The following is a 52950-nucleotide window of genomic DNA, read 5'->3' on the forward strand; positions in this document are numbered from 1 at the left end:
TAGAAATCGCTTTCCGCGAAATAGCTACAAAACAAATTTAAACATCGACCGGAATTTCTGCTTTTCCTATCCTTTTAGGCGACTTTCCTCCCATCTTTGTTTTCAACGTCTGTTTGAGCCAGGAAGCGATTATAGGGCGTCATCAACTATGTTAGCCCAGTCAGTCGTAAGACTAATTATAGCTGACATTCTAGCCCGAGAGGAGAGGAACCACAAATGGGCTGGTAGATAATATGAAGCTATGTTTCATCTCTCGTTTAATTTGCGTGGAGATAATTGTACCGAGGTGTGCTATGAACACTTGCACAGGGGTTAATCGATCCGAAGCTATTTGGCGTGGCCTCTGGAAATGGGCAGCTAATAAGGGAGTCAATCGTCTGGTCAATCATTTGTGTCATCTTAACGACGGGTGGGACGAAAGCACTTTATCCTATTATTTGTGACCATCTCCTCCTGTGCTAATTACTCAGGGTCTTCGTGATAGAAAGAGAATGAAAGAGGAGAGACTGTCGTTTATATCACTATGGAAGGAATAATGATGGATCGCTGCATTATTTTGTATAATTATATTCTCAGCCATGGTTATGTGCCTACACATAGTAAAAGTAAGAAGGGAATTCCACAGGTGATTACCAAGTCTACTTCCCGTGAAGATAAGCTTAGAAATATGATATGTATTCTTGAAAGTAGAAAGTAGCAAGAAGAAAAAACATCAACCGACATTAGATTTAATAACATGCATGATGTATAAACAGTTCATGTCCCGTTCGTCACAGAAACATGCTAGCAAAGTATATTTCATCCTTTCAAATTTGTTTACAATTTAGACACACACACACGCACACACACACACACACAAAGATGGAAATGCGTTTAGATATATACATACATACATCCATACATACATACTTACATACATCATAATTATGTTCTTGCATAGCAACAGGTGGCAAATTTTCTTCCTTTTTTAAAGAAACCTGACGTAATGCTTAGTATAAGTGTCATGATTTTGCTCAGTATCTGTCTAATTTTGATATCAATTTGTCACAGTTTCTCTCATTTGAAGAAAAAAAGTTTCCCTTTGTCCTCTTTTGGAAATGATCAAAAGAGTGACAATGGCCAACATTTTCTTTTCTGCAGTTATTGTTTTTGCTTTTGTAAGATTTGTGTCTTTAACAGTTTATTGAAATGATATTGACCTTATTTCTTCACACTTTTCGCAATCTATGATATCCAAATATCTTATATGCAACTATAATTATGTATGTCTGCAAACAACTAAATAATTAACACACACACAAACACACACACACACACACACACACACACACACAGCTTAACTAATTTTGACCCAACTTCATAGAAACCGAGTAAGGAAGTTTGTCTACCATTAATTGGGCACATTATCAATATAATGATTATACAAACTTCATTTTGATTCTAACCGTAAAAGTGTGTGTGTTCTGACAACCATTCATGATAAAAAACAGACAGTCAGATGTACAGTTACAGATTGCATACGCGTCGATCTGTGGTTACAATGAATTCGTTATTCTGAAGGTTTGTTAATCTGAACGTCTACCGAACCAGAAAAAAAAAGTCGTACCTCCCTAGTTCTGGTAGTACGCACTTTCTCATTCATTTTCGGATGTGTAGAATAACAACACAACAAATGTTCGGATTTAAGAACATTTTGTTATCCTGAATTTGGGCGTTTCCGCAAAACGAGCCTTAGGTATAACAAACCTTATTTCATTCTCTGATTAACGAACCTTCGGAATAATGAATCTCATCATTCTGAACTATCTCTCGAAACAGTCACGGCTCTTCACGAGACAAATTTCACGGAGAGTATCATCGTCTCGCACCTCCTGGAGAATTATGGTCCCCGGCAGGTCCGCCCGGTTGCGAACGTAAGCAGGGTCATCGACATCTCCTTTCGGCTGCTTCCGGTGGATCTTATCAACTTCGTAAGTTCCTCCTTTTTTTCTTTTTTTTTTTTTGTCCTCTTCCCTTTTTCCGCTGTGCATCCTCCGACCTGTATCCATTACCTTTTCCTTTTGTTTATTTACATTTTTATCTATCAATTCTAATTTTGTTTGTTCGCATGCCAACATGGCTGTATAGCAAAACTTTTTTTGTTTTTAATTCATGTCATTGTGGTTTGGGGTTTGTTGTTGTTTCTTGAGACCTGGGGCCCGTTGCATAAAACTTACCGTTGAGTTTCAATGGTAACTACCGTCAAAATTAGGCGTCACAGCCAATCATCATCAAGGATTATAACATTTACCGCTAATTTAAAGACTTACCGCTAGAAAGGAGGGGTAAGTTCAGCGGTAATGGTTTTATGCAACAGGACCCTGATTTTTAAGAGTACACTATCCTACCGCTTTTTGTCTTATTTCTAGTGATATTACAAGTAAATTAAAGTGTATAAACCATTCCAATTACGAATACTGTTAGAAGCTGTTATTTTCGCGAATATCACGAATCACCACTGGATCGAAAATGCCGCCGTGCGCTATGGGGTTATAGTGTATTGACGGGGTCAATTCGCGAAAATAGCATCTCACCAAAACATCTGTGACTCCTCATTCGCGCAAATATCTGTACGCGAAAAAAAAACAGCTAATACAGTCATGACAGTACGAAATTTCACCATCCATTTTGTTCTCCTTCTCCAGGATGAATTCAATCAGATGTTGAAACTTTCGGCGTATGTCCGCATGGTAAATATTCAATATCGTTGTATTTTTTTATTATGTTCAACATCTGTACTTCAGATGTTATATTCCTACGTATGAGATAGCAGCATTTGACTTTTCGGTAGTATTGCAATCTAATTCCAATGCCATTTCAGAAAAGGATGAATATAAGATTGAAACTGGCATGAGATGAAAATTTAGATAATGTTACCATTTTCTTAGCAACACTTTGAGATACTCCAATTTTTTAACTACTTCATCCCCGATGCAGAGTATGATATTAACGTATACTTCCTTAAATGAGTAACAGTTTTTCTTCTTTAGAATTTGAAATTAAAAGAAAATGCATGCCTTGCTGTCCCTGTATTGTAATACCTGTGGTAAAACGAATCATGGTTTCCTGGAGACAACAAAGATTTGAATTTTGACTTTGGGTTAAATTTAGATTATTACTATTCTTCATCAGTTGTCTCCCTTATTATGTATTGTATTTATGAATTGTGCTATCTGTGAACGTATTCTCCCATGGGTAACAAAATCGAGCATTCAGACAAAATGAAGCAATTTAGAAACATGTTCATATAATGTCCTGTATGATCACAAAAATGACCTGACCAGGGGGAGTGTTTCATGAAGGAACTTGTCGGATAAAATATCTGACAAGTCAATCATATCCGACAAGTTTTGAGAAATTCTTTAGTCTGATTAGCTGATTTCTCAGAACTTGTCGGGTATAATTGACTTGTGGGACATTTTATCCGACAAGTTCCTTCATGAAATGCCCCCCAGATCCAAGATCGAAATTTGCGTGAACAGTTGATTTCTGGACCATGCATCAGCGAGAACATCCAGACCACGCCCGTGTTATGGTGCTTTTCAAATTATAGGCCTGTTGTCTGAAGTCGAAAAGTTGGAAATGAGTGACTATATTCATGCACTGATTGACAATACCTCGATCGGTGCTGATTAATCTACCTCTGATTCAAAATAGCATTATTTTTATTCCCTTTATTCCATGATCATTGATGTCAGACATGGACTGATGATAAGATGGTGTGGGATCCAGACGATTACGATGGCGTCGATACCGTTACCGTTTTCCAAGACGATGTTTGGCTACCAGACATTACATTGTATGAAAAGTAAGCGCAAACACAACAATGACAATGACACTGGTATTATGAACAGATGTATACCCTTCATCCAGCTTTTACCAGCCATTCTTTCTTCCTTCCCTCACAGTTCCTTCCTTAAACTGACCAATACCTGGCAAGTGCACCAGTTCCATCAATCGATACGAATTCATTTCCCTATGGTTATGCATGCACGCACACACACGCACGCGCGCACACACACACACACACACACACACACGCACATATATGTACATATACATATATATATATAATACAAGAAAAAATATGAAAAATAAAAGAAGAGTGTATTTTGACACACATGACATTTTATTTTGACAGAATGGACTTGAGTTCTGTTCTCTTTTTACATAATTATATCTATCATTAATTCATTTATAATGCAGATATATAGATATAGTTGTGTGTATATTTATTATGGTATATAACACTTTTTACATTTTCTCCCTACCTCTGTGTCATTTTCTATCGTTCGTCAGTTAAATCTTTATTACTTCCAGACACATTGTGCCACCTACGGCCTGTGCTCTCTTTTGTAGCTGAGGTCGGCGCCATTATAACCTCATTAGCAGTAATATTCCACGTTCGAGAAAAGTCAGTTTCATTAACGCTTCAATCACAAACCCGAACCACGCCTTAATGTCATTTCATTCACTTCTTTCGAAAGCATGCTTTTTAACCAACCAACAATGACATCGCTTATAGGCACTTTAGGTGTATTGCGAAATGCTGGCGTCGGCTTGCTAACTATACTTATGTCTTCAAAATACATAAAAATGACATAGACATGGATAGAATTAAATGCTAATATTATATCAAATTGTGCCATACAGCGTCGTCAAGGACTTCATCAGCATCGGAAAGACATTCATCCTGGTTTCGAGTGATGGCTTGATGGACTGGTATTTTCCTGCCGTCATGACTACCTCCTGTCCAATAGACATCACTTATTTTCCCTATGATCAGCAGGTGTGCAGTATGACGATTAGCCCGTGGACGTTAACCAGTAAAATGGTAGGCTGCTATCGATGACTCTTTCCTTACAATGAATGCATGGTAATGAGGCGTCCTAGTTTTCTCTCGTCACGACCTCGCGCTATTAAATGCAGGCAGAAATTGACCTCTGAAATGCTTTCATATCTACCTCTACGGCTTTATGGTAATAACTTAAACCTCACGCAATCACGATTTTTCATTGATACCTCCAGAGAGCATTTTCATATAGTTTGCCGCTTCCCTTGTTTACAACTCATACATTGTATGAATCCTTGATCAATTTGCATGCACAAACGACGAGCTCTCATAGTCTGGGTTAGTGGTGGATTTAGGGAATTTTACACAAACATAATTACTGTATCTAAATAATTGTATGAAATATATCTACATGAGGTCCCAATTATTGTGTGAATAAAAAACTAGCAATATCATTGACAAGTGTTCAGTCGAAATAGTAAGAGTGACATGAGTTCCATTGTAATGCTTTCACTGTGCTCACACCCCCCCCCCAAAAAAATGTATATCATATATATATATATATATATACATATATATATTGCGGAAAAGACATGCGTTCAGATGTCTGTTGTCGCTGTCTGTTCGTCCTTTGTGCTTTCTTTTGCTTTTTGCTACCTTCCCGCTGCAGGTAAATTTTCGACTCTCTACCGAAGCCGACGCAGAAGTAGATCTTTTCCGGCGGAATGGCGTCTGGGTTTTGTCCAGGAGCGCCCCAGAGAACAATTTAATCGAATCATGTTGCTATGATGTGGCTTGGACGGCGGTCATGTATAAGATGTACATTACGAGGGAGTCCGGGTTTTACACGCGGACAGTGGTGGTACCTGCGTTCTTACTGACTGTCTTGATGGCACTCGTGTGCTGGCTTCACCCGGCTTCCGGTGAGAAGGTCACCCTGGCGGTCAGTAACCTCCTGGCGTTGATTCTCTTCCAACAACTTGTGTCTGACCGGATGCCACCAAGTGGACAGACAGCTTCAATTATGGGTAAGGACGCAATTCATCCAAGGACCGCCCTTGAAATAACCACATGATCGCAAATCTTATGAGAAAATACAAAAATCAAGCCTGCACCATGCTTATTTTATCAAGTAAACACGAGAGGACTGATCCTCAAAATCAATTTCAGAATTGCACCTGGTCAGCCATTTTGTGTTCTTGACATCCGATGCAGTAGAATCCCATCACACGCCATGTCATCTCTCCTTCTATCTATCATATCTATCTATTTATCTACCTATCTATCTGTCTATCTATCTATCTATTCATCTATCTATCTATCTATCTATCTATCATATCTATCTATTCATCTATCTATCTATCTATACATCTATCTATATCATCTATCTATCTGTCTATCTATCTATCTGTCTATCTATCTATCATCTCTTTATTGATATCCTTGTGTCTTTAAAAGATAGTAGGTTGTATTCCACGAGTTTATGGAAGATTACTGATCCTTTGAATGCTGCTGAATTGATCATATCATGCTAACTTGACACATGACAACTCGACGATTCGTCACCATTTACAGGACATGCAATGACTTCATGCTCAACTGTGAACTTCACTGTTGTGAGTTTAGGTCATTTCTCTTACAGATCTGTAAAAACAAACAAACAAAGAGAGACAAAGAGACATTTTTATACGTGTACGTTATCATCAGTATCCTACGAATATTACTACCTGGAAAACATACAACCTTTCACCAGGTTTGCGCACCCATTTTTTTTTTATAATGGTAACTGTTGATAATTTGAATTTATTCATCTGATGCTGTTTTTAATTCCCGGAGATATATTATGAGAATATATGAGATTATATTACGTTCATTAGGCATATTTTATAATATCACACCATATCATATTATTTTATGATACAGAATCTATAATTTTGTTGTACTCCCATCAATATTTGTAAACATTCACTACATTGCACATTATTTTGACTGTTTGTGAATATTATGTGATTAAAATGCATTTTAAGCGTGACGAATGTACAGTTATAACACGTATAATCAGTAATGTCGTGTGGTGGGGGAATGAGAATTTGTAGTGTCTTTATGTGTTTATGTGTTTGTGTGTGTGAGAGTCACTTATTGGATGTGATGAAGAGATGATTGTGTGTTTGTGTTTGTGAGTGTACCTGTGTTTGCACGTGCGTGTAAGTGCGTGTGTGTGAGAGAGGGAAGGGGAAGATGTAAATAGAATGTAAAGAAAGGAAGTAAGCGCATGGGTCCCTCTTATTCAGTTTATGTTTATTCGTCACGTACAGTGTGTTGAATGGAGTGAATGTAATATATTTCATAATGAATAATCATTTAAAATGATGTCAACTTATTTTTTAATAGTGATGAATGATTTGAAAATTGTAAACACTTTCTTTTTAATCAAATATGTATTGTGTGAACAAATGTTGCAATTAAGCCTTTTGGCTGCGAGAACATTTTATCTAATAAACCATACCATAACAATTACCATACCATCATGCATCGTCATGATATCCACCATCCCGCAGTACCTTGTGGCTGCTGTAATTTGCATGACCAGTATGAGGTCTATTTTAGCCTTATTTTGTGAAAGATTACATTATTACGGCTAAAGTCAGTGGAAACTTAACCCGCTCCCTATGGGATCCTTGTGGCCTTTATACTAAGTATGTGGGTATTTCTGAATTCCGCATTGAATGGGTTAACTGATTTTTCTTTTCAGTTCTTTTCCGCTATCCTTTCCCTGCAAGACCAGTTACTTCTTTGCTGACACCAATTATTGATTACAACCACAGTACCTAACATTCTAAATTTACACATTACTGACCTGCTTTCACCACGCAGTAAATTTTTTCATCGTGATGATTGGTCTAAGCTGCACGGAGGTCATCTCAGCTATCCTGGTCCTTCGGGTGTATCACGCCGGAGGAGGCCGGAGGCTCCCCGACTGGGTCCTGCAGGTGATGCTCTCTCGTCTCATTACTCCTCTCTACTCCAGTGGCAATTCGGACAACATCATTTTGATGGAGCATGAAAGATATAAGTGAGGATTTTTAAGCTTTTGGTGAAATAATACATGTTGTAGACTATTGTAGAATGTTGTATCAACAACAGAAAAAGCCCAAGATTTTACACTCTTTGCAAGACTTTTGATGATCACAACCTTCGTTGAAAAATCATCGTCATTATGATTGTTTAATCACTGACGTAAAATCAAATAATACAACACAGCTGAAGTTTAATAGTATCATTGTAATTAAAAGTCATTTAATATTCAAGATACCACACGCTTTCTTTGAAGAGTGATATCTGCCACGTTTACCATCTTTACTGTGCAATGTAAAACCTATGCAAATTCTGATACGCTTATAGCCACCCCTTCCTCTTTAAAGTTGTAATTCCAATATTAATGCTATTATCAAAATTAATGTATTCATGCAAATGGCATTCAATTAATCGTATTCTTCCCTTGCATAAACGTAAATTTCTTAAATATGAAATCACTCCGAGCATACTTGTGTAGAGAATGTATTAATGTAAAGCACTAGAATCTGTGTAATCGTGATTTCCATTTCTGCGTGCTGTCTTAATGGAATGTTCACCACAGCGGTATACAATTTGTAGTTAAACCCTTGCACAAACCTTGAAAATGTGTGAAATACATCAAAGGTATACACACATGGAGGTGAATATTCTTTAGGGACTAATAAGAGCATACTATTGCTATCATATAAGAGCTACATGTATATTATTACTTGCTTCCAACGCGAAACCAGTTATACTTCATAATCTACCATTGCCTGTCGCATTTTACTTGCCTATGCACCTTCACATTACGAATCTACCAACACAGGAGAAAAGCGGGTAAAAGCAGTCCTGCAAATCCCTGTAGTATACATATTGAGAACATAAAGAAAAAATATACTTGCGAGTTGTTTTTTTTTTAATCACATTATATTCTACAGGTTGGAAAAGTCGGAATCGGCAAAAGGCAGCACCCCTCACAACGACGTCCCCGGTCGTCAAGACAGCGTAAACAATCACGAAGATCCGAATGGTACCGCAGTACCAGGAGAACCACATGGCGACACGAAGAACCGCCGTAGGGCCGATGACCCGGAAGTGATAGCTCGGACGTGGCAGGAAGCTGCAATCATCTGCGACAAACTTTTTTTCATACTCATCATTTTCGCCACGATCATTGCCTGGGTGTATGTTCTCGTCAGCTTCCTGGTCAGGACTGATTAATGACACAGGCTATGGTAAAAATAAATCTACGTGGCGACATGAGGACTAAACAAGTCCACAAGTCCAATTCTTTAACATTGATGTTCACACTGGAATAATTTTCGTTGGTCAGGACATTCATGATATTTACACCCATGAATTTCAGGACCTGAAGTTGTACAAGCTACCTTTTTTTTTTTTTTTTTTGTAGATCCAGTCATGTTTCTGTTACTTCTTACAGACACCTTAATACCATAACATACGAACATTAAAATTTTTGTGTTCAGTACGTTCTTTATCATATCATGTGCAATCAAAAAACATGGTTTTATACATTTTATGTTTTTATTTGTTGTATCAATGTCAAAGAATTTGTTATTATTTGAGAAAATGGAATTATGAATGTAGATTGAACCGAACTGAATGTACGCCTTTTGCTAATGATTTTAAATCTTGGTTTCCCTTGAGGCAAGGTAGCTGCAATTTTAACGTGAGAGGTCTTGCCATATGCACTTACTGTATTCTGAGCATCTTTTGTACTCGTTTTATTTAATAGAATTAGATGTAATGTAGGTATGTGTATTCTATACATAATCACATATGGGTCTTCACTATGTTTTCCTACATGTACATAATATGTCAAGATGTGTGCATATTTTATATATTAATGTTTGTAGTTCTATCTCATATCAATTGTCAAGTTCAGTCCCTATAAATCATGAGGTGAACACTTATCTTTATTTCTTAGAGGGAGACATGAGGAGACTCGAGGAATATTTTTTCTCCTTTGAAAAACAGGGGGTAAAGCTTGATTTATGTTAACTTCGAAACAATTGTATCAGCCGGATCGCGTGTGTAATATGTTATAAAAAAGATTGCATATTACAGCACCACTGACTGATCACGTATAGTACAATACATTCCAGCAAGATTGGCTGACGTGTAATAATTCTGTATCTAGTATCATGTATACACATGAAAATATCTTTCTAGAATATATGCACCTCCCTCACACCTTGATCACTGTTTTTGTTTGAACTGCATTGTAGTTCTAGTTTATATACGTTGCTCTTAATGTACATTGCTTCTAGTGTCAACTTTCATATTTATTAAGTCGGTTATCTATATCGGATTCATGCACGTATGAAGACAATTAAATAAAATCTGAGTTTATGTGCTTTGTAATATTGTGACTTTGTGTATTTATCCTTGTGTTATTCTTCACTTATTTGTTCTATTACGTCTGATGGAAATGTTAAAATAAACCAAACTATGTCAAATGTAACATATTTCTGCATGGATCGTGTTGTGTTTATATTCCAAGAATTTCCTACTGATGAAGCAGTTACTTCGACACTGATATTAATTTCAATGGTTCACACTGCCCTTGTTGCGGGCAGCAAATTTCTAGACGAAGTGGTCAAGGCTTTTTATTAGTATCCACAGATCATTATATTTGTGACAGTTTTACCCTTTTTTGTCATAGGAAGAGAATAGCGGCTAGATTCATAAATGGAATATTAAACGTCAGGTGGTTGCAAAATTTGCAGGCTGGAACAGCTGTTTAATAATGATTATTGGTTAGATGATATATTTGACATTTAGCCGGATTATGACATGACAGATTCCCAGTATTAGGACGGCGTATAACTCAATGATATTGCCATTCCACACCCATTGAAGTAAATGCCAAGCTTTGTCAATTGTGAGACATGGGCTTTTAATATGAGGGCCAATCAAAGCGTATTATCACAATGTATTACGAACGTATACAACAAGCCCTCCCACCAGTGCGGTGTATATCTCCTTGGGAACCACATTGATTGAAATTTTGGTTGATCCTACAACCTGACATGCTCACTCCACCTCAATCTTCCGTAGATTAATCAGTGCTACAGCTCCGGTAAGCTATGATTATCTAACGTCTTAAACATCCGTGTATCTCATTCATGGAGTACTGAGAAATACAACATCAGACAAGATAAAAAGGTCTGAAAATACTTTACAAAAGCACCATTGTTAGTAAATATTGATAGTCCATACTTTATATTCATGTACGCAAAATAAAGAGAGTGCAATAAAAAAAATTCCATGTATGACACAAGCATCTACGAACCACTGTTCATATTGTACTTCTGTGTGTGTGTGTTGATGAGTGTGTGTGTCTGTCTGTCTGTGTCTGTGATTTTATCTGTTTTAAAGTTGATCAAACATCCTGATTATACATCATTACATTCAAGACATATGTTCTTGTCATTTGAAATTATAGAAATCAATTAAAAAAGATTATTGAAAAACAAGAACGTATGTGTATGTGTGCGTGCTTGTTTGTGTGTGTGTGTGTATGTGTGCGTGTGTGTGTGTGTGTTTGTGCGTTTGAAATGTGCTATACAGTGATAATAGAACATTACGATAATCATCTAGATTGACCACATTGACGAACAATTCAAATACATGTACGGTATATGATGCAATATCCCCAAACGGTGGATGCTCAGTCACATTTCTGTTTGATTTAAATTGGACACCACAAGAAAACCCCTGTAGTGACGGCTCCCAAAATTTGCGATTCCTATATCCCTGCCTTTCGTTTATTATCCGGGGCTTTTAACAGATTAATTTCGCTTTACTACTATTGCACTCCCCATTTGTGCCATTAGAGCATTTTAGCACCTTTTTAATTGCGCCTCACGGACTGCGTAAATACCTCATTTCAATGACATCATGCCTAGTCTTTGAACCATGCAGTCCCTAAATAAAAAGCCGAAAGGTTGAGGAATTGCACTTTACGTACGGGCCACTTTTTCACAAAGTGAAAACATGCAGTTTAATGGTCATAAGTCATGCAGTTTGTTAGATGTATGTGAAAAGTAAAGGCGATATATAGACTGAGAGACAATAATTCTCATCTGAAGAATACAATCGTATTTCAATAATCTAGTCTTTGTGTTCATTCCACTTGATGTAATGTGATGCAATGAGACGTGGGTTTTATGATTATGTTCGCTTATTACTCGTGGCTTGGAGGCATTCTCCTCTTATTTTCTTAATGGGGGAAAATAGTGTTTACGCGGTTACCTATCAATGCGACAGAGCTTCGTGATCAAATATTGAAAATACCATTTCCTCTCTTTAATTACGCCTATTACAGTTTGGCTTTTAGGCTTGAGTTACTTTCCCGTTTGATTAAGTCTTCCGAACATGAATCATTAACTCACGGTCTCGTTTTTTTGTTTTTTGTTTTTATTGATTCTCTTTCGAAATATGGAAGTGCAGGCACTCAAGCTGCTGTTTTTCTTTCTCATTTTCTTTTTTTTTTCTCATTTTCTTTTTCTTTTTTTACGGGATGGGCTTTTTCTTTGGGGGGGGGGATGTCAACCTGCTGGAATGCTTGTTATACCCAGCTCCTTGATCTTTGACTTGAATCATTATCATTAATTCATCAACATAAATTATATTCCAGCACTGAAAAAAAAAGGGACAAAGAATACACTACACGGTAGACGTAACAAGTCATAAATTATTTCGATTTCACTCCGTAAGGTTTGGAGAAAATGTCATTTATATTACAGAATAGATAATACAAGAATATTTTGGTTTGTTTGTTTGATTGTTTGTTTGTTTGTTTGTTTGTTTGTTTGTTTAGAAGCGGAAATGGGAATCGGGTGAATTCAGATGATGGTATTAAAAATCAAAGTTGCAATTGATCATAAACAACATGAACAATGAATCCAACAGTTTCAGAAATATACAACGATCAAAATGTTACTGTCGTGATTATTCAAAGTCATTAGATAAGTATGATGCAAAAATGATCATGGTAGAGCTGCTACTCACAATCATCTTTATATAACTATAAAGAAGACTATAATATAAAACAACACAAGCTGATAAGACTATTGTCTCACATCCTTTCATTAATTACTTTATCCAGTAAGTTCAAAAGACACTTTGGACTCGAAATTCCCTGGGCCACATGTTTGCACACAATATTTATATAGGGTGTGAGGCTGGACGGTGTTGATGGCTCTGTCTAATACGACACTTGTCTAACAAAGTAAGGGAATGGGTTATTTAGTTTGGAGGGTATTAACAATTCGGCATTGAATCGTATCATTATGCTTGTGAGATATGCAATTTATGTTTGTAAAACAAAAGGAATACTACCTTGTTTTAATTTATGTAAAGATATCAAAAGGGAAATATCATAATAAGGATTTTTTTTTTTTTGCAAGCAATAATCATAAGCTGAAAGTGTTTCAGAAAAAATGGTGTTTGTTTATTAAATAGACACCTCTTCTCTTGATATAATGGCGGTCTGAGTCATGATATTTCATTGCCTGTTTTTTATAGTGCCTTAATTGAAATATTATGATGTATTATGTGTTTAGACGAATGTATATAATGTTTGATATACAACAATAAATATTCCAGTGGAAAAAAAGTCCAAAAAGTTGTCTAATTTTCCTAGTGTTTTGTATAATTATATGAGCTTGAAATCGTATACATATTATGTACATGTACACGATGTATAACAAATATGCAAACTCTTTACATTTTGTGCTGCCACTATCTGCATATCTTGTAATTCTTTAAACCGTGTAAATTGAATTGTATAAATACTGTAATATTCTATGCAACTGATGGATAAAAAGATGAATAAACACTCTGGCATTCATATAGGGTTGATAAATAATGGTGCTTCTTTTTTTATTTGTATGAATGAATCATAATTCAATCAAACCATTTCTGTTACGATTTATTCCATCACGACCAGGACGACCGTCTTTTGGGGAAAATGATATGGTTGATGTTGTCACTATATTCGGATGTTCACAATTTGAAACATGGAAAGACTTTTCATTATTTGTAAACATTTTCTTACGTTAATATACCAATTTTATCATTTTTACTATCGGACTTGCTTGTGTCACATAGGCCGTACAGGCCACATCTTAGAACTGGTAACGTCCTATTACAGCTCTGGTGAGCACGATATCTCATTATTTTTAAAAGGAGTTTCACACGATTCTTTGAACACAATATTGCAGGCCTATAGTAAGACCCCTTAATCATAAGGAGTTGGTGCATGATTCGGTCTTTAATTCACTTTTTCCATAATGCTCGCATATTGGTTAACACTCGTATACATGTAGGTGATTTAGAATTGCTTGTTTAATTGACAAGCCATTGAATTTTTTGACACAGCTGTTGAATGGATATCGTTTTCCGTTGTCGGTTGACCTGGAGACGGATACAATATATGAATAACCGTAAGCGTGATTGCAACACAATAAGTCATGTAACATGACGTTGCTATTGAATCGTCTACACGAAAACAACGCATGACCTATTTGGCAGTCGAAATCTCACCGATAGCCTATTTGTTAAACCACATTATTATCTTACATGAGTGTGGTTTCAGAAGTATTCGATGATCCTTATCCATACTATCAAGAAAGTTTCGAGTCTTCAAGAGATGATAGCGTCATTGGCAAAGTCTACAGTCCATGTGATTGGATACAGGTATCTCTCCATCATTGTACTCATTCTCTGTTTAGAATTTTAGTGATCTGAAACTATCACGTTATCAGCTATCGACAGTAATTTATCGAACTGTCAATTCGTCCTCACGTCAAAGCGCTAAGACTCTTGATTGCACAATTTTCACTTCGACCTTCTTTTGGTATACGAAAAAAAATAACACATACAAGTAGCTCTCATCCATACACTGTGTACTTCGGTTTGCTTATGTTGTTTAGATGCTTTACATTAATCATATTCAAAGTTGAAAATCAAATCAAGGCCTGCTGTACTTTAAAAAAGAAAAAAAAACTGATCATGATATAGATATTAGTATCCATAACATCAATAGTGACGAGACAAAATCCCGTTATAAAGATATTGTTTTGCTATCTTAACCTTTCTTCCATCTTTTCTCTTTCTCTTCTCACCCTCTCCCTCTCTCCCTTTTTCTTTCACCTTCTCTCATTCTCTTCTCTCTTCACCTCCTTATTCTTGTTCATTTCGCCTCCATCTTTCTAATTTTTACTCTCTTTGTGTACCGCCCCAGTCCCAGTGTCAGACATTAACATGGCGTCATTAACATCCTGTGTCGTATGTCTCTTTTATATCTTATCAGTGGAACTCTCAATCATCTCATGGCTATCACAAATTTCATCTGAGCGATGACGAGGTTTGCTGTGTTTGCCGACTCCAAAAAAAAAAATGATCGTCAGTTTTCATTACCGTGTGTAGGACATTACATTCAGAATGTCACGCCATGTCGCGGACAAAAGCGGGGTGTTTCTGCCCGTAATGCATTGCTCAGTCTGCATCAGACTATGCCTTAATTTCCGTATCATTACTTCTTTCACGCTTGTGACATGTAATTCACGTGTTTGTCTATATCCGCAGTCTCTTACCCGAAGTGGATGCTTGTGAAGACGGTTAGTACCTGGTCGCAGCTCCTTGCCTTTCGATACTTCTCAGTCGCGATATCTTCTTTCCCTTCTTGTTATTTCTTCTGCCACAGTCACAATGCCTCGTCTTCTTGTCGTATGTCGTATGTCGTATTCCAATTACTCGATTATACAGCCATCGATTCTAAATGTAATCTGCTTTGCTTAGCTCATTCTGCTTTGAATATGAATGATATAAAACAGCAAAACAATACAAGCAATTTCAAAATACACAGATTTTTGTTTTCGTGTGCCAAAAGAAGGCCGCAGTGAAAATTGTGCAATCGAGAATCTTATTGGAGCTTTGACTGGTGGACGGATGGACAATGCGACAAATTACTGTCGGTATTTTTTCTCTTTCCTTTAGTGTTATATTTAGATTTACTTCTTGCGTTGATTCTTTGCTATATTCAAAGGAAATTTCCTCAAATTTCCCTATGTCATTTATTCTCTCTTCTCTCTTTTGTTTTTGAGGGGGGTCCTCATCAACCATTTATCCAGAGCTTGTCTCCTCATATCCATCAATTTTTCTCCATTGCAATGTGTATAGAGGTTTTACTTGAAAAAGTTAAGCCTTAGTTTTTAGTGTAATTAAGGTCGAAGATTGATTAATACTTCCCTGATCTACACATTTGCCAACGCATCATTCTGACCTTGTCATACGTTTTGTCGAGAAAGGCAGACGATAAAAGCTTCATCATTATCACTTTGAGAACATATTCCACACATCGCGTTACATCGATAAATCATTACCTGAACTACTTTTTTACCAATGCATCACTCTAACCTTGCCCTTCACTTTGTTGAGATAATGGCAAACGAAGCTACATCACCTTCACTTTGAGAGCATACTCTATATTGCGTGAGAGAGAGAGGCGAAAAGAAACATGCGCCTGACGAAACTCAATGAATAGGACCTCATGCTAAAATTGGTCTTTGACGTAGCCAACGAGCGGAGAAATACGAGCACCGCGCCTAAAATCTTGTATATTTCGGAGTTAGTGATGTAATGGTCAAGATGTCTTTTCCTGTTTCATCTATATTCAGGCGTGGATGGATGGACGGCTAAAGAACGGTGTTTTTGTTGAGCATTAAAGGGTATAGTATGTATCTGAATTTGTGTGCAATTGCCGTAAAATTTTCTGCATCTATGTTCATCAAACAGAGCGCATGTTTATGTGTGGTATATACATGTTTATGAATGTGTATGAAGCGGTAGTTTCTGTATCATTCGTTTACAATACCACTGACAGTATTAATTGACAACAGTGATGGCAAGGCATGAAGTTTGATACCATTATTCTCATCAAAACCTACGGTTGTGATCAATTCAAAACTGGGTGTGTATTTCAAAACTAGAGGGATAAGGATATTGCGTCGTTGCCACAATGCCAGTCAAGTCTTTCGATTATATTCTATTCCTCTCTCAAAGTCTTCCTTTCTTTCTATTGAAGATTATAATTTGCTTTCTCACTCTGACAGCTATCTGTTGCTTTTTATAGAATTGGTCCGAAATAATATCCTTAATGAATCTAATAACTTCCATCAGCATCTTATCAGTGTGATTTATTACAAGTATTATGTGATTAAGAATGGCCCTGATTTCCAGAGCAATAGACGGTGACCTCGGCCCGTCCATGACAATATCAAATCGGATTTCATTTGCAATCTGGGTTTTTTTTTCCAGTGCATATTCGTTTCCTGGTGTAGGTTTACATTAAAGGACTTATGCAATGCAAATAAATGTTGACTGGTTTGCTTTAAGAAATTCTTAATATCACTCGAGTGGCCAAATGAATATCTAAATATATGTCAATATCAATTATGTTATCGTAAATTTCCCGGCCATTTTTTTCTCTTCAGATTACTTGGATACCCTCACAAAAAAGAACCTTCCAAACCAAGATACTGTCCGTGAAAACATTCGCCAATCTTTGCTAAAGTACCAATATGATTAACAAAAGACTTTGGAATGCACCTTTGCCAAGACTAATCTCACATAAGATGTATGTCACCATGTTATTGACATGATTAACAAAAGACATTACATGTGTTTACATTACATAGGTCATTTGATATAAACCTTGCATTATTACTTGTGACTGATTTTCTCGTTCCTAAAATGTAGATAACAACGTCATTGTTCTTACTTCCAATCAAAGTACTAAGAAAACCTCAAAACTCGCCTCCAGAGCCGGTGGAATTGACTACTGAGTGATTTTCTTTATGGAATTAATGCATCGTGATGCCAACGTCTCCAGTGGGTTCAAATACAGAAACAAAGCTCATTGCAGCTGTTGGGAAACAACACCATTTATGATCCCCTTTCCTGGAATACCTCAACTTATCATTGGATGCAGTTGCCTGGCGAATTAATTATTGAAAACAATTTTCAGAGCAATCGCGGAAGTTATGTGTGGTCGTAAAATATTCTTGGGATTTCTCCTCATCGCAAGCATGACAACTACCAACAGTAAGTGACGATAAGCTACACTTGATTAAATGTTTACAAGAATAAATGTGTTTATAAACGGATGTATATCATAATATATAAACACAACTATATGAGTACAGTTGTGTTTAGCATAACTATGCCATCTTGTTACTATAACAATTTGACAGCGTTATTTTGACATTTGAATCAATTATGATTCATACGCATTTTTATGTAACCATCGATCAAAAACCTTGCGATACTAATTTGTGACGGTTCTTTTAGGCAAAATCGAATTCTTTTCTTCATGGTATCTTTTTTGCCTCTTTTTCCCCCTCAAGGTAGTATTCCCAGAAGCTGGGTATGTCTAGTGCTTATTCAAATTAGTCGCATATCAATTAGAAGCTAAGGTCTTTCGTTTAGAACTCTGCATAGGTATTCAGTTGATTTCAATTCAATCCAATTATTTGGTTTACTGTAGAGCACTAAAGTTGTCGCATTTAAAATCTGATTCATAGAACATTGAGAAAAAAAATAATGATATAATCGCGAATCACAAGACATTCATCGTAATATAATATGTATAATTTCGACAGAGCATACAACCTACCATATATCAAAACTCCAAATATATACCCAGAATAAAGCACGTACACTTAACTCTGTTTTAGATATTGCACATCCGATAAGTTATAGAAATACAATGTAGTCATCATTATGTTCTAATGACATCGTGAGATAGATTGTGAGATAAAATAATGTTGTATTTGTATAAAAATGTAACAAGCAACAGTGCTACCACCAAAAGTTACAGGCGACTAAATGTTTTAATGATACTCTCCCATGTCGAATTCAAATAACCAGGGACATCGATCAAAGTTGTTATGTCCGTTGAACCTGTATAAGGCAGAACACAAGGGGGCAGCAGCATCAAGAACAATGAGTAGTCTATGTTCAGGTCTCATCGTAAAACACTTCCTTTCAGCTTTTACAGAATATCATACTAGAAATAAGAATGGTATAGAGCGCACATAAGAAATATGATATTATACCAATGTATAGTATTTATAAAACAATAACGTGGGACCGAAAACCTTTTGAGCAGAATCAAGCAGCATTGTGTCGTTACTTGCAAAAGCATAGTATATATTCGGCATTGGTTGGCATGCTCTCAACGTTTGAAACCTTCCTTTTTCTTTTCATTATAGCACCATTTAGCATTTCTGTCAGTACGATCACTATACACTAGAAAATGTGTCTTACAAAAAAAGTGACTATTTCTTTCAAATTCAGGCGATATTAGCCCACAAACAAAGCTGCTTTCCCAACTACTTGATAACTACGGTCCCCGAAGCGTCCGTCCGGTGCGTGAAAGAAGCGACATCGTTGACATTTCATTCAGGCTTCTTCCCAGAGAACTCATCAAGTTTGTAAGTCACCAAAACCAGACGAGAAATGGGGAATGATAAGCATATTCTTTGTTGAACGGAAAGATGATTCAAAGTATGAAAATGTCTTCCGTTGTTTTATACTTTGTAACCATTATTTCATTTTCTCACTCTCGCTTTCTTTCATACAATCTCGTAATAAAATTAATAATGGGTAATGGGTAATAATATGTAATTGTTCACATCGATACTGTTTACAACAGTTCAAGTCCTTGACATAAATGTGCACACGTAAACAATAGAATGTGAAAACGTGAAAAACAATCATTATGTTGATGTTAAGTAGTTAATGTAGGAGCAAATACGTCGCCAGCGTGCGTTTAAGCAATCCATAGCTCCTTTTCAGCCAGTTTTAGTCTAATTCTCGAAAAACTAAATATCAAATCTTTGGTTTGCTTTCGAAGTTTGCAAAGTTATGATTGTCATTTCTTTTTTCTTTTCTTTTTTCTCTTTTTGCTTGATGATAAGTATGTTTCCGCCATTACTGCCTTTATTGAATACCACAAACTTTTTGAGAAATGTTTAAGCATAAATTTTACTAAACATACTTATGCTCTCAGTTTTTGTTAAAATGCATACCCATTTATCTATTGGGCCAGATTTAAATTATAATATAACAATAATCAATTTATAAAGCGCAAATCAATGTATATCTTTCTAATTATCTCATTTTCATTTGTATTATGTTGTTCTTGATACCGAGGACGAGGGACAACAAACCGTTCAAATATCTGCATCTGTCCGAATGGTGAGAATTCAATAGCATTTTATTTTTAGATCGAAATATTTTGTTACTTTCTTCTTCCCACTGAAATGTTCCGTCAGGGCTCGGAAGGTTGCTGTTCCTTTTTGAGCAGCGCCCTCTATCCTTCTACTAGTATAATCATGCACAAAGAACATTGGAAATTCATGATGAGAATATATATTTATCGTGCTCACTCTTCCAGTTCGTGTCTTTCTTTTTACTTAACATTTCCACTCGCTGAGGAGTCATTTATTGTAAATTTCTTGAGTGATGAGCGAAGTCTTGATTGTCAGTTGATCACTCTTCCTTCATGAATTCATGGATCCTTCCATTTAAAAAGAAAATTGAGAATGGAAAAGATCAGAGTAGAGGAGGTAAAGCAAAAGTAAATTATCATCATGACTTAAAACGGCATCTCATTTTGAGTACTTCCCTTCACCACTGCCAGCAAAATGTAAGACGTTTCACCAAAGAGAAATACTTCCAGGGAAGATAAGGAAAATAATTTGCTCAGGCAAAACACTTTTCTACAGGTAAGGAAAAAAAACACACAGGGAAGAATAGTCATAGGTAGGTGACAATTGGAAGGCTGTTATTCCTCATGTGATCACAAGCTTTCATGGTTTGCTTGATTCACATATTTCCCTGCAATCATCCAGATATGGAGAGACGAAAAGATGACCTGGGACCCGGAAGAATTCGGGGGAGTCGATATCGTAATGGTCAAGGGACCAGATGTCTGGCTGCCCGATATCGCCTTGTACGAGAAGTGAGTACCCCCGTCTGACTAATTACCGATTTTAGTATGGGTGCTAGAAGGTGAACGTTGTTTTATCGTCCGCCCATTGTTTGTGTGCGTGTGCGTGTGCGTGTGCGTGTGTGTGTGTGTGTGTGCGTGTGCGTGTGTGTGTGTGTGTGCGTGTGCGTGTGTGTGTGCGTGTGCGTGTGTGTGTGTGTGTGTGTGTGTGTGTGTGTGTGTGTGTATGGTTTTACCCTCTTTCGGGGGTACTGAATCCAAATCTGGATGATGCAACTCTTGCAGTCATACCGAAATGGATGCCTTAACTGAAATTTCCATATTTTCTTACAAACGATGAAGATTGGAAACAATTTGATAGTTTCAACCTACTTCGAGGGTGCTGAATCCGAATCTGAGTAATGCAGCTCTTTCGTGCTTGAAAGTTCTGAAACATTCAAGACGACGGTCAACAAACTGGCAACCAAAATGCCTGCTACTTCCCTCTTAAGGATGTAAGAGTTGATTCATCCAGGTTTGGATTCAGTACCCTAAAAAAGGGCAATATCAGTCATTTTTAGATAGCAAATATCAGATTATATAAATAATATCACATATAATATATAAATAACATCTGAAATAAGGTGCGGTCCAGTTTCGTGTTCAGCATTCTCATCTCTTTACCCGGTATGTTGTTTTGCAATAATTCGTTTATGGGTTTTATATGAGTGCGAGGAGAAGTTATTGGTATTGGTTTGTGATTGCTTGACATGGTTTTACTAGACGTAAGTGTGGATGAGGATGCGGGCTTACAAATATTCCTTCAGATCTACTACAGATCGCCCTTCTCTCGGGGTTATGCATGGTGGTGCCGTTTGTGGTTGTTGATCATGTTTATTGTGTGGATCGTGATGGTGAATGGTGATGTGATGTGAATGGTGCTTCTGCTCATTCGCTATCTTCCTGGGGGACATTTCATGAAGCGTTTTGGTCTGTGTTGGTGGTATGGTCGGTGGTATGGTGGTGGTGGTGATGTGTGTGTTGAGTGTGGTTCGTGATAATTTGATGGTGATGTGTATGGTGCTTCGTGCACATTCGCATCTTGCTGTAGTGGTGGCGGTGGTCTGTGTGTGTGTACGCGGGTATACGCGGGTATTGTTGCTGTGACGGGTGTGTCGACAATAAGCCATGCTTGAGGGGCTCGTACTGCACGTCCACTCATGGCGACCATGAGGGAGAATTCCGCCCGACCATCTATTCTATTCTATTGTTCTATTTAAATGGGGATCTATCCATGGACAATTTTCCCCACAATGTACATGTTCTTTATATAAAATTATGTGTTGTTAGTGAGGATGGGTGGATTGTTAGATGAAATGGGGATGTAGCGATGTGTTGGGTTCATAACTGTATAGGTTGGTTCATTTATATATTAATACTTATGTAATGTTATTCATAACAATGTATATATGGGTTCATGTTACATAGATTCAAAGCAATATAAATATATATTGAGTATATATTGTATACATAACGATATATTATATTGGTTTCATATCGTATAGAAAAATATGGGCTTGTGTAAAGACGCAATAATATAAGTATATATCTATATATCACTATGCTTATTATATAAATTCTTGATAATGTGTGTGTATATATATATATGCGTTTAAAAAATGTACTGATCCGGGGGTTGCATCTCTTTTATTGACTCTGAGTGTTCTGCATGAATGATCCCGAGTAGCCTAGTCTTTTCATGCCAGCCACTTTCTCGAAAAATTGAACAGGGCAGTGTCCAACATCCCGAATAGCTTAGTCTTTTCGTACCAGCCGCTTTCTCGAAAATCTAGACAAGACAATGTCTAACAGCATAATCAAATTAAAGTAGGATGATGCGAAAAAGATTTGCGAGTTTCAATTAGACAAAACTCTTTATTGTCCGGATCAAATGCCCATAATGTAGCTACCAAATAAAAAATTAACCCCTTTTAAGTCACAATCCCGGCGTTCAAGTGACTCTGTGTACAACATGTTGTGAATAGGGATGACAGCTTCAATGCACCTGTTGGTATAGACCTTGCCCGTCACCATTAAAAAGGAACTTTGCCACCAAGTATTCTTCCAGTATTGTCGAGAATTTAAGTTCAGAAGGCTGAGATGGACAGCGGATAATGCTACTAGTCAGGCTTTCTATAGGACTACGGATTACGTAAGAATACCGCAATTTGAATGGTGTCGAGGTCTTCTGCCGTATTCATTCGCTGCTTTTAAAGGTAGGGAATCCCATTTGCAGGCCTTAAATGAAGAGTTGTATAAATACAGTGGTATGTTGAAGAGAGTATCATTTTAGAAACTCCCATAAAGTATTGAAAATGGAAGGTAACATTTAGTACATTTTTATTGACCGTTAGATTTTGAATTGAATTTTTTTCGGGGCTCATCGTAAATTCCAGTACATTACTAGGCTACCTTTGCAGACCCATGCACTGCATGCGTGTCCATCATGTATTTTTTTGTGAAGAAAGTTCATCAAAACTTACAAACATTTCTATATACCTATGTGTACATTCCTGCCACACACTCTATATGTTATTACATCAGCTCTTATACTTTTAGATTTGTGTTTATAGATTAAAAAAAAATACAGAAGACTGCAACAAAAAGGTTTAAGTGTGGCTGACACACAGAACTACTGAGTAGTTGAGTTTTGTGCATTATTCAAATTGTAGATAACTGTTGACTTCCAAATTTCTCAGCAGTGGCCTAAACAAGTCCCCTGAGGTTCATATCTAATGTTTTGCTGCATTGTGGGAGGTCTGTAAAAGGTATCCCCTACCTTTAAAGCAGGGTGGGCATAATGTTGTTGGCCTGCACTGGTTTTGTTGAGGATTATGGGGTAGTGATCGAGGCGATGATAGGTAGACATTTTTTTTTTTCCATCGTAGTTGGTTCTGCAGATTGGACTCCAGGTAAGCACGAAGCAGAATGTTTTGTGTATTTTTTTTCTGCTCAAATTTTGATAGGTAGTGATATGACCCATGGGGTACATATTTCGTTGTCAATCAGTAGTCTTGTATGGACAGTTGGAGGGAGTGATCCTGGTATTGATGTAGGTAGGCAATATACAGTGAGTTTTATGAAGTGTATTGAGTAGATGTAGTGCATGGAGAAGTATGACACGCGAAGTGTGAGTGATTATTGTTTTCTTTACTTACTGGCCACCATAACAGCCATTATTTTTGTGTCTTTTTGGTTCGTAGATGTAAGCGTCAGACTTTCATAAAATCTTCCATGAGGTTTTAAACAATCTATGAACCTTTTCAATACGAGGAGGTGTGAAAATATCCTATGAGGCATGCACTATCGGGAGTACCGGTATACAAACTGTAATTACTATTGCAGCGGCCATTTTGAATAACATTTAGGCTGATTTGACAAATTCGCTCAACTGAAATGCATGTTATAAAAATAAAAGTTATTGTTTCTCACACCCTGCGATCAATCTCCCTTATAAGTTTAGATTTCTTTTTACTAATTATTGCAATAATAAAAATTGTGAGATTACTTGATTCTTAATATCTCAAAACTCTCAAGGATGCGGGAGTTACTGAATCATTGAGATCCGAATTCAGCATCGTTGGAATACTGTAAAACCATAATTTCTATTGTGTTTTTCTTTTAGAGAGAGAAATGGACACATAAGAATTTCAGATTTTGGCGGCACCGTAATTCTGCCATTTATCTTAAGCACATCAAGGGTGCAAACAATGCACGATCCGGACTCGGCACCCTTGAAATAGGGTAAAACCATCAAAAACAACAACAGCAGTAAAACAAAAAACAAAAAACGCCAAAACCAAGCATAGCAAAGCATTGGTCTGACGATATCTGGTGGTAGAGCACGGTTAGACCCAAAATCTGTCGTTGGCGCCCAGCCAACGAACAAGCCCATCTTAGTCACGTTGGAAGGTATTAACGAGATGTATCACAATTTATGGTTAGCAAAGCTAATAGAGAGCTCATCATTTCGAGAAACGCAATATCTCTATGTCTCACAAGGAAATGAAACTACCATAAAATTTAAGAGGCAGCAAACTAGTTATTACTAAAGCCCAAACACTTGTTGTTGAACTTGTTGTTACGAGTCTTAATCATTACAAAAGAACTCAAGTACTGTAACTCGTTAAGGACGAGTCCCGAGTAGGCCTATACTCGGGCAGGTGTCTATTGGAAATGCGTGTTGTAGCAAAATCAGGCCGTCCTCAATCGGGTAAAGAAGGTCCTTATCACAACCATTCACTGAACACAATACCGATTCATTTTGATCACATTAACACTGTTGAGATTCATCTCAACTTTCTTCAGTGTCGTGAAGGATTTTATCAGCTACTCGGATACCTACATCCACGTGTCGAGCAACGGGTCAATGGACTGGTATGTCTTGGTTGTAATGACAGCGGCATGTCCAGTCGATATCACGTACTTTCCTTACGACGTCCAAAAGTGCCACATGCAGATTGGACCGTGGACGCTGGCCGCAAATCAGGTATCTTGGACGTAGTACTAAGGACCTTCAAAAGCTCCTTGGTAGTAACTCTTTGCTATCTCTAAGGTTATGGCTTTTCGGCGCCAACCAAGAGAGTACACAAATACGTTATAAATCCATCTCCCGCCACGGGATCGGGCAGAGATAGCATAAAGCGCGCCCTCTCTGGCGAAATAGCGCGATGCACGTCTGTCACCAGACCTGAAAATTCACAACTCTACCTCATGAAACATTATTATGAATATATGCGCTGAGAATTCAGAATCTATCAGCAGAAATTGAAACGCTCAAGGACGGTTCGCTCCAACACTCTCATTTATTTGACCCAGTTTCAATCACTGTTAAAGGCACCCGACATCCGATTCCACACCAGTAATCTCCCTTTTCATATAATGAATTCTGCTTGGTGTAATGGAACTGTAACAAATTGGTAGGATATTGTTTTAATGCGGATACTTTCCTGTTGAAGTCTGAATTGCATTAGGTTGACAGCAAGACATTTTTTTTCAAATGTTGTTCATCGAAAAAGACAATATTTTTCATAAGTTTCATTCACTGCATCTATTATGCATCAGATTAAAAGGACAATGTTTTGAGATGGTTGCCAAATCATTTTTTTTTATGCTCATTCTTATACATTCCTTTTTGTTTCAAACTCATTTTCTCCTTTTTTTTCTCGTCTGTAGGTCGACTTCCACATTTCGACGGAGGCTGACTCAACGTACATTGCCTTTCAACAAAATGGAGTCTGGTCATTGGAGAAAACGCTCTCTGAAAACGGTTTCTACAACAGGTCGCGTAACTATCCCATCATACGCTACACGCTTTGCCTACGAAGGGAGTCCGGTTTCTACACACGGACGATCATCGTACCCTCTATTTTCCTCACGTCGTTGATGGCGCTTGGCTGTTGGCTGCACCCAGCTTCCGGTGAGAAGGTCACCCTGGCGGTCAGTAACCTCCTGGCTTTGATTCTCTTCCAGCAGCTCGTGTCTGACCGGATGCCGCCCAGCGGAAAGTCAACGTCAATACTTGGTAAGAGTTGTGACCCTTGTATTGACTCTCCTCGACTGCGTTATACCACGGGAGTGTCATCCAAAACGTACATTCTGAATTTGAATTTTAAAGTTTCATCATGCTCAATGCAAGATTACCGATGCTTAAAGGAAGGGTAGAAAAAAATGTATGTGTGCATGTATGTAAGTGTGTTTGAGGTACATTAGAGTTTTTATCTTCTTCTTCTTCTTCTTCTTCTATTTCTTCTTCTTTGTCTTCTTCTTTGTCTTCTTCTTCTTCTTCTTCTTTTTCTTCTTCTTCTTTTTGGCAGTAAATTTCTTCATCACAATGATTGCACTGAGTTGCACGGAAGTCCTCTGCGCTATCATTGTCCTTCGTGTACACCACATGGGCGGACATCACCCGCTCCCCTCCTGGGTGAGACGCTGGATGCTGAGACCCTTCATCCGGCGTCTCTATGGCAACGAACGATGTCTTGTGACCATTGGAATACATCACCAGCAGTGAGTGTAAAATGATTTTTTTTTTCAGTTTAAAGCATATGGCCCCACCCTCCACGCACAAGCACTCGCGCGCGGGCGCGTACACACACACGCGAACACAAACACACACGCGAAAAATATGACGTCAGTGCATTGCTGGTGTTTTTTTTTTTCATGACAGGGAAACATTTCAAATTAGCTCTTTCTTTTGTACATCATACACTGTAGGCCCTATCAGCAGATACAAAATCAGCATTTAATTTGTGATGATAGATTAGGTGGTTTTTTTTCGTAGGTGCACTTTTCATGGATTATTTATTTCGCACCTTAGATTCCAAGCATAAAATCACAAATATTGTTTGATTCTTTACAGGATAGAGGTTATAAATATGGCTTTGCTTACCGTGTTCAAGAGGTGCAAAAGTTACTGTTTCTATCTAATAGTCCTATTATATTAAAGTCTTGATTGAAACTCGCTCTCACGTTAAGTATTTAACTTGACCATTAGTAACTGTTTAGCTACATTCCTGCAGAGTTGAAAAGAGTCATTGTATTGTTACTATTCATACAAACATTTTTACTAATGTGCACATGATGATATAGATCGGTCATATCAGATGTTACTTCAAAAATCGGACGATCGGAGACAACGGAGAGCATCGGTGAGCAAGTCAACACACGATATGTTGCCACAAGGAAAGGCTGTAGCCGTTCATGGGATATTCGGGACCCGAACGAACTTCGGGAAGCTTCGGATGACTTTCCGGAAGTGACCGCCTTGACGTGGCGAGAGGCAGCGATCGTCTGCGACAAGATCCTCTTCACCCTGCTCCTCGTCGCCATCGTTGTCGCCTGGCTAGCGGTTGTGATTAGCTTCGTGCTGCAGAACCACAATGATATCTAGTCACACCCCTATTTTTTAAGTATATATGTTAGAGCATATACTTAAACTACTTGGTAAAGTATACGAGTTTTTTACGTCGTAAAAAGACATATTGTTATGTGATAGTAATAATCATTGTAATTCAGTTATGTTTTCTTACTTGCTTTTTGTGACCACAAAGTGGGATAAGTTCAAATCAATCAGTTAATCAATCAATCAATCAATCAATCAATCAATCAATCAATTATTCAACCGATCAATCCATCAATCCATCAATCTATCAACAATCAATCAATCACATGGGACAGGCCACGATATATAGGCCACATCCTTAGTTTAAGATTGTGAACACAAGTTAAACCAGATGTCATGTTTTGTATGTTTTATTGAGGGTAAAATTGAACTATTTACATCAAAATCAAATTACTATGATGCTATCTAGCGTCAGCATTGTGCGTTGATGCAGTTTCAAGTCTGTTGCTCGTGATTCATTCATCTCATCTGTTATCACATTGAAGTTTGTTCCACTGTTTCTTTGCTAATTAGAGGAACTTTAAACCACAAAGTAAAATACGATTTTAATTCCATTCATTCATATCTAGTGTTATTCAAACTTAATCCTGTAATTTAAATTTAGTTTAGACAGCAAGTGTACCGCCAAGCCAAGAAACTGTTGTGTATCTCTTTTGCTCAATCGATACACTGCAAAAAGTCCGGTGTTAAATAGTGAACACCGAGCTGGTGTTAAATTTTCGGTGCTCATTTATGGTGTTAAATTAACACCTCCGGGTGTCATTTCCAAATATAAAACTGTTTTTTGAAGAGTTTCTTAGTAACTGCACTTCTTGTTGATTTTTAATTTAAACAAGACGATCAAGAATTTTACAATTGAAATACTAGATTATTGAAAAAATGTGAAAATAAATTTACACCACAGTAACACCAGCTGGTGTGGTCTCTTTTTGAAGCTGGACGGGTGTTAAACCATTGATATTAACACCAACAAATATCAAATCAACACCATGTGGTGTCATTTTTGAATTAACACCAGTACAGTGTCAAAATAACACCAGGTACAGTGTCAAATTAACACCACGAAGTGTCAGGTGAATACTTTTCAACACCATCACAGTGCATCTTCAACACCTGTGGGTGTGGTCCTCTATTGAAGTTTGATCGGTGTCAGATTTAACACCCATGGTGTTAAATCTAACACCGATGTTTTTACAGTGTACATGCCAACGAAATATCCATGGCATTGCATGATCATGATTTCTGTGGAGAGAAAATCAAGTGTTGAGTAATGGCGTTTGTGGAAATCATTGAGTACTAGTATGTCAAATCCGTTTGAACGACTCCCTTTTGTTTGGTTGGTTCAGTGGTATATGCGTACTTCGAATGCTTTTTAGTCTATCATTGGTGTACAGTATTGACAGGATATTCATATACGAATAGTATAGGTACATTGTACGGACCCATAATCTTCACGCTTGTCTTTGCGAGCCTACTGTCGGTGCTATGAACAGGTTGGAGCGACCGATAAAATAAATAGCTCTGAATTTGTACATTGATTGCATCGAGTAATAAGCAATGCATTTTACAGAACGTCGCTATACCCATCAAATATTGCACAGTTGAAGTCGTCTTTATGTGGTGTCGGTATTCACGAATCCTTTAGATGATAATTGTAGTTAAATAGCAAAAAAAAAAAAAAAAAGAGTCCTTGCTCCGGCAGTATTCTTTGATAAAATTATTTGACAAGTGACGTTAACTCTTAGGTTGCCAGAGTAGCATTTTGCACCATATACACACATAATTCCATAGAATGCCGTGTAAACAAAGTGTTGAAGCAAATCAAATAAAGCAACCTTCCGAGCGTCAGCGCTGTGATGTCCTTTTAAAGCTTCTTTCACGAGTCTTTATCACGTTTGAAATGATGTATCATTTGTCACTTTCTGTCTGTCTAATATTTCATATCTAAACATTACAAAAAAATCCTATTAGATTATTCCACCTGCATATTTCCCCAAACAGCCGTCATATATATATATATATATATATATATATATATATATACACTGTTAACCTTAATGGCCTCTGCGTATTCATCGAACGTGCTTTGATGTCTTCTTGGCTTTTCTAGAGTCGCTCGGACCACGACAGCTTGTCACATATCAAATTTATTTGACTGCTGTCCCTTATTACCGTGTGTCGGAGCCACGATGAATTAAATTCAGACACATCAGCCTTTAATATCATAGTCATTTATGAGCCATTGGTGATGTGTTCTCAATGGTAAATGCACGAGATGAAATGGTTACACTGCTGTCCATGACCTTTATGACTCGATGTGTCAATCTAATGTCAGAATTTGCCTCATTAGTCGTTGGGTTTTCGTATTGTCAATAATCCCTTATATAACCAATACGGAGGACAAGACCCATGCCGAACATGGTGAATACACTAATTTTGCAAATCAATCTGACTACTAGTATTCTGTTTTGGTGATTGCTATAGGAGCACATGCCCATGGGTGAGAACGTGATATTAAGCAGAGAAGACAATAATATCTCGAAGAGATATCTTGTCATTTCAAAAAAAAAAAAAAGTTAATCACTGCTACGAATGGGAAACAATACCTTTAAATGATTGTCAGCCGTCATTACAAAAAAAGTAAACTAATTAGTCCATGTAGCCGCAATCATATTACCGTATCAATGACAGTGGTGTCATGTCAAAAACGAAGATTATCGGATTATTGACATATACAGGAAAGCGTGAGGCATTCGTCTTTGTGGAAGAATGACGGAGAGATCATGCATGTACCAGTATGAAAAGAGAGAGAGAGAGAGAGAGAGAGAACATGGAAAGCTACACAAAATAGTGTCATTCTTCTCCGCTAGAGAGTTGGTAATAACATTTAAATTAAAAAATTGTGCATAGATAAAAACTAACTATGCACTATAGGTAGTGTTTATGTTAATGGAATATGTTGAATTCCACCAGATTATATGTATGCCCAGTTACATAGGCATGTAACACAGTTACTATCTTCTTTCTTTCTTGGACTGCCACATTGTTGTATAAAAACATTTATGTCGATTTTTTCCCCCAAACTAAAATTGAAGACCTGAATATAAGAACTACCAAAGTCCAATTTTGGGCCAATTCCGTTTGACATGGCAAATTGTAGCTTATGCATGGCCTCATCTTGTGTATAAATGATAAATCCTAATTACCCCCAGAAGTGCCTGAAACGAATGAGTGAAATCTTATATGAATGTAAGAATGACCCAAGTCCTGGACTTGAGTCATCATTCTTACATTCATATTATAGCGCCCTCTCTCATCGCTTCTCTCATTTCATATAACAGCCTATACTATATATGATTCAAAGAACGACCCAAGTCCATCACACAAAATGGCCTCTCCACAATTAATGTAAATGTTAATTGTGATAATGATATATGTTCTAATTTGTATCTACAATGTTGCCTTCTCACCACAGTTGAATAGAATATTATTAGACATATAAAAAGATATGAAGTTTTTTTTAAGTTTACTCGAAATGGCATTCCATGGACTTGCGTCGTTCTTATATTCAGATACTCGATTATTAAGCAAACGGGACTAATCATCATTGTCCTTTCGGTTTAACTCTTGGTGTGCGTTGAATGTCCACTGGCACAGAAAACTCCATGGTGTCATACACATTGTCCAAAACCTCCGGCAAAGAAAAGGTTAATGAATGTTTTTAAGTGCAATGGACAGAATATTTCATGAGGCGAGAGATGGATTGATCTCCGCCTTGTTGAATGGATCAAAGGTTTTATCTTTCGCCGACTGAAATATTCTGTCCATTATATGAATGAAATACATTTATGTTTTATAATTATGACGCCTAAAATAAATCTTCGTCATTTAATGTTTTATTGATTTAGAAACAGGAGAGAATCTGAGATCGAGAGATCGCTCGCTGAGCGTTTCACGCTATCGCGCTGTCGCATAACCTTACACACAGACTGCAAACGCAAGAGTTTTACATGCGTAGTGAGCCGGGCTCTCGGCGTGCCTGCAATGGATCAAATTGTATTAGTCCAATGGTAAATGGAGTCACAATATTGAACGGTAAATGGAGCTACAATATTGCACGGATGATAATGTCATAGTGAAATTAGCTAAATGATTAATCTCAAACAACCAATCAAATTACAAGATATCTTTTATATAAAGATCTAAATAGCTAAACTCTTATAGTCCTCCTCCCAGATTTATTTTGGTCTAGACCAGGCCTATATCGTGTGTTGTATAAGGCAAATATTTAATGTTTTAACATTCGTGCCACGGTTCGAATATTACATTCGGTGCAAGTTTAACCGTTCTATTAAACTTTGCGTTATTGAATAAATTGAAAAAACATGCACGCTCCTGCAATGTTCCGTACCCTCGCACTCATAAACATTGAATATTTGTATACTATTTTGCCTTCATCAGACAGAGCAAAGATCGCAAATCAATGTCGCTCTGTGCTTACCAAACGTGCCGTAGTCTTGGTAGCGGAAATGTCCCTTCTCCATCTTTCTTCGTCACTTATGATAATGCGTTGTCATAAGGCACTACTACTATCATTTCCTGAGCTCAGTTGATGAAACACATACACACATACGGACGCACACACACACACACACACACACACACACACACACACACACACAGGGACACACACACACACACACACACACACACACACACACATATATATACGCACAAAACATTACAGATATGCCTTTTGTGGATTTATATCGGCTTCTGGCAATCGATTTTCCCAGTTTCAACCTCACAGTGTCGCGTGTGATCATCCAGATACACTTTACTCCACGCAGTTAACGATATAGACGTCCCATGTTGATTAACCACTTACTGATAAGTTCATGATGTATGTCCGAGATGAAACAGATATTTTGTGAATGAATTCCGGATGTTGGATATCACTTTGTCACGGCCAGTCGCTATGGAGCCATGTCAGGATGCGAAACACACACAGACGTGCACACACAAACGCGCAATCAGCAGAAGATAGAAGAGGAGACAAGTGATAAGTGTTGGTTAAATATCTCCCTCGATGTCGAAATGAGACTGCAGCCTGAGCGAGAGAGAGAGGGGGGGGGTGAAGAGAAATAGAAAGAGATATAATAAGAGAAAGAGAGGGAGACGGAGATAGAGAAATAGAAAGAGACAGAGAAAGAGAGGGAGAGAGATAATAGAAAGAGAAAGAGAAAAAGACGGAGACAGAAAAATAGAAAGAGATAGAAACAGAGATAGAGATAGACATAGACATAGACACCCCCCCCCCGAAAAAAAGGCAGACAGAGAGACAGAGACGGAGAGACAGAGACAGAGGCGGAGGGAGAAAAAGAGAAAGAGATAGAGAAAGAGAGGGAGATAGAGAAATAGAAAGAGATAGAGAAAGAGACGGAGATAGAGAAATGGAAAGAGAGAGAGAAAGAGACCGAGATAGAGAAATAGAAAGAAATAAAGAAAGAGACGGAGATAGAGAAATAAGAATAGATAGAGAAAGAAACGGAGATAGAGCAATTGGAAGAGATAGAGAAAGAGACGGAGATAGAGAAATAGAAAGAGATAGAGAAAGATACCGAGATAGAGAAATAGGAAGAGATAGAGACAGAGAGAAAGAGACGGATCACATCAAGTGTTTTACCACCTTTACTTATGAAAATGATGGTAAAGGGGGTTATGTTGCGAGATATCCTCTTTGTTGTCGAACTCTTCAGGGGTTTTCTTTTCTTTTTTTTCTCTTTAATGCCCCCCCCCCGAAAAAAAAGAAATAAAAGCAGTTCAGCGCTTCTATTAGTGGGGGAAGGGGAGGGGGAGGAGACTGTGAGGGGGAAGGTCATTATTGTCAATGGTAGGTCGACTTTAATATCAGACATATTGCGGTTAGAGCGATTATTAGGTTGGAGGAGTTGTAGTTTCTTCCTTTGAATTAGTTATCTGAGTAGAATAATATCAAACTGTTGAAATGATATACAGAACAAATCAAGTTTGTAGTGTCTCTGCTTTCCAACGGCCTTATTATTCATTTTTGCATAAATATAATATCTATTTCTTTTTTGCTTTCTATATAAGTACTACTAGTCCACAATATACAAATAGAGGGAATAGACCCCTCCAGATCGAAAGCTCTTTTACCATGACATTTTGATTAACCCTTTTCTAAATCATCCTCCATTCCCTGGGAAGTGATTGATCCAAAACGACAGAACGTGTTTTCGTCAGACAACTTAAACATTGACATTGACAGGAACAAGAAAAAGGTGCACAGCACCATACAAAACTCCTATTAGCTAACCAGATAATTTGAGTTTTTGAAACGCATTCATTTAATCATTCATTCTGTACTTCTTTGCCATTGTCCTTTTTTTTGCCATTGCTTTTGATTTGTAAAAAAACAAGCAACCACCAACTTGATCCTTTGGGCCATTTGATTATAATGTTCGCTCGCTCTCGTGCATGTGTGTGCCTGTGTGTGTGTTTGTGTGTATACAGTATAGTTGGTTACTCATTTACCGATTTGCATATGATTATTATGTGTCTGCTCCCTTTTGTGTGTGTGTATGTTTTTTTATTTACCCTTTTGAATACACCAACATGGAGAGTCTTTTAGCCTCTGAAACTCCACATGCCGGAGTGTACAGTGCAGTGGCAACAGCTGCCGTGAATATAATTATATACTTGAGTAATGTTTAGTTTTCTTTCTCTTTAATCACTCCATGCCCACTCAATTCAATAAATTGGTTAATCACTAAATGGTGCGGATCGTCACATTGGTTTCAACGTGGTATAAACTGCGACACGTTTGTGTATCAACGGGGGCCCCAAATGAAAGGTAGGCAAAAAAATGGGAAGGAAAACGGATCGTTCAAAATTGATTTCGTGCGCCAAGTGATATTGGAGCTGCTGCCCGTAGGTATACTTGCTAAGCGAAAGTTAAGCAGGCTGTGGCTCTCATCGCAGGACATGATGCGTTTCCTATACCAGTGAGGTCTTCAATGTGGAATAACTGTGCCATGTTTCCTCGCAAAAACGTGGTAGAATGGGAGAGGATGAATACATGTTCAAATATAGGATTCCATAGAAACATCTGATGATTGTCATCTTAATCCTGCAAGAAATTGTCTCCAGTCTTGGTGTCCATGATCTGTCAACTACAAAGGATGTACTTCAAAATCCATTTGGCGGGCAGCGTCGTGCAGTTTTTCCTGCTTATCGCTGCCCAACTAGCAGTCACTCATGGTAAGTTAATGACTTTTCCTTGTAATAATGCTTTGAATAATGTCCTGACTTTATAAGTGAAACAATGTATGGTAGATCTAAAGATGAAAAGAGCACAAACAGTATTCACGCTGCATCGTCTGATATGGTTGTCGTGGATTCATTTGTTAACGTTATCATTCGCGCATGACGTTCGAAGTTTCAAGAGGTCTGCATTTCAAGGCAAATGCACTGAATTTGAATCCACACTATCTAAGGCACTGATGTCTATCTCCCACTGGTATTATGTTCGTGAATATAAAGTTGTAGAAGTTGTAAAATTGAAGGAGGAATGCAAAAAGTTTCTGTCTGGAGAAAAGTAGTCATTTTGTCTGCTTTCTTGCGTAAGCTGAGAGCATATTGAATGTTTAAAGGGATAGCATAGTTTTGGTTGCAATGGGGTTTCAAGTTTTAACTTTTGGCGAGATAATTAGAAACCACTTTTATGAAATATCAAAGAACATACCATAAGCATTCTGTGAAAAATTGATAATTTACTTGATGAAAATCGGGTTTGAAATGGCTGAGATATCCAACACCAAGCGATTTAAGACGATTCACAGATTTATTTTGATTCTACAACCAAAACCATTGTAGTACGTGAGCAGCAAACTGCTCAAAACGAAAGAGAATTTTTAATCTATACCTTATTTATGTGCCAGTAACAATCAATAGTAGATACTTTAATGAAGAGATAAAGGGAAAGCCATCAAGCCTCCATACACATGTTTTGGGAGTTGATATGTTAAGTTTTGTTTTGTTTGTACCATGAGGATATCAGGCAATCCCTCGAAACAGTTATAGTTGCATACCAGACCACGGTCTAGAGGTGCGAATAAATGGCGATGATACGTAGTCACTTGGAGGTAATTCTTGATGATACGAGGGATATTTCGGTAGATGTTTGGCGTTGTTATGGCAACCCATAGTGGTGGGTGCATAAAATGAGAACTCATTAGGTTAAGCGAGCAGCTTTCCACTTGGCCGAAAAAAAGGAATGAATACGGGCACATGCGATTTTGTATTATCTCCCCAAGTTTGATGAGCTGTATGATTAATTTTTCCAAATTAAAAACACGATCTTTTTAATTATTTCGAATGTGATTATCATCAAAAGAGCAAGGCTAATGAGCAATACTTTGGTATTGAAGGATATCACTGTATTTATAGATATAATCTCTTTTACCCCCCCCCCCCCCTCCATCCCCCTCCTTTTATTTTTTGATTCTCACAGCGCTGTCATACAACCAGAGTGTTCAGAATAAACTCAGCACTATGCTGCTTGACAACTATGGTCCTACCTCGGACAGACCCGTCAATGACGCCAATGAACCAACTGATGTCACCTTTCGTTTTCTCACCAGGGAATTAATCAAATTCGTACGGTTTTTGGAACTACGTATTTTCGGCTTGATTTTGTTATATCGTATTGCTTGTGGTATCATGTGTCTTTGCATTTAATGCTTGTACTACTCTAATCTTTCAGCCTTGTAGAAGGAAATCTTCCAACCTTGAACTTGGCTTGATGAACAGAAATTAAGATATCAAGACAAATGTAAGATTATCAGTAACACAGATCACAAAGAAAATGTATATGGTAAATATTGGCAAGTACTGAATTCATGGCAACATGATGTCAACTCTCTCATTCACGGACACAGATTTCACTACATCTCCTTTCTTAGAATGAATCAGAGCAATTATCTTATGCAGTTAGTCTGTGGTTGTATTTGTTCAGAAATAATTATATCAGTTTTACCCGCATGATTTAACTACAAGGAAAGATGTCAGATGAAGCTATGCCATCTAAATGTGCATGTATGAGAGAGGTTTATAATTGCAATATTCTAAAGAATATTCATGTTAAGTCAATTTCAACTTTGATTTTTTTTTTCATTTTTGCTGTTAAAGCAAGTCCTTCTTGTTTCTTATCTTGACCTTAAATTCTTTGCACAAAAAGGCTTAATTGAGATGTTAAACTCCATGTTAATATTCTCGCATCTACAATAAAAAGTATCATGTTTTCGAAGACAAAAGGATATATTTGCAGTAGTAAGTCGAATCTCGGAATTCTATTTTCATTTTCTCTTTGTCAAGTCGAATTTTCACGTCAAATATCTGCACAATTATAATAAAAACAGGAGAGACTTCTCAGAGTATGCTAGCAGAATCTAATCACACTCTGATGCTGCATGATTTAGAATGAAAATATCAAACTATTATTCTTGGTATATTAGATTTTGTTTAGTACACCTTAACTAAAATATATATGCATAATTTGGTAGCAGATCAGATAGGATCGAGCTTGATATTTTTGCCGTAAATTTCTGCTTTCCAAGACTGAATTGTCAGAACTTATATCAGTATTGATACTGAATGTTTCCGTTGTTAGGATGAATCTTTACAGCAACTCAAGCTCTCAGCTTCCGTTAGAATGGTGAGTTCGATTTTTTTTCTTCCTTAGTTTCATTAGGGATATTTTGTGAGCTGTTGTTTTTTTAAAGCTCGGTTCGTTTTAGTCTTTCTTTTTTATCATCTCTAATTGCAATCGACTGCACATCATGGTCGATGAGTAATCACCACTGCGACTGACGAAATAAGATTTCCATTGATAACTAATTTTCACATTTCTCTTTATTCATCTGCATTGGAAATATGAATGGTTTCGTAGAGGTGAAACTAAACACTTTTAAGGGGAATTACGTAGTTGTTATTTCACCCATATTCTCTAAAATCAAGTCATAAAAACGTTTTGTGCACCCCAAAATCAGCATCTTTTTTAAAATCTCAGCTCTATTTGCAAATAAATCAGAATGGAAATTGTTTTTTTCCCTTGACTTGTTGAAAAATTTGTGAAAATTTTTTTTTTTTTTTTTTTTTACGGCTTTCATTATCTTAACACTACAGACATAATTTGAGTTTGTTCTCTTAACAAGATTAGATCTATTTTCTAATAAAAAGAATAACAATATAGACATGAAAGATTTGGAAGTCTCTTTGATGGATAGGAGAGCAAAAAAAGAGAAATTCCGCATAATTACTTTTATATCTTTGGTGGTTTTCTCGTTTCTGTGACGTCACATAGAGATGGCGAGACGAGAAAATGACGTGGGTTCCAGAAGACTATGGTGGCATAGATCTCGTTACAGTGAGGCAAGAAGATATTTGGGAACCAGACATCATGCTTTATGAAAAGTAAGTCACATCATAAGTCCATATCAATCGTGCACCATGATCAAATTTCTTGTACAACATGCCATGCACTGTTCAGCATTATTTTTTTATAATTAATTTCAGTGTTTGTGCGTTTGTTTCTTGTTTGCTTTTACTTTGTCTGGTTATTATTTGTGTTTCTTTGTCTCTGTGGGTATTTTGAAAGTGAATCGAAAAGATGATAAATCGGCCTTCAAAACCGCAGCATCAAAGATGGCATTTGAGAGGTAATGACTGAAAATATGCTCCGCTTCTACTTTATTTAACCTAAAATGTGTGGTACACGATGAAGCAAAAGGATAGTAATTAGTGAATGGGGCATGCTTTTAACAGTCCTTCATAATATGACATTACTTACGCTTTTATTCACTGGAAAGGATTGGAAAATTCATCATGACTGCATGACATGTTACTGAATGACTGTCGCAGATTTTAGCAATCATTTGTTTTCCTTCTAAATCTCAAATGGATAAGGTACAAATGTTTGCTTGCTAACAGCTAGATTCTCTTTTTCTCGTTTCATTAATTCGCCATAGACCGTTTCTATGACACCCGATCATTAAATCTATTGTGCGCTTCGAAAAATGATGCGGTATAGGCTATACCAATACACACTGTCAATCCGAGCAGGGTATCCCTGTATTCAAAATCAATTTGGCCATGCAACTTAATCGAGAGGCACATGCATAACAACACACGCATTTTGCTACATAGACTCACGCTCCTCCGATTTTCGTAATTAAAAAGGATGTGCAGCGTTCAGTTTATTTGAACCTAGTCGCACGCGACGACGACAACAACTTCATAATAGTTAATGGTGACAGTATGGGAAAAAAATGTTGATTTCACAACGATCTACAATTATCTATAATAGGATGCTTTTTCTCCTGTGCCGAAACATAATAAATATAATGATAACATAATCTATCGTCTGCTACGCATTGTATGCTATGCATGATAATTTATGATCTTCTTTCGCTTCAAAGTATTCACTTAGAAACCTTTAAACATCTTAGATGAACAATAGCAAGGGCTAACGCATCATACTTTAACTCCGATATGCAATACATTGACGGAATATATTACCTTGTTCATGCAATACGGAAAATGTCCAACCATGTTATGATATTCATATTATTCAATTTAAAAAAACGAATGTTTTGAACTTCGAACTACATTCGACTAAGAGTGAAATATGAAAAATTTATCTCCCTCTTTCACCTATCTCCCTCCCTCTCTCTCTCTCTCTCTCTCTCTCTCTCTGAGCAGGGATAAGATAATCTACCCTTTTATTAACAACCAAGGCGATATCTAATTGCTGCTATCGAATAATTCATAGAACTTTCCCCCTCTGCAGTAGAATGCTATATGAATTTCATTCTTGCATGACAAGTGGCGTTTAATCACTTTTTACTGATTCATCCATAAGGGGACTATGCCCTTGGCCCTCCAGTTCGATTATAAAGAGAAGGCAAAAATATCGATAACATGTGGATCTATGGAAGGGTAATGGGAGACAAAATTAAGGCAGACGCAGCAGCTCCTATAATCGATCTCATGATTTCAAGGCAGTTGTATCTCTCGAGTATTATTGGTAACCGATAATGCACCGACACACGCTCTCTGGCGGAGAGGCCAACCGTAATAAACTCTTCATTGGCGCGTTGATTATACATCAGCTATTCTTTGTGGCCGACGTACCGCCAGGCAGGATTGGCATCAGCTTGTGATAGTAGGGCTTACAGCAGTAAATCATAATGAGACCTCTATCTATTGGATTACTGCAACTCAATTTTGCTTGGACCATGCATGGTTGATGATTTAATCTGGTTAAATATCTATTATTGTTAGCGATAAAGGTTCAGTGATGTTAATTGATTTGAAATTTATCCATTTTTTTTTGTCAACCTGTCTGTGTTTTAACGATATCAATAAGAAAATTGTTATTGTTATCACACTAGTAATAATGATTATTGTAAGTATTATTATCATACTTTTTATCATTATCATTCATAATTATTATAAGTAAAAGTACAGTTAATCATTATTATCGCTATAATAACTATTATTGTCATAATCGTCATTATTGTCATCATTCTGTTATCATTATCATCCTTATCATTATCATCCAGGGCCCCCAAGAATAACAGTGTAAAAACTATATTGATGGGGCTACCAAGGGTAAAGAATACTTAAAGGGGAAGGCTAGTAACTGATCAGTGGGAATCAGTGGAAATGCTGGGAGATGATTGTTCCAATCCTTGTGGGATTCATTCAAGAGTTCATTGTATATCTATTGCTGTGTGAAAATGATTTGCTTCAGAACGGTCTCATATTCAAGTAATGTGCAGATTAATGCTCCGTCACTGACCAGGGACGCTAACCTGGAAGCATTAAACTGCACATTACTTGAATATGAGACCATTCTAAAGCAAATCATTTTCACACAACAATAGATATACAATGAACTCTTGAATGAATCCCATAAGGATTGGAACAATCATCTCCCAGCATACCCACTTATTCCCACTGATCAGTTACTAGCCTTCCCCTTTAATAGATGACTACTAAATAATTGAATTACACTTTGCTCCGCCCGCCAGTGTGGTCAAGGATTTTATGAGTATCGGGCGCACATTTCTCCTCGCCCGGAGCAACGGGGAGATTGACTGGTATTTTCCCGCCATCCTCACAGCAGCCTGCACGATGAACATCACCTACTTCCCATACGACACCCAGAAGTGTCATCTTACTTTCGGCCCGTGGTCACTGACTACGGATCTGGTGAGATATTTTGACAGAATAAACGCGATGTCATTGAATACATTCATTTAACATGCCGAAAGTGTCATAGATACTGGGTATTTTTATTGCTCAAATTTGGCTTAAGATAATGAATTACGTCAGTCAACTTTTCAGTCAGTAGACAAAATGAAAGCCTAGTGGAGAAAGGATGTCAATACCCCCATCTACGGCAAGTCAGAGACAGCCTTCAAAACCCCGAATTGCATTTTCCTTTACTTGAAGAAACGTTTCTGAACATTTTCATGATGATTGTGCACAATGTACATATGTTGCATGTTCGGATTTTCAGTAAGCCAAATGAAGTCGTTTCAGTAATAGAATTTGTAAGGGGGTCTGGTAGACTTCTGATTGGGTCAGTAAAGAAAGATTATAAGACGGTTCACAACTGGTTAGAACTCACGTGTTACACAAATCTTCAAATTCAAAGGAAAACATCGACAAGCTCTAAAACATTATTTTTGATCAATCGCCTCTCGATCCTTTCTAAAAACATTTTCATTTTTGTAAGTTTCTTTAAATTTTTCTGATTGATTTTTGGTAGTAACCGGTGGTAGGGCACGAAAATCCATATACACATGTGAGAGCTTTAGAATCCGGATGGTTTTTGTTGTTTGCGTGTCTGTAGGGATGTGCGCGTGTGTGTGGTTGACAATCCTCAATGTTATTCTCAGTCGCATTGAACCTCGAGTCTGCAAGATGTTCAGATCATTTCGAAGTTGTGGTACTGAGAGGGGTAATGAAGCAACAACAACACCAAAGAAAATTGTCAATGTTAATAGAAATTATAAATGAGCAAGTCGCTCGTCAGCTCTTATTATAGGGATTTAAGTTGTTGTAATTCAAAGAGTATCTTCCTCCTTCAGTTTTCGTCGATATATATGCAGAAAGTAATGTAAAACCTAAAGTGACGTTATTTTTCACTTTATTATTGTCAATACATTCGTTTTGACTTCATCTTCATTTAAGCGCACTCAAACTTGTTAATGTCTTCACTGTTGAATCGACAGAGAATTCACATTCAAGCCAGTGGGATTCGAACTAATCACATGCTATTATAGCAGTAGAAAACAAGTTAGAGTCCCACTGGTACCTTTTTCAGAATGTTTGTTAAAAATGATAGATCTGTAGTTGCGACCTTACAAATGAACTTGTACAAAGAGAGATAGAAGTGTTAACATTTGTCATTACGCAATTAGTTCAGTTCATTTCATTTTTTTTTCTCCATCGCAACATAATCGATAACAAACAGTGTACGTGAAAGTAAAGAATTTCAACATAAGTAGTCAATAAAAAGGGAATGCATTAAACTTTAGAAGGGGCTCATACAAAAAAAAAACCATTATAACGATAAATCAATCAGAGGATGGAGATGGGGACCCACTGAAAAGCGAAGCTTGTAGAAAGTGCCCCCCCCCCCTCACAATATACAATGTAGGTTCTTCTTACGAAAAAAAAGGAAGATATTCATGGTCACCAAACCCAATTCATTTTGCTTAAACAATTTACCAAATCAAACATGAATCAATCGATCAGTATCCAACGTTAGCCGTAGACTCATATTTTATTTCGGCGAACAAACCCCACAGATCAACTTCACACACGCTCTCGAAGACTTCAATCCGTTTCGTCGAAACGGAGTATGGAGTCTGGAAAAGACCCTGGTCGAGGACAGGATCGTGCACTCCTGCTGCGACAACCGCACGTGGTCGTCGATCCGGTACACGCTGTACATCCACCGGGAGTCGGGCTTCTACACACACACTATCATCATCCCGTCCGTTCTCCTCACCACGCTCCTCGTCCTTGTCTGCTGGCTGCACCCAGCTTCCGGTGAGAAGGTCACCCTGGCGGTCAGTAACCTCCTGGCCTTGATTCTCTTCCAGCAGCTCGTGGCGGATCGGATGCCGCCAAGCGGGGAGACGACTTCCATCATGGGTAGGTTTTCTTGTTCACGTCGACATCGTCATCGTCGTCGTCGTTGTTGTTGTTGTTGTTATGTTTTTGTTATTTTTCGTGTCTTTTATCGCACTCCCTGGTGTTGTTGTTGTTGTTATTGTTGTGGTTGTTTGTCGTTGTGGTTGTGTGTATGAGTATTATGTTATTAAATTTTATTTTGCCGGACATCCCCTCCGCTTAGGTATCACGATTATAATTGAACCATTTGTCACTGAAGAAAATCATCCCTAGTCGATAAATCGGCGTTCTACAGCACAGAGGGATAAAGATCATCTCATGTTTGCTATTTTATTTCCTTTTAATGTTTTCATTGTCTCCGCTTTTAGAGGAACAGACGAGCTGTCAGAATTACTGTAGAACCAGACATGCCAACAAATCTATGGGTTTCAGCACATACATTTTCTTCATTCAAAAGGTGCAGAAACAAACTATAATTGCATTCTGTACATAAACGAACTTTCGGAAATGCAGGATACTTTAATATGCAACCATATGATTATCATAAATATTATTGCAGGAAAAGTATCTGAAGTAAAATCATAATGATATCTGCGCAATTATCTTTTCCACGCGTTGGTGTAATCTGTTCTCCCTCTCCCCATCCTTACCCCATCCCTCCCTCCCTATCTCTCTCATTCCCCTCCTTCCCTCCCTCCTCTCCCTCCCTCCTCTCCCTCCCTCCCTCCCTCAATCCAAACCAGTCAACTTCTTTGTGATGATGATCGGACTGAGCTGTGCAGAGGTTCTCACCGCCACCCTTGTTCTGCGAGTCTACCATCACGGGGGCCGCAGTCGCCTGCCCGGCTGGGTGGCGCGCATAATGCGATACAGACTCATCGTACCTCTCTACGCTCGTGTGCACTACGTGAATGCAAACGCGGGAGCGAAAAAGGAACCAGAGTAAGTCATCAGAGATTCAAAAAGAAAGATGAAAGCAAAAAATGAGAGTTAAGAGAAAAATTTAAAGATAGAATTGATGTCACCATCATCGCTCACATAGTCGACTCTGCCATATTTTTGGCAAACCTTCTGCATGCACAGTGTGTTCATAAGAATGTCGAGTATAAACACCGTATCAACTCACTGTGAAGAACTCTGTAGGGACACTGTCTTCACACTGTCATATTTCACATTGTGTTGCTCCATCAAGGATCGTTATCACTACAAGAAATACGACCACTACTAACAGTAATTGATAATAATGGTAATGATAATAACAATTCTAACAATAATAACAATAACAAATAATCCTATACCCAGGGTAGCGCTTTCAGCGTACGCTCTCCCAAACGCAGTGTTGCAAAGAACTGATTCCGACACCTAAATTTTCAACATTACGAAACAAAGATGGCTTGTTCAAGCATGCCGAAAGTTATGGCATGTCATCAAGATTCTACTTTGATATTTTCAATGTAACAGTTGTCATGTTTCATGGTCTTTGCCTTCATTATTCGTCTGTAGGTGTGTAGCGCCCTCTTTTGACAATCACGTTATCTGCACGAAGAAGTCTTCTCACCCCAAAGGAGGCGAGGCGAACACAACCGACGAACCGATCAAACAGAAAACACTAACTCCGGCAGCGCAGCCGTCGATATTTCGGCCCGCAACAGACGACAGGTGCGACCAAGAGGAGATCATCGCGATGACTTGGCGGGAAACAGCTCTCGTCTTCGATAAACTGCTCTCCGCGCTTTTAATGCTTGTCACCCTGGGGTCATGGCTGTACGTAGTCTTCTGTTTCATCTTGAAGTCGACCACGGATGAATAACATTATGATAAAACACGTCTACCTCCACTAAACGGAGATTTCACATATTACGAACGGATCGAACTCTCTATGTAATCCCACACAAACAATATTATTGACCTTGATCCAGGAAGTCAGTTGTCGCTTGTAAGGAATATTTCAATGACAATATCGTTTCTGTTGTCTGCCCCCCGGGCTATTACAATTTATGTTTCTTTTCCAACCATCTATTAACGAAGCATGCCATTTGTTTGATCTCCCATAACAAGTAGATTCGCTTAGCTGTTGTTAGGTCGGGCAAGCCTCCGACAAGCTTTGTGGTTGTTAAGGGCAACTTTTGTGACCAAAGTATGCTTAAAATCCGAATGCATTGCGGACGTACCAAATCGATCTATTTGATAAATGTGCGGGTTTACGACACAAGAGCATTTCAATAAATAGTTGTTTCGTCTTTTAGTGTTGATACAATCATTCTCACTGTCAACTATTAAGCCCCGCTTGCGCGCGCCCCGCTTTGACAGAGCCTTTCAAACCAGAGTTACCGCTACAACGTCCGTTCAACCCTTTTTTTACCCTGCCTGTTAGTGTTAAAACGGTACCCGCAATTATGGTCGGACGTTGTCGCCGTAACTTTTGTCAAGTTCTACAGTAGCTGCTGCTGCTAGCCAGGGTAATTGCCTCGACATTACCCCAACATGACCCCGACAACCGGAAAAATTTCTTTGCTACACTCAATACGCATGCACAGATTATAGTCCATACAGAATAACATCGGCGATCACGTGCATGGTTCGTAACCGCACATCCTTCGAGCATAAACGGGTATAGGTTGTTATGGAAACCTACCCGAAGAAAGTTATTGGTGTGTGTCTGTTACTAGGGTATCCCTCGCTTTGTTCTCCAGACGTTGTCTAGACGTTGTCGGGGTAAGGTCTGTTAAAACAGGACCTAAGTCTGTGTCAGTTTCACATTTCTCATTAGGTAGAAGTCAGAGTTCATCTTCAGGAGCTCGGTCGAGTTTAAACTCGAGTTGCAGGGAATTAAGAATGCTGGAAATTTTGGATTTAGAATAAGATTTTTTTGTTCCCCTTTTGATATTTTCAAGAAAACAGTTGGGCCTAAGCAACGAACCTTGGGAAATCTGGTGTGGTTTTTATTGCTAAAAGACTTACATCATAACAAATACAAACGTCTGTGCTTGGAAATCTATTATTTACAACTCTGCCTTTGCTGCCACTAGAGTCGGGTTAACATATCCCAGGTAAATAACAAAATGCAACATGTTGACGATGCTCATTCTAATCTATTTACCGTTGGAAAACACCGTCCACAAAGAGCTTAGAATTTGAAACAACTTTCCCGCTCGTTTTAAGATAATGTAAATAAATGTAGAGCGTTAGTTATTCTAATTACTAAAGTGTGGTGTCGTAGGAGTAGTATGATTGATATGGTCAGATCTGACTTCGAAGTACCTTCAGCTGTTGGCTGCTTCTGCTTTTAAGTGCACATTTTCAGTCGTTTGTTGTGCATATCAATAAAATGACTGGTCATTATGAACTGTTTTAAACTTAGTGTAAAGTTCTCTGTACGATTTGTACAGGACACTGTCACGAATATCATGCCGAAAATATATTAGTCAACATTCATAAAGAAACACCTTTGAAAAACTGCTTTTATAAAACTTGGCAATATCGCAATTTTTATTAGGTTGCCTTAATTTTACAGTATGTGATACGTTTCTACATTACTTTCTGTCGGTTATATCACGTTTCTTATATTAAAACGTAATTTGATGTATTTAATAATATATTTGATGTGTATTCGTTATTTACTTGATACATCATCTATCAGATGAAAATATTGCGCACAAGATCAATCAAAAACGATTGTCAGATTAAATTCAGAAATAGCTTGAGTGATGTACACTGGTTCAAACGATACACTGAGTGTTGAATGTTTAGTTGTTTGATTGATCGCCTCGATTTACTGCACATGGGGCCTTTAGCAGAAACACAGAAGACCAAAAAGCAGAAATCGTAACAAATGAAGTAATGGCAAAAAAAAAACTACATCATAATGACACAAATGAGAAAATAAGAACCTGTTGAAAGAATGATATAAAAGAAATGCGTGATCTTATTGAGTGCATGTGAGCGAGTTTGTATTATAATGGTGACACTATTTTGCACCAGAGTACGTGCTTGTTATGGTAAATGTTTGTGTGTGTGTGTGTGTGTGTGTGTGTGTGTGTGTGTGTGTGTGTGTGTGTGTGTGTGTGTGTGTGTGTGTGTGCACAAAGTGTGAGTGAGTTCACGTGTTTTTGCTATGTGATATGCATCCAGTTGGTGCACAGAACTGGTAAAATTATGATTGTGCATAGGTTTCCGACAGAATCATTGAAGAACCTCAAGGAATGAAATGGCGTGCATTCAGTCTGCATCATGTTCAAGAATGTTCCCGGGCACATTGTCATAAAAGATTATTTGAATTTAATTAAGATTTGAATAATTTAATTTGAATGATTTAAATGAGAAGTTTTACATTATCTTAACATGCGTTTAATAAGCAGCTTCTGCCTGTACTTTTCTGACCCATATGATCTTTTTCTTTTACCATAATACATTTGGTATAATGGATATTTTGTTTATGTATAAAGACGAAATATCTGTCCACTCAACTTCTTCGGAAACCGTCAATGTTGCTTCATTGTCATTTCTCTTATGTCGTCACGATATCCGTCAACAACAGGACGTTAACACTTGGTAATTACAAAATAATCCAGCCACAAACATTTACCGTAGTCTGATGGTTAGCTCGTACAGTACCAACGTGCTAGATAAAGACTAAAGATTAAAGACGCTGGTCATTGTTCAAGGATTTTGTAATTCTCGATTTTCTTTTTGAGACGATAACGAAAAAGATGATGATAGTACAGGAAATGGCTTGAATATCTAGGATAAAGCTAACTAGTATTCGAATCCCCGAAAATAGACAAACGTGTGCAAAAAACAACAACAACAAACAAACTATCTTGTTGGGTTTACAGCAAAGAATGGAAGAAAAACACTGAGAGAGAGAATAAAAAATGAGAAGATATAAGAAAAGGTAAAAGGAGAAGAAGAAAGGAGGAGATGGATGTCGATGTTCACAGAGTGACACAGTCAATGGAAAAAAAAAAAGTTATGAGGAAATTTAATCTGCGTAAAACCCAGTGTAGATCATTTAGATTGACCTTGATTGTTACTTTCCTCTGCAATATTGCAAATGTCGATCATTGTGATAAAAGGATAAAGTCATTGCTTGGTAATCAAATACAAATTACAAATCGTGTTCCTAGACACTAGGGTGTTATAGGTGGCAAAGCTCCACGAGTTTACTTTGTGCATTCTATCTTCTTCAAGATATTTACCAAGGAATTTCTATTAAAGAAACGATGAATGAGTTCCTTTCATCAAATAATCATGCTAAAGTTCAATTCTCTCTCGATATGCATGAAATTAAATTCTGACTTATGGGATTATTGAACATCTGCTGTTTAATGTATGTACAGACGCGCGGTCAGGGTTATCAACAAATTATTTATCACACACTTATTAAAATAAATATATTTTTTCGAACAGCGCCATCTCTTGTTTCAACCCTGCAATAATGACGAGTAACGAAGAATTGGGCAGCAGGCTTCACATGATTATTATTATAATATATCATAATGTCCTTAATGTATGTATAATAGTTCCAAATGATCTCAAAAGACAGAAAAGAAGGAAGGAGGCAAAGAAAGTTGACTACGAGGCAAACGATAAGCAGATGAAGCACGCTACAATGAACTTGTTTGAGATCATTATAAGAAGTTTACAATGGTGTGGAATTTCACTGGAATGTAAAGGAACAATCGTAGCTCCTTGAACTTCCGGGTTTTATATAATGTCTAATATCTTGACTGCAGAAGGAGCGGTGTGCTTGTTTATTTGCTTGTGCTGTTGTTGTAGTTGTTGTTGATGATGATGACTTTGTAAGGACCAGTGTTACGAGAAGTTACAAATGATCTTCAATTTGTGCAACAAATTTGTTTTGACTATCTCTCTCTTAGAAAAAAAAAATCGAATGAAAATATTCACTCTTGAAGGAGTGAATAAGAGAAGAGAGTGAGTTTAGAGTGAGATTGGAGTGAATTTTGGGTGAAAATGTTGTACTTTCATTAATTTTGGAGTGATCTTAGGAATCACTCAAAGATTTTGGAGTGAATGTATGGATCCCTGAGGTCACTCCAAGATAAGTGAAAATAAATTTTGTTTTCACTCCACTTTCACTGTGTATACGTTTTCACTCTAAACTGACTCCTTTCTGAATTAATTCACTCCATCGTGAGTGAATGTTTTCGCTGTTTTGTTGTTGTTGTTGTTGTTGTTTTCTTCTTTATACAGAGTAATTCTCAATCAATCATTGCTAGTCTTGTCTTCAATGTCAAGAGCTAGGAATAGTGCAAGAAAGACTGCAAGTAATCATAATCACTATGTTATCTGCACACTTTAAATTTAGACTCCAGTGCCATGTATGTTCTTGTTTACTTTTGTCCGTAGCTTCCCACAATTCCTTCCCCCTATGCCCAGCCCATATCTAGGTCGAGCCATATGTAAGAAAAAAAAATAAATCTGATATCTGACTGCTTTCAGAAGTATAACTAGCAACAAAGTAAACAGCATATCTCTCTTTGAAAATCAAAGAAATTCTAAAAATGTTTTTAAAAAAAGGAAAGAAAGAAAGCAGACAAAAATGTCGGAATCAGATTCTTCCCAATGTCAAACAAAATGAAAATGATCTTGGCTTTTTTTGACTGGCAGCTGAATAGACACGACCTTTGACTTGTCACCCGTTGTTGTCAAATCGGCGGGGAAAACGTGCGAATCTCCACAGTTCAATTTATCTCTCGTCAGAACCCACGGTGTGTAAGATCACGGGCTTTGCATCGCAGACTTCATGATTGCTAGCCCGAGGCATTTTGTATTGTCAACGTCACGTTGATAAAACATCCAAACAACCCCATCGCCAATGCACGGTTTACATGTATCCTTCTTATTCATTTCGCCAGGCAAGTTATTTGACTTTTTCATGTTCCTGCCGAAAGTTTCTTTTCACTTTGTTACGGAATCACTGCCGTGTTGGATGCAATTACAAACTGGAAACATTGCTTACTCATCGAATTGAAAAATCTCGTTAAATGTTTCTCCAAATCACGAGTTTAATGGAGCGTGTATTTTTCCGCGGTTTGAATACGTATGTGGACTATGAAAAATATAGGAGTCACGTATTCCATTTCAATCTATTTTGATATCATTCAGCGATAAATTTGGAATCATTCCGCCTCGAAGGAGATATACCCAGCTATGAAAATGTTTACGCACAATTCTGCTAAAAACAAGAAGTAGTCTATTTTCCCCAGACGTTTGTTCATCAAACGTCCAAGGCATAATGACAAGATCATAGTGGCAGTTACACACACATACACACACAAAAAAAAAATGTCATTGACGGCTAAGTTTTCAGTGGTGGTAGAGAACGCCAAATGGCTGTCAAATCCCATCTGTCATCCAATCATGATGCAATGCTTTTGAAAAATGATCATTCAGCTTCCCCACGCCATGTGGTCCCTGGGTCCCAGGGTTGCTGCAGTACAGCGCCCCTGGATTCACGTCTTCTTCTTCTTCTTCTTCTTCTTCTTCTTCTTCTTCTTCTTCTTCTTCTTCTTCCTCTTTTTCTTTGTCTTCTTCTTCTTCTTGTTTGTCTTCTTCTGCTTCGAATTGGTCGTCTTCTCTTTTTCCCTTTCTTCTTCTTCTTCTTCTTCATCTTCTTCCTCCTCATTTCCAGCACGATCTCTGGTAATTTCGAGTAATGAATATGATTTATCGTAATCACTCTGTAAAATGCCATCTTCCATCTTTCAATCGGGTGTTCCACCAACGTTGCAAATATTATTTAATTAAAATTAGAAAACCTTGTCTAAGTTTTGTTGATATTGGTGGTGATGGCGGTAAAATCTATCGTGGGTTTTGCTTTGTTTTGTTTCTCTGTTTTCAATTCCCTTTCACGTCAGTATCGATTGCATCTGACTTGACTTCTGAACGAAAATACCACTCACCAGCATTTTATATAATGTGTATTGTTCTTGAACCTGAGGAAGATTACTTTCGTCGTTTCTTACTTTTGCAGGAGAAGTTTCTCTTTAATTTGTATTTGATTACTTGTGTTACTTTACCATGCAATTTTTTGACCATACTGAAAAGAACGACTGTGTATGTGTGCAGACGACTACAGCGGGCCCGCACCAAGCACGCACCAGCGTCTGCTAAAGAAAATTATCATCAAAGTGCAACTGCTCGTCGTGTTGCCGTGGTGATTACATACTTATAAATAGCAGCCATTGATGCTAGTAGCAGGATTTCGTCTATAATGATTGGTTTTGACAAGAAAAGGCGAAAATAGACAGCGGTCCAGGGGCGTCACCAGCTTTTTTTCAAGGGGGGTGCGTTTTGACACTAAATGTTTACCGGATTTTTTGGACAGACATTTGGAATATAGGAAGCTCTCAATCCCTAGACTTTTACTGTTTTTTGAGGGAAACCAAGCGGGGAAAGGGCACCGGCGTAGCTAGGATTTCATCTGGGGGGGGGGGGGTAGTATGCGAGGGAGCGAGCAAGGGTGGGGGGAGGGTGTGGAAGTGGCGGAGGGGGTTGTACCCCCTATAAATGGATCATGGAATGACGGTGTGAAACGACAAATTACTGGCAGCGATATCAGGAGAATGGCATAACGACTACATGCGAGCGAGCTTGAAAATTTTGACATTTTACAGTCCAAAAACTGCCGTTTGTAGCCATTTTTTTTTTTTTTTTTGCTTTGTAAGTTAAGGGGGCGCACCGGGCGCAATTGCTGGCAATTACTGGCAGCAACATCAGGTGAATTGCATAATAATTAAATGCGAGCGAGCAAAGAGAGCGAGTTTTGAAATTTTGACATTTTACAGTCCCCAAACTGCCATTTGGAGCCATTTTTTTCGCTTTGGAAATAAAGGAGGGGTGGGGGGCGCAACGGGCGCAACTGCCGGTAATTACTGGTAGCAACATCAGGAGAATTGCATAACAATTAAATGCGAGCGAGCGAGCGAGCGAGCTTGAAAATTGTGAAATTTTACAGTCCCAAAACTGCCATTTGTAGCCATATTTATTTGCTTTAGAAATTAAGGGGGGGGGGGGGGCACCGGGCGCAACTGCTGGCAGTTACTGGCAGCAACATCAGGTGAATGGCATAGCAATTAAATGCGAGGGAGCGAAGAGAGCGAGCTTGAAAATGTTGACATGTTATACAGTCCCAAAACTGCTATTTGGAGCCATATTTTTTCGCTTTGGAAATAAAGGAGAGGTGGGGCGCAACTGCCGGTAATTACTGGCAGCAACATCAGGAGAATTGCATAACAATTAAATGCGAGCGAGCGAGCTTGAAAATTTTGACATTTTAGTCCCCAAACTTGTAGCCATATTTTTTGCTTTGGAAATTAAGGGGGGGCGCACCGGGCGCAACTGCTGGCAATTACTGGCAGCAACATCAGGTGAATGGCATAACAATAATAAATGCGAGCTTGAAAATTTTGACATTTTACAGTCCAAAAACTGCCATTTGGAGCCATATTTTTTCGCTTTGGAAATAAAGGAGGGGGGGGGTGGCGCACCGGGCGCAACTGCCGGCAATTACTGGCAGCAACATCAGGAGAATTGCGTAACAATTAAATACGAGCGAGCCGCAGCGAGCGAGCTTGAAAATTTTTACATCTTACAGCAAAAAACAAACAAACAAACTGCCGTTTGCAGCTATATTTCTTCGCTTTAGAATTTAAGGGGGCGCATCGGGCGCAACTGCTGGCAAATATGGCAGCAATATCAGGAGAGTATAATGATTACATTCGAGCGAGCGGAACGAGCGAGCTTGAAAATTTTACATTTTACAGTCCAAAAACTGCCGTTCTTAGCCATATTTTTCGCTTTGAAAATTAAGGGGGGAGG

The 52950-nt window shown here is 37.8% G+C and overlaps 1 protein-coding gene across 1 annotated transcript; it reads left to right on the forward strand.

The window, feature by feature from the left end:
• The first annotated feature begins 18006 nt into the window (after positions 1-18006).
• Positions 18007-44917, forward strand: LOC139719760 (uncharacterized). Its single transcript, XM_071631148.1, has 16 exons — positions 18007-18022; positions 19277-19413; positions 20135-20179; positions 20836-20945; positions 25281-25461; positions 26148-26496; positions 26789-26981; positions 27564-27822; positions 35034-35157; positions 36410-36555; positions 37568-37612; positions 38261-38370; positions 40992-41172; positions 42780-43128; positions 43851-44049; positions 44611-44917. The coding sequence occupies exons 1-16, from the start codon at positions 18007-18009 to the stop codon at positions 44915-44917; spliced, it is 2751 nt and encodes a 916-aa protein (XP_071487249.1).
• Positions 44918-52950: the final 8033 nt, after the last annotated feature.

Source organism: Diadema antillarum, unplaced genomic scaffold, assembly GCF_040938485.1.
Source record: "Diadema antillarum isolate AM-2024a unplaced genomic scaffold, OU_Dant_1.0 scf00000114, whole genome shotgun sequence".
NCBI lineage: Eukaryota > Metazoa > Echinodermata > Echinoidea > Diadematoida > Diadematidae > Diadema > Diadema antillarum.

What these genes read in the sequence shown, in the direction of transcription:
- LOC139719760 (XM_071631148.1), top strand. An exon ending in TATCTGCATCTGTCCGAATG is followed by an intron (nt 20,180 to 20,835) that starts GTGAGAATTCAA and finishes GCAATCATCCAG; the next exon opens with ATATGGAGAGACGAAAAGAT. An exon ending in GGACGCTGGCCGCAAATCAG is followed by an intron (nt 25,462 to 26,147) that starts GTATCTTGGACG and finishes TCTCGTCTGTAG; the next exon opens with GTCGACTTCCACATTTCGAC.